The sequence below is a fragment of the Hyla sarda genome, chromosome 3 (assembly GCF_029499605.1).
Source record: "Hyla sarda isolate aHylSar1 chromosome 3, aHylSar1.hap1, whole genome shotgun sequence".
Lineage (NCBI taxonomy): Eukaryota > Metazoa > Chordata > Amphibia > Anura > Hylidae > Hyla > Hyla sarda.
In genome coordinates, this window is record NC_079191.1 from 265082141 (window position 1) to 265138645 (window position 56505).

The 56505-nt window shown below is 40.8% G+C and overlaps 1 protein-coding gene across 3 annotated transcripts; it reads right to left on the reverse strand.

Annotated features, from left to right (window-relative positions):
• Positions 1-2537: 2537 nt before the first annotated feature.
• On the reverse strand, positions 2538-38436 carry VNN1 (vanin 1). Of its 3 annotated transcripts, XM_056563322.1 has the most exons (9): positions 38302-38337; positions 34038-34079; positions 31630-31701; positions 21798-21928; positions 16926-17118; positions 15627-15918; positions 14058-14428; positions 5167-5337; positions 2538-2878 (listed from the first exon to the last, which is right to left on the reverse strand). In XM_056563322.1, exons 3-9 carry the CDS (start codon positions 31630-31632, stop codon positions 2771-2773), a joined length of 1269 nt encoding a protein of 422 aa, XP_056419297.1. In that variant the 5' UTR covers positions 31633-31701; positions 34038-34079; positions 38302-38337; the 3' UTR covers positions 2538-2770. The 3 variants fall into 3 exon arrangements, with proteins under 3 accessions (XP_056419297.1, XP_056419296.1, XP_056419295.1); XM_056563321.1 differs by lacking the exons at positions 31630-31701; positions 34038-34079 and having other exon boundaries at positions 38294-38436; XM_056563320.1 differs by lacking the exons at positions 31630-31701; positions 34038-34079; positions 38302-38337 and adding an exon at positions 31150-31436.
• Between the last annotated feature and the right edge of the window lie 18069 nt (positions 38437-56505).

Here is a 56505-nt window from a genome sequence, read left to right on the forward strand (position 1 = left end):
CCCTTGTACCGCGCTTATCTCAGCAGTCAGAGAGGTTGAGCCGTTGCCAGTGGATACGACCTGGTTGCTACCACCGCTGCAAGACCATCCCGCTTTGCGGCGGGCTCTGGTGAATACTTAGCAACTTATGGTAAAATGGTAAAATTTTATGGTAAAATGAGTGATGCCATTACAACGGACAACTGGTCACGCAAAAAAACAAGCCCTCATTCTAGTCTGTGGATGAAAATATAAAAGAGTTATGATTTTTTGAAGGCGTGGAGGAAAAAACGAAAACGTAAAAATAAAATTGTCTGAGTCCTTAAGGCCCAAATGGGCTGAGGCCTTAAGGGGTTAATTTATTTCTAAGTTACTTTATTTTTCACAGTTCTAGTTTTTTCAAGTTGATATAGAGTTTACAAATTTGTGCAATAAATATTATTGAAAACATTGAAAAAAGTTTGTGCGTGTTTTCTTACTTTCTTAGGTTAGAGGGGATGGGGCAAACACAGGGTCTGCCCCAGGTGGGGGTGGGGGGTGTCAAAAAAAGGGTCTGCCCCAGGTGCCAAATGCTCTAGGCATGCCCCTGCAGGGGTTAACTGGGAGTAACAATCATTCTGTATAAAGTTAGTTAGTGTGAAGTCACATGTCACCCTTCAGCCAATCAGGGCTAAGGGCAGCCTTGTTTCAACCGTAGTTCCCTGGGACAGGGAGGAGACAAAGTTAGTTAGAGTCTGGCCTCAGGAAGAAGGCAAGGAACACCTCAGCTTGCAGCTCCCTTACAACCTCAGTGGGGACTTTCTACCAAGCCTGCTGCCCTTACTCCTTTAGTGAGGATATGTTTCCAACCAATAGAATCAGAGCCAGACACAGTCGTAACCTTATTAGTGAATCCCTCTGCCAAGGTGGAATCATAACTTAAAGGCCATCTGTGGCCGGAAACAACTTATCCCTATCCGCACTGTGCCACGGCTCCGCCGCGGCTCTCCCGTGCAGGAGGCATGCTGGCCGCAATGGGACGTAGGGGCAGAAACGCCTCCTCCATGTAGTTCTATTGGAGAGGCGGAGAGGCAGCGTTTGTTCCTCCCATAGAACTGTATGGGGAGGGGGCGGAGAGGGGGCGTAACTGTCGACCTCTCTAGGTCGATGCTGTGTGCATAAGCGCTCACACTGAGCTCTAATACAGGGGCCCCGTGCAGGAGAGCTGGGCCCCCCGCACTCAAACACTTATCCCCTAACGTGGATAGGGGATACGTGTTTTAACGCTGCAGTTGTGATTTAAGTGGCGCTTTAAGACAAAAGTCCTCTAGCAAGATGGAGGTAGGTAGGTACAGGAGATTCCCTGTGCCGGCCTGTCCATGCAATGGACTAGCCTCTGGGGTCTCTCTTCTGAATGTCCTCATGTCATTGGTGTCTCATCTTTACTCACGAAAACATAAGTGAGTGAGAGAGGCTCTGCAAGCAACCACAGACTGCTCCTGTGAATATCCCGGCAGTACGCACTCTTCCTGGAGAACAGTCAGTGTAGGGAACCAGCCATTAGTCTGTAGTTTAGTAAACTTTTAAAAAGTAATAGGGACAAGCCCGAGGTCAACACATGCCGTACTGATCCTAAGACCGAAAGGAAATCCTAGATACATTGGGGTATTTAAAGCTGTTCTACACTTAAGCTGTTCTACACTATCATTTGGTAACATGACTAAGACTTGTTAACAAGTCGAAACTCGTTGGTGAGTTCCATTTGTCCTTTTTATTCTCTATTTGTCTGTTTCATTTGGATTTTAACATGACTTAATAAACCTTGGATTTTACCTACTGGGAGACGGATTTCACCCTTTGCTGATTGCCTCACCTGGAGACTTGGCTCCAGTGATGATCCAACTGCTTCCAAGAGGAAGGTTGTGCTGGTGTCCGCTAGAAGCTGCTAAATTGGTGAGCTGATCTTTTCCCTTTGTTTTTGCTTGATCCTTAGACCGCAAGCCTCTGAGCCTGATCATGTATCAAAGGAGAGGCTAAGCTGAGCAAAGTCAGTGACCAGTGAAGTCTGTCCTCAGTCAAGTTTAGCAAATGTCAAATCTGTCACAAATTCAGTCAGTACAATGTCTTTCTTCAGTCTAGTTAGTCACTAGTCAAGTCAAGTCTAAAGTTACCAATAAAGTACTACAAATTATATAATTCCTAAAGACTGGGACAGTGACATCTCACCAGCTGAGTTTATTCAAGTGTCCAGCAAAGTGTCAGTAGATGCAGTGTCTGTATCTACTGTACTGGTTTTGTATTCCTGGCCCTCAACTCTGGCAACATTCTGGCTTTTGAGATTATATATTTCGCCAGTTCTTTGCTATGGATAGCCGCTTCCTTTGGAGCAGTGGTAAGTGAAACCACTACATACTATATACTACATCATCATTCTATAGATTGACTGCTACCCTGTGTCTGGCATTACGAACCTGACATCCAGCCAGCCTAGTATCCATCACACTAACTAGTTTCCAATCCTCCGACTACCACACTTGTGATCGAGATTGTAGGTAATTGTAATATATGTTGTCTAAATTATTTAAGAGACATTTCTTTGAATGTGCAATGAATTTTATTACTTATAAATCTTTAACCTATGTTACACAAAATCTTATAACAATGGTAAGAGTTCATTGACATAAAATATATTAAAATTAGATGCAAAAAAAAAAGAAAACTGGAATATAAAATATCACTGAAATCAATAGACTTTATGATATTTGTGAAATGGCACAGAACATTTCTTTCTGCTTTAAATATTGAATCTACATCACTTTGAAGTTGGGTCTTTTTGATACCATCTTCCAAACAGAGTTGCACTTAACAATGGTTGTGAAGAAACTCCAGATTTACTTATAAGACGTCCATCCTTTAACACCTGAAAAACAATCATAGTAACATGACATAATATATTTATTGCTTTACTGTTCCTACATTTTACTCATTTTTTTTTTATATTGGGGATGAGTCCTGAGCTTAAAAGGGGTATTCTGATGTCAGGTAAAAAAAAAACAAAAAAAAAACATAACAATTCTGAAGAAGCATTAAGCCTCGTGTACTTGCCTACCCCAGTTCTGAAACCACCAAAACCACCATTTGTTTTGGGGGTCTTAATCCTGTCCTATTTGGTCATACTTGGCCGGAAGTTTAGCAATCTAAGTTTAAGCAATATAATTCCCAGAATGTATTGGTTTCCCTCACCTCTCCATTCACAGTCATCCCACCCTGCCTTCTCCCCTCCTATTAATGCATCTGCTGCATTCATTCCCTATCTGCCCATCTCCCTGTGGCATTGCTCAGCACAAGCCATAAACACATGTCATTCTTCCTAAATGTCTCAATAAAGATGTATATGACAGGGAGATAGTGATGTAGGCTGAAGAGGCTGGTCATAAGTCATGACATTACTTAGGAGAAGGGGCTAGAGCTCAAAGACAAGATCCATTCAAACTTTCTGAGACCGCAGCGGATGATGCTTTGCCATGGGAGAGAGGGAGGAGCAGAGTGGAGACAATACTGCTTTGAAAATACAAGTTCTGCAAAACTTCTAAAAATCTGCCTCATCTTTAGTGTTGAGCGGCATAGGCCATATACGAATTCGCGATATTTCGCGAATATATGGACGAATATTCGTCATATATCCGCTAAATTCGCATATTCGTGATATTTGCAGCATATTTTCACATATGCTTATTTTCGCTTATGCGAAAATTCGCACGCCAGTCTAACACAGTAGTATTAGAGCCTTCTTTACACCACATAAGCTGGAAGCAGAGAGGGATGATCACTGTGATGTGCACTGTGAAAAAAAATGTAATAAAAAAAAAACGAATATTCGTAATTGCGAATATATAGTGCTATATTCGCGAATATTCGTGAATTCGCGAATATGTGATATTTGCGAATAAAATTCGCATTGCGAATATTCACGAGCAACACTACTCATCTTTAGACTTATACCTCAAAGCCAGTCAAAACAACTGAAAATGAGTGACATCCAGGTAAATATGCAAGGGGTGGTTTCATTTGAACCCCTTTATATTGCTTAAGTGTCCTCAGGATGCCAATACAGTTACTCATTCTGTATGTGTGTGTGTTCTGAAGGAAGAGATGTCATAGTTACCAAGCATCAAGCATGTTAGTGCTAACACTGGATTTTTGGCCCAATTTCCCTGGCAAGTTCAAGTGCAGCCTACAATTATCATTGAATCTGTAGCACTAGTGATGACCACTAGAATTTCTATGTTGATTTAAGGGTTTACTCTGGGTAAAGTCTATTTCTTATTGATCCCAGATGAGGCTATGTGGTCTACATGGATATGTTGGGGGCTCCAGCCTTCTAGGCTTTTGTCTTTGGACCTGTGAGATCTTTATAGAGCATTATTCTGAAATACAGTATATAATATTCATATTTTCTCCAGCTAGTGTATTCACTTTTTAGGATTTGTGATATTTTTAATTACAGATGGCCTCTCTAGTTCTGTCCAGTGGGTTCTGACCCTTAATTTGAGGTTAGACGTGGCTTACATATAGATTTGGTACTTTTTTTATTTTTATGATAAAGGATTTACCTGTACATGTCTATGTTATATTTTTTTTTTGATTTTTTTTTTGTCTTAATAGACTGTATTTATGATCAGTCTTCCTTAGAAAATATTTTTTTTTTTATATTTAGCATTTTTATTTACTGGGATTTGGGGTGGCTTATTGTTTGCATGATTGCTTTGTTTCTTGTTTTGTTTTTTGGTTTGCTTGTCTGTTTGTTTGTTTATTTGTCATGGAGCGAGTTTGAGTTGTAATTCAGAAAGAATAACTGATCTTGAATGGCTAACACTTCCTATTTATATGCTCCAATACATATTTATCTCTATAAATAAAAAATTCAAACAAGAGGATAACAGTAGCACACTGTTAGCGTTAAGCTACATATGAAATATTACATGTTTTACTTTTCAGTACTGCTATAGTGAAAAAAGAGGTTCTTAGCTTACCATTTGGCCAAATAGTGTGTACCACCCCACCAAGATAAGGTGACCTCATTTGGGTCGGACCCTACACTATGAAAAGCTTGCGCCTGTATACTAATTTCATGCAATAGTTGTGTATTACTGACCAACTTTAGCTTTTTATATAAATAAACAATATCAATTCAGAAGTGTTATTTACCTGGAACATATCAGGAGCCAAATGAATATTTGTCAGCAAAACTTCAGGGAATACAAATGAAGTAGAAAAATTCCCACTTATGGAAAATGAGTCAAATCTTGTGAAGGATGTCTCTACAGATTCTCCACATGAGTTCAAATCCATACTCTGACATTTCAGCAAGGTGCATACCTGGGAAATGGAGAAAACAGTGTGAACAACAACAAAAACATTGTGAATAGGTCAACCTTTTCTGATATTAAAGAAGTATCATGAATAAACACTTATTTCCTATCCGCAGGATAGGGGATAAGATTTAGATTGCGGGTGGTCCGAGCGCTGGGCCCTCCCCTGCAATCTCCTGTGAGTAGCCCCAGCTCTTTTCCACAGCGGCGCGTCATGACCCCCCCCCCTCCCCCTGAAGCAGAGGCCACCACGCCCCCTCCATATAGCTCTATGAGAGAGACATTCGGCAATCTTTGCATCTCCCATAAAGCTATATAGAGGGGTTGGGATGCACCTCTGTGGAAGAGAGCCAGGGATCCATACAGGGGGCCTCAGTGCTCAGACTTCCCACAATCTAAAACTTATAATCTTTTTCCATGATACTTCTTCTTTAACAGTAACTAAGAAACCTGCAACTAGGTGTACCAACATAAACTCATAGGGGGAGATTTATCAAAACCTTTGTAGAGAAAAAGTGCTGCAGTTGCCCATATTAACCAATCAGATTGCTTTTTAATTTTTTTAAGATGCCTTTTAATCCCTTAAGGATGCAGATTTTTTAAATTTTTGCATTTTCGTTTTTCCTAAAAATCATAACGCTTTTAATTTTGCACCTACAGTCCTATATGAGGGCGTATTTTTTGCACCACCAAATTGTACTTTATAATGACATCCATAATTTCACCACAAAATTTACGGCGAAAGCAGAAAAAAAAATGTGTGGGGCAAAAATGGAAAAAAAATTAAATTTTGTAACTTTTGGGGGCTTCCGATTCTATGCAGTACACTTTTTGTAAAAATGACACTATACCTTTATTCTGTAGGTCCATACGGTTACAAGGATACCTAATTTATATAGGTTTTATTTTATTTTACTACTTTAAAAAAATTATAACTACATGCACCAAAATTAGTATGTGTAAAATTGTCATCTTCTGACCCCTATAACTTTTTTATTTTTTCGTATATGGGGCTTCTTATATGGGGCTTCATGAGGGCTCATTTTTTTGCCCCGTGATCTGAAGTTTTTGTTTTAATGGGACTTTTTGATCGCTTTTTATACATTTTTTAGGGTATACAAAGTGACCAAAAATATGCAATTTAGGACTTCATTGACCGTGCGGTTTAATTAACATTATATTTTTTATAGTTTGGACATTTACGCACGCGATGATATCACATATCACATATGTTAATTTTTCTTTACCTTTTCTTTAATGGGAAAAGGGGAGTTGATTCAAACTTTTATTACTGAAGGGGTTAAATCACATTTATTAACTTTTTTTAAAACTTTTTTTACACTCCCAAGAGGGGACTATTACATGCAATCCTTTGATTGCATACACTGTTCAATGCTATGCCATAGCATAGCATTAATCAGTGTTATCTGTGCTGTGCTGCTCCAGCCTGGATCTCAGGCATGGAGCAGCAGAGCGACGATCGGACGGTAGGAAGCAAGGTAAGAAGCAATTTCACCGCGGCAGTCCTGAACAGCCCACTGAGCTAACCGGCAACCTGGACCTTCTGGGTATGAGGCGGACTCAGCCCCTGAGCGCGCTTCACATATTGGAAGCCGCCTCAGGATGTTAATATACGTCTTGCATCGTTAAGGGGTTAATCCCTTGCCGCAAATTGCCTTTTCTAAACGGCGCTGCGGCACGGGAGGGTCATGAAGCAAGCTCAGGAGCTGAACTTGTATCATACCCGCAAGGTCCCCGTGGCTAATGCCGGACATCGCAGTTCAGGCAGATGTCCGGCATTAACTCTATAGATATGGCGATCAAAGTTGATCACCACATTTAAAGTGAAAGTGAAAGCTTCCTGGCAGCTCAGTTGGGCTGATCAGACCCATCGGGGTAAAATCGCGATGTCCCGAACAGCTAGGATGCATCAGGAGGGTGCTTTACCTGCCTCCTGTGCGTCCGATCGACGATTTATTGCTCCAAGCCTGAAATCCAGGCTTGAGCAATCAACCACCGATAACACTGATCAATGCATTGTAATGCAATGGCATTGTTCAGTGTACTGAATCAATGTACTGCATGTTATAGTCCCCTATGGGGGCTTCAACATTGCAAAAACAAAAGTGAAAAAAAAGTAAATAAAGATGATTTAACCTCTTCCCTAATAAAAGTTTGAATTCCAAGGTCCAAAACAGCGTATTTTTGGTCACTTTTTGTACCATAAATAAGTGAATAAAAAGCGATCAAAACAAATATGGTACTGATGAAAACTTCAGATCATGCTGCAAAAAATGAGCCCTGTATGTGGAAAAATGTAAAAGTTATAGGGGTCATAAAAGGACAATTTTAAACATATTAATTTTCCTGCATGTAGTTATGATTTTTTCCAGAAGTACGACAAAATCAAACCTATATAAGTAGGGTATCATTTTAACCGTATGGACCTACAGAATAAAGAGAAGGTTTCATTTTTACCGAAAAATGTACTGCGTAGAAACGGAAGCCCCCAAAATTTACTAAATGGCGTTTTTTCTTTCCAACAATTTTTTTTTCCGTTTCTCTGTAGATTTTTGGGTAAAATGACTGATGTCATTACAAATTAGAATTGGTGGTGCAAAAAATAAGCCATCATATGGATTTTTAGGTGCAAAATTGAGATATGATATTTAAAAGGTAAGGAGGAAAAAAAACGAAAGTGCAAAAACAGAAAAACGCTTTGTCCAACTGCACCACTCACTATTTTCTAATGCTTAAAGTGAATGTCTAACATTCAAAACTCTTTATTCTTTAAAGGGGTACTCCTGTGGAAAACTTTTTATTTATTTTTTAAATCAACTGGTGCCAGAAAGTTAAACAGATTAGTAAATTACTTCTATTAAAAAATCTTAATCCTTAGAGTACTTTTTAGGGGCTATATACTACAGAGGAAATGCTTTACTTTTTAGATTTCTCTGATGTCATGACCACAGTGCTCTCTGCTGACCTCTGCTGTCCATTTTAGGAACTGTCCAGAGGTAGAAATCGTTGTTTTAAAGGGGTATTCCAGGCCAAAACTTGTTTTTATATATCAACTGGCTCCGGAAAGTTAAACAGATTTGTAAATTGCTTCTATTAAAAAAATCTTAATCCTTCCAATAGTTATTAGCTTCTGAAGTTGAGTTGTTGTTTTCTGTCTAACTGCTCTCTGATGACTCACGTCCTGTGCAGTTCCTATGGGGATATTCTCCCATCATGCACAGCTCCCGGGACGTGACATCATCATTGAGCAGTTAGACAGAAAACTTCAGAAGCTAATAACTATCGGAAGGATTAAGATTTTTTTATAGAAGTAATTTACAAATTTGTTTAACTTCCCGGAACCAGTGGATAGATATAAAAAAAGGTTTTGCCTGGAATACCCCTTTAATATTTGTGCCTGTAAAGAAAAATCATGATCGGTGGTGCAATTTTTACGAATTTTAAGGTACTGACCATAAGGGACTCCTCTCAACCAACTGGGGTAGTGAGCGCTGGTGTAATCTAAAAAACTATTAACATCAACGGTCTTAAAGTGGGTTCTAGTGTGTATTTGACCTGTATAATTCTTGATTTCCAAATCTAAAAAAATTATATTTGTGGGAGAAAAATTTATAGTGAATTGTAAGCCCCAAGTGTTGGAATTTAAATGATTCACAAAATCATACGCTTGCTTTTCTGTACCTGTCCAAAGGAAAAATAAATCATCAATAAAATGCCGGAAAAATTAAATAAATGGTGAATAGATCAGAGACTGTGTTATGTGGACGGCCTCAAATGCCCCCATAACTAAATTAGCATAACTGGGGGCAAAACGCATCCCCATAGCACAGCCTCTGATCTAAATTAGTAAATTAATCTGTTGCAGTTCCGAAATTAATTGAGAGGAGTCCCTAAGATAAGAAGGTAAATTTAGAACATAAGGTTGTAAGAACAAATCAACGAAGTGAGATAAAGTAGAAGTTAAGGAAGAAATGCCTGAAATAATAGGTCGGCCCGGGGGATAAACTGGATTTTTATGCAATTTGGGTAGATAATAAAAATTAGGCAAAGAAAAATGTTTTACTGTGAGGAAAGATAATTCTTGTTTATTGAAAATATTTTTGTCCGATGCCGTATTGATATTATTAGTGTAAATATCATGAAACTTTTTGGAAGGATCTGAAGAAAGAGTTATGTAATAATTTGTATCGGACAAAATTCTTCGAGACTCAAGGATATAGTCCCCTCGGTCGGGAATGGTTATGCCCCCCCCTTGTCAGCGGGGTGTATAATAATTTGATTGTTGCTTTGTAATGTTCTAATAGCATGATGTTCCATCCTGGTTAAATTATCAATACCATTAAAATTAATATCACGTTTTTCAATATGATTAAATAGTAGCTCCCACCAACCCTCTTTTTTTTTCTGTCCTTGCCTATTGCCCTTCTATCCCTAACCCCCTCCCTGCCTTTATTTTTATATTTATTGACTAATAAATGGCATTTTGTCTGCCTGGTAGTGTGCTCACTACCAGGCAGACTTCCCCAGCAGGCACCACGTCACTGATGCCTGCTGGGGGGGGACTTCCGCCCTTAGTTCTAACAGGGTGCCTCCAGCTGTTTCAGAACTACAACTCCCAGCATGTCCTGACATCTATTGGCTTACAGGGCATGCTGGGAGTTGTAGTGGGAAACAACTGGAGGCACCCATTCATACCAACCTCCCGCCCCCACCCCCCTCCCCTCACCTCCGGTCGCTCAGATGGATAGAAGAAGCCGGGACAGCGAACTCTGCGCTGCGCGGCGAGCTGCGGAGAAATGGGGAATCCAATTCAGTTACCGGAGTTTGCAGAGAGAGTGCAGACTCCAACTGGGCTGAGGTACAGGCTGCGTGCATGGTGCGGCCAGGGCGGCTGCTCCTGGACTTTACTGCGCTGGCTTCCTGCCTGTTTGATTGACAGACAGGAAGCCAGCGCACAGTGAATGAATTTCGACTAATTTGCCCGGCTGAAATGAGTCGAAATTCTGTAGTGACGTCACTGCAGAATGCATTCGGCCACTAGGAGGGCGACCCCTAGTGGCCGAATTTAAAAGTGATTTTAAACTGTTTTAAAATCACTTTTTTTAATTAAACTATATTAGAGATATTTTGTAGTACTTAAGTACTACAACATATCAATTTTTTGTTTTCATGACAGTGCCCATTTAAATTCGGTCATGACGACCGAGTAAAATGTGTCTAAATGGTTCCCACGGTAGAGAAGTGGATAAAATGAAGAAATTGGTTTTACATTCACATGCTTGAATGGTGTAGTCGAACCAGTTGGGTTGTCAAACTGGATAGGGGATGGCACTTCAACACGGTTCAGACTATGTTGTATAGAAAAATTTCTCATGAGTGTCAATTTTCTAATGTACTAGTTTAAATCAAGAAATAATTGAAATTAATTAGGATTAGATACTGGACAAAAAGATAATCCCTTGGAAAGGAGATTAATTTCACTCATAGATAATGTGTATGATGATAAATTAAAAAGTTTTCTTTTTTCTTTTTGAGGGTGGACAGACTTGTGTTTGTGAGACTGTCCTCCTCTACATCGTCTGTGAGCTTTTTTCTTTTTAGGAAAGATTTGTGTTGTGGGTTTTGGATAAGAGGTGGAAAGTAGTGAGTGATGTGCTGCAGGAGGGCGGAGGCAATGAAGGATGGTGACTGGGTGTGTGAACAGGATCCAAAAAAAAGAAATATCTGAAATGGGTGATGGACATAGGGTGATAGAAGAGGTGTATAATGAGGGGGTGTCAGGTGTCTGTGAAAATGAATGGCAAGAGTGTGTATTGAGTATAGATGAATCAGGAACTGAAGGTGAAGAGCAATGAGAAGAAGAAGCAGAAAGAGAGTAAGAAATAGAAATAGGAGGTTAAAGTGGACAAACCATGTTAGAGTGAATAGGTAGAGAAGAAAGATCAATAGAGTTAGTAGGAGTAGTGGTGAAAGAAGGTGGGGGAATATCGTAACTGGACATGGATATAGTATCCATGATGGGAGGGAGAGAAGTATGTGGAGTGATGTCTGAATTATGAGGTGATCCTGTGTGTGCAGGGTGCAAGGATGAATGAATGGAATGAAGAGGTGTATGCTGTGAAAGAGAAGGTGAAACAACATCAGAATTGTTAGGCAAAAATTGAAGTGGAGTGTTTGAGATGGATTTATGAACTGGAACAGTGGAAATGGGTTTGAATGATGAATTTGGTTTAGCTGGCTGGTGTGATCGAGCTGAATTACCTTGAGTAGAATTTTTAATAACTCTAGTATGAACAAAATTATTGTTTTTTATTGTAATTGTAAGTAGAATCACTAGATTTAGATGAAATCGGTAAAGAATCATTCATGATTGATGCCGGTATAGGATCAATCATAGATTGTTCTGTATTGGATACAGTATGTGTATTTTTATTATGTGGACTATTTCTAGGCCATTTATGTATCTGTCCACAGGAATAGTCATGTTTGTCCCTGTGGAACTTGTGAACTTTTTTATTGATAATATCGATTTCTAATTTATGTAAACGATTGAAAATGGAAGAATCGATTTTTTTCAATTTCAGCCGTGGAGCTATAAACCTCTAATGTATGTTTCAATGTGGTGGCTTGCTGCAACGAGACAGAAGCTAATAATCTCCTCTTTGCTACAATGCTAGACATAAAACCTTGTGAGCATAGTTCTAAATATTTATCCCATTCCTGAGTAAACTCAGAGTCCTCTGGGAATGAGGATTCGAATGGAAGGCGTAAGCCTCGTGGAGAAAAATTGTTAGCAAGATACTTTTCGAAAAATAAAACGTCAATGTTATGCTGCATTTCTGTTTTACAAAGTTTTTCATAGTCTCCAAACATCTCCATCATGTTATTAAGAGTTCATCAGTTCAGACAGAGCGGTAGTGTCTGATACCAGTTTCAGCGTCTTATTAATAGACGTGGATCCAATCAAATGTGAGATTAAGTTCTTCCGTGCATGGGTTCTATTAGTGAGATAATCCATGGTATAACGTCAAGTAAAAATACCTGGATAAATTCACTACCTGGATAAATTCCCCACTCATATGTTCCTTGTTATGCCTGTTGAAGCTGCTGTAGCAGTGAAACACGTTGCATGTTGGAAGAATAAACGACTCAAGCACTTTACTTACCTGTTAGTTCCTAAAATGGACAGAGATGTCAGCAGAGAGCACTGTGTTCCGAAAAGAAAAGAATTTCCTCTGTAGTATTCAGCAGCTAATAAGTACTGCAAGGATTACGTTTTTTTAATAGAAGTAATTTACATATCTGTTTAACCTTCTGACACTAGTTGATTTAAAAAAAATTAAAAAAAAAGTTTTACACCGGAGTACATCTTTAACTTGATAAAGGAAGGACTACTGAAAAGTTTATATCTACTAAATACTGATAGTCCAATATAAAAGTTATTACAATATTCGGAAACATTCTATGATTTTGCCCCTAATATTTTAATGTAATGCATACTATTTTTACTGTAAATTAAACTCACAGTATGCAGAAAACTCCTATACTCCATCCCCCGATGGCAGACACAAGTGTATTGTCTAACTCCATGACCATGTAAAGAACTTGGAGTTCTGTGTCAGGAAAACATATTATAATGCTATAAATATAAAGAAAGTAATCAGCACTGAATGTTGAACCTAAAAATGTGTTTTATAAATTATTTCTCCGTATTTTAACCTTTTCCTTTCAGTCCCATCCCAAACTGTGCTAAAAACTCTGCTGGATGCTACCTGGAATGTATGCACATTTTATTTACTATCTATGGCTCTAATGGTAGGGTTTTCTATTAAATTGTCAGCATCAATTTAACCAACATTGCACCAATCAATAGTGAAAACGATTATAAGAAACTGCTTAAAATATCTTATCAGAGAAAAGTGATAAGATATTCTTCTTGTTTAAAGCTCCCCTATCCCTTATTTTCCTGCTAAACTTTCATTCACTCTGAGAAAAAGCAGCTCAATTTCATCCTGTGTTTACAAAATGCATTAGCAGCTAACTAAGAGAACTGATTACATGCTGTCCATATAAATCTATGAAGTGGTTAAGGGTGAGATGGGAGGGGGAGTGAGTTCAGAAAGCAGAAACAGATAGAAACAGACTGCAGAGAAAGTTGAGTTATTCTTTTCAATCTGACCACAGTGCTCTTTACTGCCACCTCTGTCCATGTCAGGAACTGTCCAGAGCAGGAGCAAATCCAAATAGCAAACTTCTTCTGCTCTGGACAGTTCCTGACATGGTCAGAGGTGGCAGCAGAGATCACTGTGGTCAGACTGGAAAGAACTATACAACTTCCTCTGAAGAATACAGCCGCTGATAAGTACTGGAAGGGTCAATGTATTTTAAATAGTAGTAATTTACAAATCTGTTTAACTTTCTGGCACCAGTTGATTTGGAAAAAGACACAAATGAGCAGAATCCCTTTCTGTGTGTGTGTGTTGTGTGGATGTTATCATAGAGTCTAAGGTTCAAGAAGCTCAGAGACAACTGAAAATTAGAGATGGATCCTGCAGAGCAGAAATTTGGTGATTTGCCATATACAAGTTATAAAATAGCCAGAAATATTGCGGCTCATCATGTACATTCACATGACATCTTATCCCGAAAAGTTCCCTGAAATTAAAGGTATGCGTTAAAAAATCCTAAAGAAAAGGGAAAAAATACCTGTAGATAGTATTCTCCTTCAACTGTGTGAAGACCGTCAAAAACACCAAATACATACACCTCATCACTGTGCTTCTCAGCTATTCTATAAGTTAAATGGCAACAAAAGCCATTTTGGCAAACTGAATATTCTCCGTGTAACTCTTTTAGTTCCGTAAAAGTGTATTCATCAGCAAAAAGGAACCCATTAAATACATTGGTACTGGAAGGATAGTTCTCAATTTGAGAGGCATACTGGTTCCATTTGACAGGATAGTATGTTGAAGAATTCCGAGGATGGGAATAAAGTTCTGAGATCAGGAGGTGTCCTGACTCATTCATCATGTTATAGTAATATGGCACAACCTTATCTGGGGAAAAGATTCCACTGCCTATGGATTAAAAAAAGAAAACAATGGATGACAGATCATTGCATTAATTGTAATAATAAGAGGGATTTTCATTATTTTATTGTATTAATGTTAAGAAATTACTTGTACATTTCAGATTATTCTTATAATTCATAACTTTCAGTTCTTTAGTTGTACAGGAGTAAAAAAAAATGTGGTTTATAAAAATAGTGCCAAATCTATCCACAGGTTGTGTGTGGTATTGTGTGTGGAGCTAATCTGTAATGCCAGATACAACCCATTAAAAAAAGCAGCCATATCTTACTCTAAAACTTTATAAGGCATTGTGTCTAGTCTTGTATTATGCCATTCTGAGTGATATGCAATAGACATAACAGGCAAGAAAATCTACGCAGCAATTAACTACCGTATATACTCGAGTGTAAGCCAACCTGAATATAAGCCGAGACCCCTAATTTCACCCCAAAAACCCAGGAAAAGTTATTGACTCAACTATAAGCCTAGGGTGGGAAATACATCATCCCCCCACCTGTCATCATCCAGACCCCCGTCATTAACACCCCCGTCATCATCCCCCTCGTCATCATCCCCCCCTTTATCATCACCGCCTGTCAATCCCTTCATCAGTGGTATTCAACCTGTGGACCTTCAGATGTTGCAAAACTACAACTCCCAGCATGCCCGGACAGCCATCGGCTGTCCAGGCATGCTGGGAGTTGTAGTTTTGAAACATCTGGAGGTCCGCAGGTTGAAGATCACTGCGACCTTCGTCATCATCCAGACCCCCCTTTAGTTTTCTACTCCCTTCCCCTCGGTGGGAAAGAAGGGTGAGCTGGTCTGGGCCATCTATGCTGCAGGGACCGTCCGGTGGGGAGGGTTAGTCGTTCCGGGCTGTCTATCTTCCCAGGGAGGCCCTCTTCTCCGCTCTGGGACGGCCCCGGACTAGTGACGTTGCCTTGACGACTACGCACAAGGACGTTCATGCGCAGGGACCTCACAGACATCTGCTGCGCACAGACGTCCCTGTGCATCGTCGTCAAGCCAACGTCACTAGTCTGGGGCCGGCCCGGAGTGGAGAAGAGGGCCTCCCGGTGAAGATGGACAGCCCGGAACGACTAACCTACCCCACCAGACGGTCCCTGCAGCATAGATGGCCCAGACCAGCTCACCCTTCCTTCCCGCCAAGGGGAGATGAATAGAAAACTGCCTGTAGACTTACCTGTCATTTTCTTGCCTGTATTATGGGTGTTGGAAGAGAGTAAATTTACACCCATCCCCATAGCCCATGCTGAGTGGAATTCTATAGCAGTCAGATGAGGAAGAAGGTTCATCCATGCAGTAGGGAAAAGAATAGTGTCCACATTGTGCTCTACTACCAGTGCAACAGCAGGGTTGTAAAAAAGGATATCAAAGCATATAAAAATTCCAAATTTTCCAAATGGAGTGGTAAAGGTCACAATCTCAGGCTCTTTGGGTGCATTAAACTGGACCTCTCCAAGAAACAGGTTATCCTGTAGGAGAGAAGTGCCATTAGATTGACCATACAATTTTGAAAGGTTTTATAATATGCCATACATTATAGAAATATTATAATATACTGTATCTGTAGTGCAAGAGCCCCATAGCCCCATCTTAGATATTCAAGAGCTTTAGGCCGGACATGATGTTGTGGCAGCAATGTCACAGAATTACTAAAAAACATTATCCTCCAGTGGGCGCTGTAGCTTAGCTTCTATGAGGACCTTGCATTCTGCACAAAATCCACAGTGTCCACAGCTCAGCGAAGATTTTCTGGGTTGGTGCATGTACCTAATGGCTTCAAAGAGTATAGACTCAGGGAACCCACATTCACTACCTTGTTTTTCGCAAAAGGTGCCCCCTCACTCCAGCCATCATATTGCCCCCCTGCAAGTGGCTGTGCCTCTATTTGTTGATTTGTTGTGAAACATTTTTTTTTTTTTTTGCCAAGATCTCTAACTACAGAACTATTTAATCTTTTACTCATCCTTGTGTCCGGCAGACTGGCTTCATTATAAGGAGCACAATACCTGTCCTGAGACCAGACACTGCAAAAGGTGTGGCCTAGGGGACATTATACCATCTAAACCTATTGCACACCCACCTGACACCCTGTAATCCATGGAGTGTGGGAGTAACCTGTATAATCCCTTGTGTTCACCTGACCTCACCTGTGACAAATATGTGGCACCACACTGCACAGCTATCCCATCAGCTCTATTCGCTGTGAAACTCCCTCTGCGCCATTGCATCTGGCATGAAATAACTTATTCTTGGATAAAACCCTAGCCTTTAATATGTTTTATTGATATTAATTTTTGTGGCCTTCAAAGGTGGTCAACTGGTGGGCAGTATTATTTACGGTATACATGTTGATGCCAAACATTGGACAAACCCATAGAAGATAAGATGTGAATTTGATAAATACTAAAAGTTCTGAAAATTCTTAATTGATTACATAATACATTAATCAAAAGTGAAGCAAACTGTAGCGACATACCTTATGATAGCGTGCTACTAATGTTCCATTGGAGTCATATACTACAGCAGTATTATAGTTATATTGGCCGTCATCTGGGCATCCAACATCAGATTTGTTGCACATTTTTTTATCACCAATATTTGCAGCTACATAAATGGAATAATTCCTTGCCATGCAACTCAGTCTTGTCTGAACAGGAGCTGGACCAAACCTGCATGATTCAAAGTCAACAAACAGTCATAAAGTAGACCTTCTGTAATCCATACGTATCATGCATTGATAGTGGTATGACCCTAACATGGGCTGTCATTCTTGACTGCTGAGAGCAGCTACTCCTAAATTTAACGTATTTTCTAGGGTATACAGAGAAAATAAATGGTACCATTGCCTGGGGGCTTCCTCTTACCATGAAATGTAAGACTTAAAAGCCACTGGGCATAAGTACTTTTTATGACCACAAAACAGTAAAATGAAAACTTTTGTATATACTCGTCATATTAGATCTTATAGTAACATTTCTCTTAGGATGTACTGTCACATCTATGTTTACATCTGCATGTGTTGACATTTTGTCAATACTGACCATATGTTACATGAGAGTGGCAGCAAACTGCAACAACCATGGTGATGTGGTGACCTGTATGGACGCAGCTTCATCATGCATTGCAGTAAACAGAAGGCTTTGCAGATATATAAGAATGAAATACAGAATACAAAAGATAACTATAACCTCATAATGCTGGTAAAGATACCTACACTTACTGGCCACTTTACTAGGTACACCTTGCCACTACTTGGTTGGACCCCCTTTTGCCTTTGCCTTTTGGTCCATATGGACATGATGACATCACACAATTGCTGAAGATTTGTCAGCTACACATCCATGATGTGAATCTCCTGTTTCACTATATCCGAAAGCTGCTATATTGGATTAAGATCTGGTGACTGTGAAAGACATTGGATAGAGTCATGTTCAAGAAACCAGTTTGAGGGGGTTTAATCTGTGTAAAGTAACTATCAGAAGGGATGGACATGGTCAGCAACAATACTCAGGTAGGTTGTAGCATTAAAACAATGCTAGATTGGTACTAAGGGGCTCAAAGTGTGCCAAGAAAATGCCCCTCACACCATTACACTCCCGCCACCAGCCTGAACCACTGATGCAAGTCAGGATGGATCTATGCTTTCTTGTTTTTTTACACCATATTCTGAGCCTGTCACATGAATGTTGCAGCTGGAATCGAGACTCATAAGAGCAGATAATGTTCTTCCAGTCTTCCATTGTCTAATTTTGCCGAGCCTGTGCAAATTGTAGACTTAGTTTTCTGGTTTTATCTGACAGGTGTGGCCCCCGATGTGTCTGCTGCTGCTTTAGCCCATCTGCTTCAAGGTTCGATGTGTTGTGCGTTCAGAGATGGTATTTTGCATACCTCAGTTGTAGTGGGTGGCTAGTCGAGTTACTTTTGCCTTTCTGCCTTTCAAACCAGTTTGCCCATTCTCCTCTGACATTAACAATAAATTTTCTATCTAACTATCGCTTTCTACATTCTCTGTAAACCCTAGAGATGGTTGTGTGTGAAAATCTGAATAAATCAGCAGTTTCCAAAATACTACAAGGAGCCCATCTGACACCAACAAACTTGCCACAGTCAAAGTCACTTATATCTCCTTTTTTCTGCATTCTGATGCTCAGTTTGAACGTCATCAAGTTGTCTTGACCATGTCTACATGCCTAAATCCATTGAGTTGCTCCCATGTGATATCCCTGTTAACAAGCTATTCAACAGGGGTACCTAATAAAGTCACCAGTGAGTGTGTACCACAGGACATGTAGCAGTGAGACAACAGCGATAGAACCAGGAAAGGTATGTATATACTGTATATATAAGTGACAAAACTGATGACGTTATATCAGACATATTACTAAATAAACAATCTCTATGATACAATAATACCACTTCATCCAGATGGTCTAATAATAAAAATTAGGGAGCAAAACAAGAGATTGCTAAATAAATGGTCCAACATGGGAAAACATCAAAATAACAACTGATTCTATAAGGCTACCCTACATACCTAAAAGTTGGTCCTCATAGTCAATTGTGCAACTAGTAAACCTGATGGTCAGTAAGTAGTATCAATCATACAGCATAATCATTGTCCCTCTTCATAAAATATTATAATTGTTTCCAATGATGCATGTATAAATAGCCAAATGTCTTATAATTCTTCATTATTTAATAATTCATTGTAATAAACAAGGCCACCTTAGAACATGGCCATATTTACAGCTCGTCCTTCCCTTTGTACTGGGACTAAATAAATCCATTAGGTGATTTCACATCATTGGAATTTTTTTATGCAGTCATTTTTTATCTCTCGTAAATACACAGCAAAAAACGTGTGTTAGGCTGGGTTCACACTACGTTTTCTCCCATACGGGAGCGCATACGGCAGGGGGGAGCTAAAACCTCGCGCTCCCGTATGCCTTCGTATGCGCTCCCGTATGTCATTCATTTCAATGAGCCGGCCGGAGTGAAACGTTCGGTCCGGTCGGCTCATTTTTGCGCCGTATGCGCTTTTACAACCGGACCTCAAACCGTGGTTGACCACAGTTTTAGGTCCAGTTGTAAAAGCGCATACGGCGCAAAAATTAGCCGACCGGACCGAACGTTTCACTCCGGCTGGCTCATTGAAATGAATGACATACGGGAGCACATACGAAGGCATACGGGAGCACGAGGTTTTAGCTCCCCCCTGCCGTATGCGCTCCCGTATGAGAGAAAACGTAGTGTGAACCCAGCCTTACATGCGGATTTGTTGCAGATTGACTGTGGAGCTCGTTCCCTATGCGTACCTGTCATATGGCATACAAAAAAAAAAAAACAGAAGGCTTGTTCAGCCTAGAATACTCATCATAGATGTGCTGTTTATTTTCTTTTTCTGACTTTATTGACCCTGTTTCAGCCAGTTTGTTCTGCTGTAATGCTGCTCACTAACGTTTTATGAAGAAGAGAGAAGGGGCGTTAGACTTATGTAAGTTTTAGGAAAACCACACTTAGCAGCATACACAATGCCCTTAGCTGTCCACAGGGTTGGAAAATGCCTTTGTGTTGGGTAGATATCTGACATTTACCACAGGTATGTGATTCCAAGTGTGTTCTTTGGCCCTGGCTGGTCCCCCAGGCCCCATAGCAGGTGCATAGTTTGCCTCCATAGGAGATATGCCACTACTTTGGAGGACCTAATACAACTCACTACAATGTTACATGAATATTGAGAACACTGGGGTGCTGGCCCAGAGATCGCAGGGGGGCCCCAGAGGTCAGACCCCCCCCCACAATCAGACAACTTATCCACTATCCTAGGGGATAAGATGTCCAGGAGCGGAGTACCCCTTTAAGGGTTGTCACAGGGATTGTTCAGGCTTCCATTTAAATAAACATGACACACATTTTAATAGGTTATACTACAGGGTGGGTCATTTATATGGATACACCTTAATAAAATGGGAATGGTTGGTGATATTAACTTTCTGTTTGTGGCACATTAGTATATGTGAGGAGGGAAACTTTTCAAGATGGTTGGTGACCATGGCGGCCATTTTGAAGTCGGACATTTTGAATCCAATTTTTGTTTTTTCAATAGGAAGAGGGTCATGTGACACATCAATTTCACAAGAAAAACAATGATGTGATTGGTTTTAACATAACTTTATTCTTTCATGAGTTATTTACAAGTTTCTGATGTGTTCAATGTGCTGCCCATTGTGTTGGATTGTCAATGCAACCCTCTTCTCCCACTCTTCACACACTGATAGCAACACCGCAGGAGAAATACTAGCACAGGCTTCCAGTATCCGTAGTTTCAGGTGCTGCACATCCCGTATCTTCACAGCATAGACAATTGCCTTCAGATGACCCCAAAGATAAAAGTCTAAGGTGGTCAGATCAGGAGACCTTGGGGGCCAATCAACTGGGCCACGACAACCAATCCACTTTCCAGGAAACTGTTCATCTAGGAATGCTCGGACCTGACACCCATAATGTGGTGGTGCACCATCTTGCTGGAAAAACTCAGGGAACGTGCCAGCTTCAGTGCATAAAGAGGGAAACATCATCATGTAGCAATTTCGCATATTCAGTGGCCTTGAGGTTTCCATTGATGAAAAATGGCCCCACTATCTTTGTACCCCATATACCACACAATACCATACATTTTTGTGTTCCAACAGTCTTGGAGGGATCTATCTCTATTCACATAAAAGTTTGCCTCATCACTGAACAAAATCTTCTGCGTAAACTGAGGGTCCTGTTCCAATTTTTGTTTTGCCCATTCTGCAGCACCTAAAATTACATATACTGGAAGCCTGTGCTAGCATTTCTCCTGTGGTGTTGCTATCAGTGTGTGAAGAGTGGGAGAAGAGGGTTGCATTGACAATCCAACACAATGGGCAGCACATTGAACACATTTTATAAGTGGTCAGAAACTTGTAAATAACTAATGAAAGAATAAAGTTACGTTAACACCAAGCACATCATTGTTTTTCTTGTGACATTCCCATTAAGTTTTATGTGTCACATGACCCTCTTCCTATTGAAAAAACAAAAAAGTTGGATTCAAAATGACCGACTTCAAAATGGCCGCCATGGTCACCACCCATCTTGAAAAGTTTCCCCCCTCACATATACTAATGTGTCACAAACAAAAAGTTAATATCACCAACCATTCCCATTTTATTAAGGTGTATCCATATAAATGGCCCACCCTGTATATCTGATAACTGTGTTTTAATGTGTTCTCATTGTGCAGGTTAGATTGTTACCATGTTGTTTATGTAATTTACTGATCTAAATAATCTGATCAAAATGATTTACTAAATGTATGTACCTTTTAGGGTCAATACATGGTATCCAGTTGACATTGGGGTCAGGAATATCTTCTAGGAATGGGTAAATTGTTTCTCTTGTAAACCTCCAGCCATATATACCATCTTCTGGTGTAACAATTAAATGGGCACCCTAGGAGAAAAAACAAAACCATTTCAGTGTAAAATGTTAATTTAAAAGTAAGAGTATCCAAAGCAAACTACACAATAATACAAAACAAATACACAAAAAGTAAATGAAACAAAAAAGCACTTGTTGCACTATAAGACATTTGTTTATAGCTCCAGGAGCTTATTCATTGAAACTTCTGATGTAACATATAATAAACGATATTGGTGATTGTGTGGTGACCCAGCACAGCTTTACCAGCTGCTACTTTGAGCTTGAGTCGGGTGGCTGTAGTCTTTAAAGTTTGCTGAACAGTATAAAATATATGTCTAAAGTGTTGAATGTCTATGAGGGGAATTCATCAAGCTATTTAGAAACTTTTTGAGTCTAAACTTGTCACTTCTCAGCTCACTTCCCATGCGACTTTTGTGAGACTTTTGCTTTTGATCATATTTGAAAGTGAATCACCATTCGCAGTGGTTTAGATTAGTTTTATGCAGTAGGCACTGATTCATTATGTGCAACTTTTCTCTGAAAGTTGCAAAAAAGTTGCAGCGACCGTCTTTTAGACAGAAACCCACACTCATTTACTTCAGCCCTGTAAAGCAGTCTAAAATGGGTACCATGGGTGTAGGAGCAGGTAAATTCATCAAGTGGCGTGCGACCTATGATGAATTTGGCGCAGGAAGGAAACATCACATGGTACTTTTCGGCTCTAAAAAATAGTACACATACTAGACAGCAATTGATGAATTCCCTTCTATATATCTACGTTTCTTACATTACATATGTATATTCTTTTATTTCTGTGGGAAAACATGCATACACAGAGGGCAGATGGTTAAAGGGACAAAACTTTGCAAATATTGATTCTGCAGAAAATGTTAAGAAAACAGAATATGGTCACAGGATCAGCTCTTATTTCCTAGCCTAGAAGAAAGGGGGAACTTTCTTTTTAATTTAGTTAGTTCTGGCTTCGCCAGAGAAAAGTGGGCATACTTTTCTCTACAGCTCCTGTCACACACCAGATGAGACTGTTATAGGGAGCCTTAGATGTAGATAAAGACAGGCACAAATAAAACACATAGGCAACAAATCCCTAGCTCTGTTTTCATGCAAGATCCAAGACAATCTGCCTAGCAATTTCCACTGCAGGGATATAGAAAGTTTATAAGGCTAAAGATAGAATGACACATGGGTAGCATTAGGTATTCAAGGGCTCCATTACAAAAAGAATACTGGACGTCACTTGCCTCCATTTATGGTCCAGTAACACACCATTAAGTCGGGGGGTTTCTCCTGAATGCACCTAAGATGACATGGCTCTGCATTGGCTACTTCTTAAGACTTTTGTACCAAATGTCATTTGGACAGATGAGACGAAAGTGGAGACGGTTGACCATAATGTACAATACTGATGTACTGTGTTGGCAAAAAGGAAACATAGTATAACATTACAAACACTTCATACCAGGGTGGTGGAAAGGCGATATTTCGTTTTGCAGTCACAAGACCTAGGCACCCTATAGTCATTGAGTCATGAACTTCAATGTATTTTAGGGTCAAATGTGAGGCCATCTATCAAACAGCTAAAATTTAACCAAAACTGGATAGTTTCACATGACAACCATTCTAAGCAAACTAGTAAATCATGAAAGAAAAGGTGAAAAAGAAAATAATAAAGGTGGTGCAATGGTGCATGGTGCAAATCCAATTAAAATGCTGTGTATTTCTGTCATTCTTAAAGGGGTACTCCGCCCCTGGCATCTTATCCCCTATCCAAAGGATAGGGGATAAGATGTTAGATCACCGCAGTCCCGCTGCTGGGGACCCCGGGGATCGCCGCTGCGGCAGCCCGCCATCATTACTGCGCAGAGCGAGTTCGCTCTGTGCGTAATGACGGGCGATACAGGGGCCGGAGTAGCGTGACGTCATGGCTCCGCCCCTCATGACATCACGGCCCGTCCCCTTAATGCAAGTCTATGGCAGGGGGCGTGATGACCGCCACTCCACCTCCCATATACTTGTAATGATAGCGGGGTGCTGCAGCAGCGATCCCCGCGGTCCCCAGCAGAAGGACCCCGGCGATCTGACATCTTATCCCCTATCCTTAGGATAGGGGGTAAGATGTCTAGGGGTGGAGTACCCCTTTAACAACATGTTGCGCTTGGACATGTCCTCCTGAGACCCGCTGTGATTGCCAGTTATCAGTCAGCCAAGTGCCCTGCAGCACGCTCCGCTTCCCGGACGTCTGGCAGATCCTTCCTTTTAACTGCATAGATGAATACAGAGAAAAGGATAGATTTGATTGAGAGCCAGGGCGTGAGGTGCGCTGCCAGGCAATTTGCCCCGCTGTTATTTGTGATTGCAGGGGGTCTCAGGAGTGATAAATGATAAAAAGACCAAATAAATGATGAAAGAGCCAAAATGTTCATGTGTTTTATTAGTCCGTATTCTTTTTCTCAGCATTGCTCCCTATCGCTCCTAGTCTACAGTATGGCATCCTATCTCAATCCTAATCTCAGCATGGCTTACCTCTTATGCCTGGTCCCTAGCATGACTTCCATCTCATCCATAGTCTACAGTATGACCTCCCAACTTATACCTGGTCCCCAGAGAGGTCCCCATCTCATTTCTGGTCCTCAGCACGGCTTCACATCTCATCCCTGGTTCCCAGCATGATTTCCCACCTTATTTCTGGTCCCCAGCATGGCTTCCCCTTTCATTCCTGGTTCCCATCCTTTTCCATTGTGCTGTATCATCAGCTGACAGTTTGTTCCAAGCATCTACTCTCAGCAAAAAAAATAATTCTTATATTGCTTTTGTTCTTTTCCCCAACTCTCAGATTGTGCCCCTTTGTTCTTGTGTTTAGTTTATTATTTTAAACACTTACCTCCTGAACTTTTTTTTTTAACCCCTTAAGGACCCAGCCATTTTACACCTCAGGACCCGGCCATTTTTTGCAATTCTGACCACTGTCACTTTAAACATTAATAACTCTGGAATGCTTTTAGTTATCATTCTGATTCCGAGATAGTTTTTTCGTGACATATTCTACTTTAACATAGTGGTAAAATTTTGTGGTATCTTGCATCCTTTCTTGGTGAAAAATCCCAAAATTTTATGAAAAATTTGAAAATTTTGCATTTTTCTAACTTTGAAGCTCTCTGCTTGTAAGGAAAATGGATATTCCAAATAATTTTTTTTTTATTCACATATACAATATGTCTATTTTATGTTTGCATCATAAAATTTACGTGTTTTTACTTTTGGAAGTCACCAGAGGGCTTCAAAGTTCAGCAGCAATTTTCCAATTTTTCACAAAATTTCCAAACTCACAATTTTTCATGGACCAGTTCAGGTTTGAAGTGGATTTGAAGGATCTTCATATTAGAAATACCCCACAAATAACCCCATTATAAAAACTGCACCCCCCAAAGTATTCAAAATGACATTCAATCCGCGTTTTAACCCTTTAGGTGTTTCACAGAAATAACAGCAAAGTGAAGGAGAAAATTCACAATCTCCATTTTTTACACTCGCATGTTCTTGTAGACCCAATTTTTGAATTTTTACAAGGGGAAAAAGGAGAAAATGTATACTTATATTTGTAGCCCAATTTCTCTCGAGTAAGCAAATACCTCATATGTCTATGTAAAGTGTTCGGCGGGCGCAGTAGAGGGCTCAGAAGGGAAGGAGCGACAAGGGGATTTTGGAGAGTACGTTTTTTTTAAATGGTTTTTGGGAGGCATGTTGCATTTAGGAAGCCCCTATGGTGCCAGAACAGCAAAAATCCCCCACATGGCATACCATTTTGGAAACTAGACCCCTTGAGGTACGTAACAAGGAATAAAGTGAGCCTTAATACCCCACAGGGGTTTCACGACTTTTGCATATGTAAAAAAATAAAAATAAAATTTCACTAAAATGTGTGTTTCCCCCCAAATTTCACATTTTTGCAAGGGTTAATAGCAGAAAATACCCCCCAAACATTGTAACCCCATCTCTTATGAGTATGAAGGTACCCCATAAGTTGACCTGAGGTGTACTATGGGTGAACTACAATGCTCAGAAGAGAAGGAGTCATATTTGGCTTTTTGAGAGCAAATTTTGCTCGGGGGGCATGTCGCATTTAGGAAGCCCCTATGGTGCCAGGACAGCAAAAAAAAACACATGGCATACCATTTTGGAAACTAGACCCCTTGTGGAACGTAACAAGAAATAAAGTGAGCCTTAATACCCCACAGGGGTTTCACGACTTTTGCATACGTAAAAAAAAAAAATCACTAAAATGTGTGTTTCCCCCCAAATTTCACATTTTTGCAAGGGTTAATAGCAGAAAATACCCCCCAAAATTTGTAATCACATCTCTTCTGAGTATGGAGGTACCCCATAAGTTGACCTGAAGTGCACTACGGGCAAACTATAATGCTCAGAAGAGAAGGAGTCATATTTGGCTTTTTGAGAGCAAATTTTGCTCGGGGGGCATGTCGCATTTAGGAAGCCCCTATGGTGCCAGGACAGCAAAATAACCCCCACATGGCATACCATTTTGGAAACTAGACCCCTTAAGGAACATAACAAGGCATAAAATGAGCATTTACCCCCCACTGGTGTCTGTCATATCTTTGGAACAGTGGGCTGTACAACATTTTTTATTTGCACAGCCCACTCTTCCAAAGATCTGTCAGACACCTGTGGGGTGTAAATTCTCACTGCCCCCCTCATTACATTCCGTGAGGGGTGTAGTTTCCGAAATGGGGTCACATGTGGTTTTTTTTTTTTTTTGCGTTTGTCAAAACCGCTGTAACAATCAGCCACCCCTGTGCAAATCACCTCAAATGTACATGGCGCACTCTCCCTTCTGGGCCTTGTTGTGCGCCCCCAGAACACTTTACGCCTACATATGGGATATCTCCGTAGTGGGGAGAAATTGCGTTACAAATTTTGGGGGGCTTTTTTCCCTTTACCTCTTGTCAAAATGAACAGTATAGGGCAACACCAGCATGTTAGTGTAAAAAGTTTATTTTTTTTACACTAACATGCTGGTGTAGACCCCAACTTCACCTTTTCATAGGGGTGAAAGGAGAAAAAGACCCCCTAGATTTGTTAGTCAATTTCTCCTGAGTACGGCGATACCCCATATGTGGCCCTAAACTGTTGCCTTGAAATACGACAGGGCTCCGAAGTGAGAACGCCATGCGCATTTGAGGCCTGAATTAGGGATTTGCATAGGGGTGGACATTGGGAATCACTGGCGTAAAATACCCCTAACAGGGTGCCTCCAGCTGTTGCAAAACTCCCAGCACGCCTGGACAGTCAACGGCTGTCTGGCAATACTGGGAGTTGTTGTTTTGCAACAGCTGGAGGCTCCATTTTGGAAAGAGTGGCGTACCAGGCGTTTTTCATTTTTATTGGGGAGGGAGGGGGGCTGTGTAGGGGTATGTGTATAAGTAGTGTTTTTTACTTTTTATTTTATTTTGTGGTAGTGTAGTGTAGTGTAGTGTTTTTAGGGTACAGTCACACGGGCGGGGGGTTACAGCGAGTTTGAGCTGCCACGCAAAATTTGCTGCATCGCAAACTTGCAGCCCGATACTCACTGTAAGCCCCCTGCCCATGTGAATGTACCCTGTACATTCACAGGGGGGGGACCTCCAACTGTTGCAAAACTACTACTCCCAGCATGCCTGAGAATGTTTGGGAGTTGTGGTTTTGCAACAGCTGGAGGCACACGGGTTGGGAAACACTGAGTTAGGAAACAATGTTTCCCAACCAGTGTGCCTCCAGCTGTTGCAAAACCACAACTCCCAAACATTCTCAGGCATGCTGGGAGTAGTAGTTCGGCAACATCTTTAGAACCAGATGTTGCCGAACTACAACTCCCAGCATGCTTGGAGTTGTAGTTTTGCAACATCTGGAGGACTACAGTTTGCAGACCACTAATACAGTGGTTCCCAATCTGTGCCCTTCCAGATGTTGCAAAACTACAACTCCCAGTATGCCAAAACTGTCCAGGCATGCTGGGAGTTGTAGTTCTGCAACATCTGAAGGGCCAGATGTTACAGAACTACAACTCCCAGCATGCCTGGACAGTAAGGGCATGCTGAGGATGTGTAGTTTTGCAACATCTGGAAGGGCACAGTGGTCTCCAAACTGTGGACCTCCAGATGTTGCAAAACTGCAACTCCCAGCATGCCCAGACGCCAAGGGCTGTCTGGGCATGCTGGGAGTTGTAGTTTACAGGGTCCTATTACAGCAATGCATGTCGCTTTACAGCGACGTGCATTGCTGTAAAGGGCCCGACCGCGGCTGAAGATCTACTCACCTGTCGCCGCCGCCGCCATCTTCCTCGCCGGGATCCGGGTCTTCAGGGACGAGGTAAGTACCGGGGCCGGTCCCCAGCACTCCCCCGTCCCCCGCCGTGTCCTCCGGTCTTCCTCCCGTCCTCTCTGGACTTTCAGGGGCCGGGCAGGACGGGAGAAAGTAACCGCCCTCCCCCCTGCGATTGGTCGGTTAACTAACCGACAGATCGCAGGGTATGGGAGGAGGTGGCAGGCTTGCCACCTCTCTCCTATACCTTAGCATGGTCCTGGCTGTCTGTGACAGCCGGGATCATGCAAAATTACCGGGCGGTCGGGTCCCAGAGACCCGATCAGCCCGGTATCGCCGCAGATCGCAAGGGCGATTTCCCTTGCGATTTGCGGCGATCGCCGACATGGGGGGCCTACATGGCCCCCCTCGGCGTTTGCCCTGGATGCCTGCTGAAGGATTTCAGCAGGCATCCGGTTCCGATCTCTGCCCGGCGAGCGGCAGAGACCGGAAAACGCCATGACGTATGCATACGTCATGGGTCCTTAAGACCCAGGGTGTGATGACGTATGCATACGTCATGGGTCCTGAAGAGGTTAAAGGTCCCTACAATTTTTTTCCCACAAGGTTCTTCCCACAATTTAAAGTTATCTCCTATCCATTAATGGGAATGTGACCATTGAGACCCCTGCCAGCGGCCAGAATTGAGGAGAAATGTCCTCTACTATTAAAGGAGCAGCCAATGGCCAGTGATCCACTCATTGTCTATAGAGGCTGCTCCACAGACAATAAATTGAGCACTGGATCCACATGCTTTGTCTGCTCCTTTTATTGCAAGGGACATTTCTCCTCCATTACCTCCTGGTGACCTGGTACTTAACACACCAGGACGTACATTTAAGTCTTGTACATGAAGCGAGTGCAGGAGCTGCGATCGCTTCATGCTCCATGCACGGTCGGTAAGGACTCGCCGGCAATGGCGGACATCAGCGATCATGCTAATGCCCTCCATTAACCCTTCAGATGCCATGATCAATACATCTGGAGCATAACAGGGGCTTAGTAAGGCTCATCAGACCACCTGAGGCATGACTGCAGGAGTCATCTGACCTCCTGCTGGAGTCTTCTTCTCTGGTCTGCCTTCTGCATATTACTGAACAGTATAAGCAATCAAAAGATTGCTATAAATAGTCCCCTATGGGGACATAACACATTTTTAAATAATAGTAAAAAAACATGTGTGCTACCCGGGTGGTGTAGTGCAGGTTGTAGTAGGAGCAGGTGGCAATAGCCCAGGGACAGATGATAGTATAATCCCTTGTAGTGTTCGTGACACCAGGATGTGGTTGTATGGTGTAGGGCACCACCAACAACCAACCCAGAAACTGCATATATTAAATGAGAGTCCAAAGCAGGTTTTGATGCAACTGGAACTTTACTGAAGATGGCAGTATAACGTTTCTTATAGATAGACAACTTCCACAGCGGCGACACAGGGAACCTCTCAGGCTTGCTTGGACTTGTAGTTGTAATAATGATGATGCAGGCCACTGTGCTACTGTTATGACTTTGGTAGGGACAGTAGAGACTTGACATGAGACTTACAGATTAGATGTGGCTGCAGACTTGTAGGCTTTGGCCTAGCTGTACTGGACTGAACTTGTGCAGGACTTATGCTTGAACCAAGAGAGTAGGAACTCAAGAGAGACCAGGATCTAACGAGAAAGAGTCAAGAGACCTAGTGCGGAGACTACCGCCCTTTATATATCAGAGGGCTGGACTAAAGCCCATTGGTAGCTGGTTGCCTGTGGTTACCTGTGCCTCTGGAACTCTGGGTATCAGGTGATCACATATCACATGACAATATCATGACCTTAGGAAGGTCCTATACAGTTTAAACATCCTAATAACCTTTGCACATAGCTTATATTCAATGTACAATATCTATAATAAACATACATAATTAATGTACAATAGGAATCATAATAATGACCTAGGGGGATCCTGCAGGAGAGCCCTGGGGACTTGAGGGACTCCACCTGAGGGGACTTTAGGAACTATACAAAATGAATAAACATATTTGTTATCGGTGCGTGCGTAAATGTCTGAACTATTAAAATATCATGATTCGGTATGGTGAATGTCGCAAATGTAAAAACTTGCTGCTTTTTGATCCCATCACATCCCAAAAAAAATTTAATAAAAAGTAGCTTTTCCAGTTGATATATATATATATCAACTGGTTCCAGAAAGTTAAACAGATTTGTAAATTACTTCTATTAAAAAATCTTAATCCTTTCAATACTTATGAGCTTCTGAAGTTAAGGTTGTTCTTTTCTGTCTAAGTAATCTCTGATGACACGTGTCTCGGGAACCGCCCAGTTTAGAAGCAAATTCCCATAGCAAACCTCTTCTAAACTGGGCTGTTCCCAAGACACGTGTCATCAGAGATTACTTAGACAGAAAAGAACAACCTAAACTTCAGAAGCTCATAAGTACTGAAAGGATTAAGATTTTTTAATAGAAGTCATTTACAAATCTGTTTAACTTTCTGGAGCCAGTTGATATATAAAACAAAAGTTTATTCCTGGATAACCCCTTTAAACCTTGCCAACAAATGTGAGTACATTATTTTATTTGGCCACTGTTTTCAAGAACTGCCTAAATCTACTTGGGCATGGAGTTCACCAGAACGCCACAGTTTGCCACTGGAGTCCATTTCTACTTCCCCGAAAGGAGGGGATAATGCCCTGCTTCAGTATGTCACAGTACAAAACTATAGTAAAATAAATTGTTGCGCTCCTGGGGAACATCAGGATAATTACACCACTCCGTCATGTGACATAACGTGAAGAACTACTACTACAAGCTAACCTGCCTTGTAATTGTCCCCATGCACTACATTTGCTTCATACATTGAATTTACAGAACAGTACCTGCTGTGCCGCTGTCTTCACCGCTTCTTCAAGGATGTCCATATTTGTATTCATTAAATCCAGGGCTTCCTGCTTTGAGACAGGTGTTGTGGTCTCATCTGGGAGTATTACTGCATGTTCATAGACTGCACCAATGAATTTTTGCAAAGCTTGGCAGCTTGAAGCCAAGAGTAAGGTGGCTAGCAGAAAGCTGGCAGTGGCCATGGTGAAAGAACTGGTACTTCTAAAGACATGCAGAAAGTCTTCATATACTTCACCTGCTGATCTTAGAACTATTATCTATGGTAATTTCTGGAGCAGAAGTCATCAAGGACACAGACTGTATTGTGCAACAATGAACGACTGACAAACTCGGTGAAAGGTTATGAAATCTGCACTTCAGTGTTGAAGAATGCTATCCATAATAACACAAGTGTAAGCCTGGGCTAGTATTCTGGTCGGTATTTTAGTGAAAATTGGGTAAAAAAAAAAAATTCTTACCATATGTAGCAACACAAACCTCTACACATTAATTCAGACGTGTTGCTGTTAGCAGCAATATTATGATCAGCACTGTAAAGACAGTAATGGAGGACATGAAGGCTATGCGCCCAAATAATACACTGCTGGAATAATAGTTGTTTGTTACTTGAAAACAGGAGAAAGCAGGAGCATCATTTTTAACTGAGCCCAAAACCAGAAACTAAATTCTGAGCAGAAATTATGCTTCAAAATTAAATCAGACAACATGTCACATCCCAAAATTATTCATTCATGCTCCCCTGCTGGTTAAGGGGCAACTTTATCAGACTTCTGCATGCCGGGCCCTTTTAAAATATTTTTAACCCCTTAAGGACCAAGCCCATTTTCACCTTAAAGGGGTACTCCGGTGAAAACCTTTTTTCTTTTAAATCAACTGGTGCCAGAAAGTTAAACATATTTGTAAATTACTTCTATTAAAAAATCTTAATCCTTCCAGTACTTATTAGCTGCTGAATGCTACAGAGGAAATTCCTTTCTTTTTGGAACACTGATGACATCACGAGCACAGTGCTCTCTGCTGACATTTCTGTCCATTTTAGCAACCGTGCATAGCAGATGTATGCTAAGGGCAGCATGGTGGATCATTGGTTAGCACTGCTGCCTTGCAGCGCTGGGGGCTTGGGTTCAAATCCCACTAAAGACAACAATAAATAAAGAGTTATTATTATTATTATTATAATGACGTCAGCAAAGAGCACTGTGCTCGTGATGTCATCAGAGAGAATTCCAAAAAGAAATGAATTTCCTCTATAGTATTAAGCAGCTAATAAGTACAGGAAGGATTAAGATTTTTTAATAGAAGTAATTTACAAATCAGTTTAACTTTCTGGGATCAGTTGATTTAAAAGAAAAAAGGTTTTCACCGGAGTACCCCTTTAAGGGCCAGAGCGTTTTGTGCACATCTGACCACTGTCACTTTAAGCATTAATAACTCTGAAATACTTTTACTTTTCATTTTGATTCTGAGATTGTTTTTCGTGACATATTCTACTTTATGTTAGTGGTAAATTTTTGTCGATACTTGTATCATTTCTTGGTGAAAAATTCCAAAATTTGATGAAAAAAATTGAAAATTTTGCATTTTTTTTTACTTTGAAGCTCTCTGCTTGTAAGGAAAATAAACATGCCAAATAAATTATATATTGATTCACATATACAATATGTCTACTTTATGTTTGCATCATAAAGTTGACATGTTTTTACTTTTGGAAGACATCAGAGGGCTTCAAAGTTCAGCAGCAATTTTCCAATTTTTCACAAAATCAGAATTTTTCAGGGACCAGTTCCGTTTTGAAGTGGATTTGAAGAGCCTTCATATTAGAAATACCCCACACATGACCCCATTATAAAAACTGCACCCCTCAAAGTATTCAAAATGACATTCAGTAAGTGTGTTAACCCTTTAGGTGTTTTGTTCTGTGGGCGCACTACAATGGACCCCCCCCCCACACATGTTACCCCATTTTGGAAACTACACCCCTCACAGAATTTAATAAGGGGTACAGTGAGCATTTACACCCCACTGAGATCTTTGGAACAGTGGGCTGTGCAAATGAAAAATTAAATTTTTCATTTTCACGGACCATTGTTCCAAAAATCTGTCTGACACCTGTGGGGCATAAATGCTCACTGTACCCCTTATTACATTACATGAGGGGTGTAGTTTCCAAAATGGGGTAACATGTGGCGGGGGGGGGTCCATTGTTCTGGCACTATGGGGTCTTTTTAAACACACGTGGACTTTAATTCCGGCCAATTTTTCTCTTAAAAAGCCCAATGGCGCTCCTTCTGTTCTGAGCATTGTAGTTCGCCCACCGAGCACTTTACATCCACATATGGTGTATGTTCTTACTCAGAGGAAATGGCGTTACAAATTTTGGGGGACTTTTTTCCTATTTTCCCTTGTGAAAAGAAAAAAGTTATAGTAACACCAGCATTTTAGTGAAATTTATTTTTTTTTTTCCCATGAAACGTTAATGAAAATTCTTCAAACACCTGTGGGGTGATAAGGCTCACTATCAGGGCCAGATTAAGAGCATCATGGGCCTGGTGCTGAAGATTGTGATGGGCCTTTTTATCAAAGTATATAAAATGAAAACTCAACACAAAGCAATTTTGTCACATGATTTAGACATAGGGGGAGATTTATCAAAACCTGTGTAGAGGAAGAGTGGTGCAGTTGCCCATTGTGACCAATCAGTCGCTTCTTTCATTTTTCAGAGGCATTTAAAAAATGAAAGAAGCGATCTGATTGGTTGCTTTGGGCAACTGCACCACTCTTCCTCTTCACAGGTTTTGATAAATCTCCCCCATAACTCTTATTTTTCCATCCACAGACTCATACAAGGGCTTGTTTGGTGCGTTACCAATTATACTTTGCAATTACTTTACTTCAGTTGCCAGGAAATCTACAGTGAAACAAAAAAAATATTAGTGGGACAAAATTGAAGAAAAAAAAATGCAATTTTGCAATTTTTGGGGGCTTTCTACACAGTGCACTTTTCCCAAACAGTGACACATTGGGAGAGATGTATCAAAAACCTGTATCAAAAGAGAGGTGCAGTTGCCTATAGCAACCAATCAGGTCGCTTCTTTCATTTTTCAGAGGCCTTTTAAAAAAAATTAAAGAAGCGATTTGATTGGCTGCTATGGGCAACTGTACCACACAGGTTTTGATAAATCTCCCCCATCAGCTTAATTCCGTAGGTCCATACAATTACAACAATACCAAAATTGGGCCATTGACCAAGCGTATTACTCAACATTATATTTTAGTATTTTGAACATTTACGCACAGCGATACTACATATTTATTTTTTTTTACATTTTTTATTTGAAACATGAGAAGGGGGATGATTCAAACTTTTATTAGGGAATGAGTTAATTCAATTGTATTACTTTTTTATTTATTTTTTAACACTTTTTTGTGGGAAGGAGTTATTTGTCTATAACTTCTAGGCAAATTTGTCTATTACGGTATATCTGAGCTATTATAAGCAAACATGCCATTCAGGAGCATGAAAAAGCTAGGTGAGAAATTGTCACCTAGCTTTTCTGTGCTCCTGAATGCCATTGCTGCTTATAGCCTATAAGGATAACTTACTATAAATTATAGGCAACTCTTAACAGCTTAACTAATATAAGCAGAAATGGAACTAAGGAGTACAGAAAAGCTGGGTAACAATTTCTCACCTAGCTTTTTCATGCTCCTGAATGGCATATCTGCTTATAATAGCTCAGCTATTATAGGCATATTTGCCTATAACATATAGTCAAAGCTGTCTATAACAGCTGAGCTATTATCAGCAGATATGCCATTCAGGAGTATGAAAAAGCTAAGTGAGAAATTGTCATCTAACTTTTCTGGGCTCCTGAATGGCATATTTGCTTATCATAGTTCAGCTATTATAGACAGCTTTGACTATATGTTATAGGCAAATCTGTCTATAATGGCTGAGCTATTATAAGCAGATATGCCATTCACGAACCCAGAAAAGCTAGGTGACAATGTTTCACCTAGCTTTTTCGTACTCCTGAGTGACATATCTTCTTCAGCTCAGCTACTATAAGCAGACATGCCATTCAGGAGCATGGAAAAGCTAAGTGAGACATTGTCACCTAGCTTTTCTGTGCACCTGAATGGCAAGTCAGTTCATGCCTGGTGGATTAGTGATACCTTTGGGGGAAACTCCTGGGGCAGCGGCAGAGAGTAATGTGTGCCGGCGGCAGGACCTCAGGCAGGTGGCAGCTACAGCACCTTTTTAAACTTGGCGGGTGCTGGGCGAACCGGGGGGGGGGGGGAGTGGGGGTAGTCTCATACGCTACCCTGATGTCATGTGGGGCACACAGGTCAGCAGGTTACGCAGCCACATCACCACCAGGGCCGTAGGTAAGCCTGTGGGCTGGCCTGGGACATCGCAGGGCCAGCCCTCTTTTACTGTTAACCAGAGGCGGCTCTAGAATTTGTGAGGCCTTAGGCGTTACTGGAACATGTGGCCCCTGCATCATTTTCTGCAGACTTCACTCATCCGATCGGCTGTGAGATAGTTGCGCTGTTGTTGCAGCACCAATCTCAAGTGGCGGCAGGGTAGAAATTAGATCAGGGGGGTAACTAGTGTCTTGTGGGTCCCATGGCAAATTTTTTTCTAGTACATTGAGACCACACTCACCACTAATAATAGTATGCAAGGAGGGCAAAATTGAAAAAACCAACCATTTTGCAACTTTTGGGGTGCGTCCGTTTCTATGCAGTGCACTTTTCGGTAAAACGACTCTTAATCTTTATTCTGTAGGTCCATACAATTGAAATGATACCAAATTTATATAGATTATTTCTATTTAACTACTTTAACCCCTTAAGGACTCAGGGTTTTTCCGTTTTTGCACTTTCGTTTTTTCCTCCTTACCTTTTAAAAATCATAACCCTTTCAATTTTCCACCTAAAAATCCATATTATGGGTTATTTTTTGCGTCGCCAATTCTACTTTGCAGTAACATTAGTCATTTTACCCAAAAATGCACGGCGAAACAGAAAAAAAATCATTGTGCGACAAAATCGAAAAAAAAACGCCATTTTGTAACTTTTGGGGGCTTCCGTTTCTACGCAGTGCATATTTCGGTAAAAATTACACCTTATTATTCTGTAGGTCCATACAGTTAAAATGATACCCTACTTATATAGGTTTGATTTTGTCGCACTTCTGGAAAAAATCATAACTACATGCAGGAAAATTTATACGTTTAAAAATGTCATCTTCTGACCCCTATAACTTTTTTATTTTTCCACGTACGGGGCGATATGATGACTCATTTTTTGCGCCGTGATCTGAAGTTTTTAGCGGTATGATTTTTGTTTTGATCGGACTTTTTGATCACTTTTTATTCATTTTTTAATGGTATAAAAAGTGACCAAAATACCCTTTTTTGGACTTTGGAATTTTTTTGCGCGTACGCCATTGACCGTACGGCTTAATTAATGATATATTTTTATAGTTCGGACATTTACGCACGCGGCAATACCACATAGGTTTATTTTAAATTTTTTTTGCACTGTTATTTTTTTTTATGGGAAAAGGGGGGTGATTCAAACTTTTATTAGGGAAGGGGTTAAATGACCTTTATTAACACTTTTTTTTTAAATTTTTTTTGCAGTGTTATAGGTCCCATAGGGACCTATAACACTGCACACACTGATCTTCTACACAGATCACAGGCGTGTATTAACACTCCTGTGATCAGTGTTATCGGCGCTTGACTGCTCCTGCCTGGATCTCAGGCACGGAGCAGTCATTCGCCGATCGGACACAGGGGAGGCAGGTAAGGGCCCTCCCGGTGTCCGGTCAGCTGTTCGGGACGCCGCGATTTCACCGCGGCGGTCCCGAACAGCCCGACTGAGCAGCCGGGTCACTTTCAGTTTCACTTTAGAAGCGGCGGTCAGCTTTGACCGCCGCTTCTAAAGGGTTAATACCGCACATCGCTGCGATCGGCGATGTGTGGTATTAGCCACGGGTCCCGGCCGTTGATTAGCGCCGGGACCGACGCGATATGATGCGGGATCGCGGCGCGATCCCGCTTCATATGGCGGGAGCCGGCGCAGGACCTAAATATATGTCCTGCGTCGTTAAGGGGTTAAAGCATACCGTACTCATTTTTGAAAAACAAGGATTTTTTTTAAAGTGTCTCTTCTCCCCCCCTACAACCCTTTTATTTTTCCGCATACAGAGCTATATAACGGCTCATTTTTTGCGCTGTGATCTGAAGTTTTTATCAGGACCATTTTTATTTTGATGGCACCTGTTTGATTGTGTGTTATTTTTTTTCTAGTACCGTATATGAAGTGACAAAAAATGTGCACTTCTGGATATTTTTTCACACTTTCGCCTTTCACTATGTAACTTAATTAACATTATATTTTATTAGTTCAGACATTTGCGCATGTGGCGATACCACATATGTTTATAGGTTTGTTTGTTTTTTACAATTTTTCATGGGAAAATGGGGTGATTCTAACTTTTATTAGGGAAGGGGTTAAATCACATTTATTATTATAATTTATTTATTTATTTATTTTTTACACTTTTTAAGTCCCCATGTATAGGCCAGCGAGAACAGTGACATCATACTGTGGGGCTATATAAATCGACTGTGCTGTACCCACTGCCCTGGCTACTATATATATTCATATATTTATATGCATATATATATATACCAGCCAGGGAAGTGTGTACAGCACAGTTGATGTATATAGCCCCGCAGTATGATGTCACTGTATATCAGTGTCTCCCAACCAGGGTGCCTCCAGTTGTTGCAAAACTACAACTCCCAGACAGCAAAGGGCTGTCTGGGCATGTTGGTAGTTGTAGTTCTGCAACAGCTGGATGCACCCTGGTTGGGAAACTCTGTGGTATATCAATGATTGTGCTGTGTTCCCTGGCTGGCCCATACTGCATATACTAATACGTATATGTCTGTGTATTATATACATATAGATAGACTGATTAGTATAGGGCAGAGGGCACAGCAGAGTCACTGGTATACAGTTAGTGACTGACCTTGCTTGCTTAATAATGAATGCAGCCAGAGCCAGGCCCGGCCACTGGGACTCAACTACAGAGCTCGTCACCTTCTGACCTTCTTTCCGCATTGATGGCCGCCTCTGCAGGTCGGACACTGCCAGACTGGACTGAGCTCCTCACATGGAGAGAAGATACAGACCGCAGAGACTGTACAGCTGTGAGGCAGTGTCTCTCTCTGCTGTCTCTTCAGCTCTGTGGTGAGCAGCCGGGGGAGGGGTCGGGAGGGCAGGGACTATTAACTAATAAGCTGCAGTGTCTTTGGCACATGACCAGCCCCATCAGCCCCCTCTCTTAAAGGGGCTGCAGGAACTGGTCAGATGCAGCACTGGGGCCGACAGGAAATGTTTTTTATTTTTAAACTTCACTCCCTGCGGTCGGGCCAGAGATCAGGGAGTTGCGGCGGTGGCCGATATGCTGTTAACATTGTTGTCGCGGGCGCCGGTCGGTCTGTGCGGGCCGTTTGTGCGGGCCGCCGGGCCTATTTTAACACAGGGGCCTGAAGCTGCCGCTCCATCCGCCCCTACGTTAATCCCGCCCTGCTCACTATACCCCTTGTTACATTCCATGAGGGGTGTAGTTTCCAAAATGGGGTCACACATGGGTATTTATTTTTTTGCAAATAAAAAAAAAATAATAATAGGTAGCTACAACCAAGACAGTGATTATATGGGATATTTGCCAGACGAGTACTAGCATGAAGGTTGCGTAGCCAGTACAACCTGGATAAATATAGGAAAATTGTCTATATACAATGTATATACTGTGTACGTGTTTCCTCAAAATTGGGCTTATGTATTGTATTAAATACTAGAATTACGTTTGTGTGATATGGATAAATACGGTATGTATGGACCATATAAATATGTGATGTTGTCTATATGGATTTTAATGTGTGTATAAAAGTGTGTGTGTGTGTGTGTGTGTGTGTGCGCGCGCGTGTAAATGTAATGTTCCTACATATACATATATATAATGTGTGTGTAAATGTGATATTAAAAAGATTGTAGGAGATTCAGTGTGATTACAAAACTTTTATTAAATACAGTTATAATCACCTACCTCCGCAGGGCCCTTGCAGGGGGCAGGAATTAATACAGATATGAAAATATAGGTTAAAATTTGAAAAAAAAGTAATAAAAGTAAACAAGCTTATGGTTAAATATCCAGGATATAAAATAAATAAGCAGCAGTTGGTAGTACGTCGTTAGTGGTATATTGGAGTTATACTCCTACGTTCATTGGTCGTGGAGTAATAGTTAGTATTTTATCACCGTTGGTGATATAATGGAGTTAATACTCCTATGTTCATTGGTAGTACAGTGGGTTAGCAATATGCAATGGTGCACAGCACCACTTACCTGACCTCCCGGCGGTGTCCCTATGTACACTGACAGGCTGGCTCGGCTAGCGTCTGGCACAGTTGTATGTGCCCGTCTGAAGGGAAAGCCGCACTTCTCCGCATGGTCCTGTGGTGCCGGACTGGCGCGGCTGGCGTCCGGACGATGTAAATGTCCGGGCTTCAACAGGTGACTGTGGGAGTGATGATGTAAGGGAGGTCGGCAGTGGATGCTAGCGTCCTGTGTAGAAGCGCACATAACAGTGCTGATGTCCTGTGTTGCTGCGCATGTGAAAGTGGGCCGCTCACTCGGGGCCTCCAGCAGTTGCATGTTGGTTTGTAAAGATCCTGGTTTCTATGGTGGTGAGTATAGTATAATAGATTGCTGGTATATGTAGAGGCTAGACGCGTTTCGAGACGTTCATCTGTCTCTTTTTCAATAGCTGTGATGATCTGTTGGAAATGTGCTGCTTTTATAACCCCAGCTTTTCTGAAACTGGTGGATTTGAATCTCATTAGTAATTAGGGATCTGGATGATCCTGAACAAGCATTGAATCTCATTAGTAATTAGGGATCTGGATGATCCTGAAAAAGCACTGAATCTCATTAGTAATTAGGGATCTGGATGATCCTGAACAAGCACTGAATCTCATTAGTAATTAGGGATCTGGATGATCCTGAACAAGCATTGAATCTCATTAGTAATTAGGGATCTGGATGATCCTGAACAAGCATTGAATCTCATTAGTAATTAGGGATCTGGATGATCCTGAACAAGCACTGAATCTCATTAGTAATTAGGGATCTAGATAATCCTGAACAAGCACTGAATCTCATTAGTAATTAGGGATCTGGATGACCTGAACAAGCACTGAATCTCATTAGTAATTAGGGATCTGGATGACCTGAACAAGCACTGAATCTCATTAGTAATTAGGGATCTGGATGACCTGAACAAGCACTGAATCTCATTAGTAATTAGGGATCTGGATGATCCTGAACTTTAGCAGAGGAACCAAAGTGTGGGTATTGGATCATATATACATATATTTACTATAAACTATAGTGAGTGAAATGAATCATATATAGAGCAAGATGAAAGAAAGAAATGTATGATATATGGAAAAATGTAAAAGTAAAATGAAAACTAAAATATATGGTGGGTATTGTATTTAAAAATAAAATAAAAAAATAATATGTGGTTTATAAAAATGTAATATATATTTGTATACGATACATATATATATATATATGATAATATTATGATGAGGTGATATGGATATAAAGTGTGTAAATGTCTGATGTATACTTCCATATGTAAAATAGACAAAAATATTTTAAAAAATTATGTATCTTCACTGAATATGTTATGACATATTTATTTGGTATGTTGTGTTTTCTTGTTTACTGTATGGAGTGTAATATATTAGCTAAAAATAATGTGTACCATATATGTTCCTGTATATAAGTTTTATTGCAGGTGTATATTTTATTAAAGGTATGTTTATATACTATAACTATACAACCGCCCTATCAATTTGAACATGTGGATATATACATATATTGATTTAACTATGATGATGGAGATGGGAATATGTTTTTGAACAAAATTTGTTATTCCGTATATCGCTATATATGGTAAATACCGAATAGCACGTGATTTTATCACATGCGTATTAGTTAGGAGTATATGGATTTTTAATTTATTTTTATTTTTATATATTATGGTACCTATCTTGTTTAGTACATTATTTTCATTAAATGATATGTTATTAAATTGAATTTTTAAATGAAACCAAAGATTTCTAGTTCAGCATTAAGGCCTTTAGGGGCCAGTGTGTCCATCTTGTATATGTATTTTGACTCAATTCTTGACATCTTGGCTATGAAATTTCCCCCCTCCAATCTGGTTGTACTGACTGTAATGCGGAAAATTGTGTACCGCTTATATGGCTATTGTGGAATTGTTTGTAGTGGGCAAATAATGTATGTTTTTCGTAACCTCTTTTTATGTTGTAAAAATGTTCTGCTATTCTTTTTTTGAGGGTGCGTGAAGGGCGGCCTATGTATTGTTTATTGCAGGGGCATGTAATGATGTAAATAATATTATTGCTATTGCATGTAAGTAGTTCTTTGATGGAATGTATTGTAGGATTTGTAGTAGATGTAATTTTATCTGTTTTTTTGGGAATACCGTAACTTTGCAGTTGTTGCATTGGCCACATCTGTAGAAACCGGTTGTGTAAGAGACAGTGGATTGTATTGTTGTGAATTAAGTGATCTTGGTTTGTTTTGTGGTCAGTGCGATCTTTAACCCCTTCATGACCCAGCCCATTTTCACCTTCATGACCTGGGCATTTTTTGAAAATCTGACCACTGTCACTTTAAACATTAATAACTTTGGAATGCTTTTACTTATCATTCTGATTCCGAGATTGTTTTTTCGTGACATATTCTACTTTATTTTATCGGTAAAATTTCACTGATATTTGTATCCTTTCTTGGTAAAAAATCTAAAAATTTCATGAAAATTTTGAAAATTTAGCATTTTTCTAACTTTGAAAGTCTCTGCTTGAAAGGAAAATGGATATTCCAAATAAATTACATATTGATTCACATATACAATATGTCTACTTTGTGTTTGCATTAAAAAATTGACAAGTTTTTACTTTTGGAAGACATCAGAGGGCTTCAAAGTTCCGCAGCAATTTTCCAATTTTTCTCAAGATTTTCAAAATCTTAATTTTTCAGGGCCCAGTTCAGGTTGGAAGTAGATTTTAAGGATCTTCATATTAGAAATACCCCATAAATGACCCCATTATAAAAACTGCACCCCCCAAAGTATTCAAAATGACATTCAGTAAGTGTTTTAACCCTTTAGGTGTTTCACAGGAATAGCAGCACAGTGAAGGAGAAAATTCTAAATCTTCATTTTTTACACTCGCATTTTCTTGTAGACCCAATTTTTTTATTTTTACAAGGGGTAAAAGGAGAGAAATCACCCTAAAATTTGTAACCCAATTTCTCTCGAGTAAGGAAATACCTCATATGTGTATGTAAAATGTTCGGTGGGCGCAGTAGAGGGCTCAGAAGGGAAGGAGCGACAATGGGATTTTGGAGAGTGAGTTTTTCTGAAAGGGTTTTTGGGGGGCATGTCCCATTTAGGAAGCCCCTATGGTGCCAGAACAGTGGACCCCCCCACATGTGACCCCATTTTGGAAACTATACCCCTCATGGAATGTAATAAGGGGTGCAGTGAGCATTTACACCCCACTGGCGTTTGACAGATATTTGAAACGGTGGACTGTGCAAATCAAAAATTTTATTTTTCATTTTCACAGACCACTGTTCCAAAAATCTGTCATACACCAGTGGGGTGTAAATGCTCACTGCACCCCTTATTACATTCCGTGAGGGGTGTAGTTTCCAAAATGGGGTCACATATGGATATTTATTGTTTTGCGTTTGTCAGAACTGCTGTAACAATCAGCCACCCCTGTGCAAATCGCCTCAAATGTACATGGTGCACTCTCCCTTCTGGGCCTTGTTGTGCGCCCCCAGAGCACTTTGCGCCCACATATGGGGTATCTCCGTACTCAGGAGAAATTGCGTTACAAATTTAGAGGGTCTTTTTTCCCTTTTACCTCTTGTGAAAATGAAAAGTATAGGGCAACACCAGCATGTCAGTGTAAAAAATTTCTTTTTTTACACTAACATGCTGGTGTAGACCCCAACTTCACCTTTTCATAAGGGGTTAAAGAAGAAAAAGCCCCCCAAAATTTGTAAGGCAATTTCTCCCGAGTACGGCGATACCCCATATGTGTCCCAAAACTGTTGCCCTGAAATACGACAGGGCTCCAAAGTGAGAGAGCGCCATGCGCATTTGAGGCCTGAATTAGGGATTTGCATAGGGGTGGACATAGGGGTATTCTACGCCAGTGATTCTCAAACAGGGTGCCTCCAGCTGTTACAAAACTCCCAGCATGCCTGGACAGTCAATGGCTGTCCGGCAATACTGGGAGTTATTATTTTGCAACAGCTGGAGGCTCCGTTTTGGAAACAGTAGCGTACCAGACGTTTTTCATTTTTTGGGGGGAGGGGGGCTGTGTAGGGGTATGTGTATATGTAGTGTTTTTTACTTTTTATTTTAGGTTAGTGTCAGTGTAGTGTAGTGTTTTTAGGGTACAGTCACATGGGCAGAGGTTCACAGCAAGTTTGCCGCTGGAAGTTTGAGCTGCAGCGCAAAATTTGCGCCATCTCAAACTTGCAGCACTCACTGTAAACCTCCGCCCATGTGAGTGTACCCTGTACATTCACATTGGGGGGAGGGGGCAAACATCCAGCTGTTGCAAACTCCGAGCATGCCCTTTGGCTGTCCGTGCATGCTGGGAGTTGTAGTTTTGCAACAGCTGGAGGAACACTGGTTTGGAAACACTAAGTTAAGTAATAAACTTTCAAGTGTTTTGCAACCAAACTTAGTGTTTCCAAACCAGTGTGCCTCCAGCTGTTGCAAAACTACAACTCCCAGCATGCATGGTCTGTCAGTCCATGCTGGGAGTTATAGTTTTGCAACAATTGCAACAGCTGGAGGCACTGAGGTAGGAAACGGACAATGTTTCCCAACTAGTGTGCCTCCAGATGTTGCAAAACTACAACTCCCAGCATGCCCAGACTGCCAAGGCATGCTGGAAGTTGTAGTTCGGCAATATCTGAAGGATCAGATGTTGCTGAACTACAACTTCCAGCATGCCTGGGCAGTCTGGGCATGCTGGGAGTTGTAGTTTTGCAACATCTGGAGGTCCACAGTTTGGAGACCACTGTATAATGGTCTCCAATCTGTGCTCTTCCAGATGTTAGAGAACTACAACTCCCAGCATGCCTGGACAGACTGAGCATGCTGAGATTTGTAGTTTTGCAACATCTGGAAGAGCACAGATTGGAGACCATTATACAGTGGTCTCCAAACTGTGGACCTCCAGATGTTGCAAAACTACAACTCCCAGCATGCCCAGAAAGCCAAAGGCTGTCTGGGCATGCTGGGAGTTGCAGTTTTGAAACTCTCAGAGGCAGCAGTGAGATCGCTTTACGGCGATCTCACTGCTGCCAATGAAGATGCTGCACTGCTGCCGGAAACTCACCTCCGGGACGCAGCGCAGCCAGGACCGCATGGAGGACGCCGGGACCGCATGGAGGACGCCGGGACCGCTCGGGACACCGCTCCGACGGGTAAGTGACGCCGGGGGACGGGTCAGGGACACTTAGCAGAGCGGTGTGTGTCCCGATCCCCGTGATCGGGACTCACACACCGCGCTGCTAAGTATTTTCATAGCGAAACGCTGCTATCAGCTAGTCAGATTTGACCAGCTGATAGCAGCGATCGCTGGGGGGGGTGGGGGACGAAACCCCCCGTGGTCGCATGGTAAGATGGCTGGCTATCAGTGATAGCCACCATCTTTCCGGGCGCTGCGGGATGCCGCGAGTAGCGGCAGTAATGTCCATGACGTACCTGTATGTCATGGGTCGGGAACACCTTGCCACCCATGACGTACAGGTATGTCATAGGTCGGGAAGGGGTTAAACCTAGATTCGGTGCCTTGGTGAATATGATAGGGGCGTGTTTTGGTAGGGATGAGCCGATGGTTTTATCTAGCTGTAGTAAATGTCAATGTTTGTTAATGATTCTTTTGACCTGATAGTGTGAAGTGTTGAATGGAATTATAAATTTTGCTTGGTGGGTAGTTTTGTCTTGTTTCTTGTTAGTATCACTGAAAAATTGTGTTCTATCTTGTATTCTAGCTTTATGTAACGAATCCTGAAGTAAGGTAGTAGGGTATTGTTTTTGTATGAATTGTTGTGTTAATGTTTGTGCTTCATTTTCAAATTGTTGAATTTCTGTGCAGTTGTGTGTGATGCGCCGATATTGTCCGTAGGGTATATTGATAAGCCATTGTGGTAAGTGGCAACCGTCAAACCGTATGTAGCTATTTTTAGATGTCGGTTTATATGTATTACAGATGGCTTTGTTTTCCTGGATAGTGATTTGTAAATCTAAAAACTCTATTGTGTGTGTACTGATGTTGGGTGTGAATTTCAGATTGTATGTGTTGTTATTTAAATGTTCTATAAATGTTGTTCATTGATCCGGGGTGCCTTTCCATATAATTAGAATGTCATCTATATAACGCTTCCAGAGGACCAGGTCTGCACCGAGCTCCGGAGTGAGCGTAAAATTTTCCCATTGGACCATAAACAGATTGGTGAAATATTGGCGAAACTCGGTGCAAACCTGGTCCATTGAAAAAGAAATAGTTATGTGATAAGATATACCATACACTGTCTAATATGAATTTAATTTGATCTTGAGGAATAGTGCTGTCTTGTAAAAAATAATAATTTTTTTTTAATTATTTTTTACAAGACAGCACTATTCCTCAATATCAAATTAAATTCATATTAGACAGTGTACAGTATATCTTATCACATAATTATTTCTTTTTCAATGGCGATTTTTATTTACAGTTGATTGGTACAGCAATGGGGACCAGGTTTGCACCGAGTTTCGCCAATCTGTTTATGGCCCAATAGGAAAATTTTACGCTCACTCCGGAGCTCGGTGCAGACCTGGTCCTCTGGAAGCGTTATATAGATGACATTCTAATTATATGGAAAGACACCCCGGATCAATTAACAACATTTATAGAACATTTAAACAACAACACATACAATCTGAAATTCACACCCAACATCAGTACACACACAATAGAGTTTTTAGATTTACAAATCACTATCCAGGAAAACAAAGCCATCTGTAATACATATCATAAACCGACATCTAAAAATAGCTACATATGGTTTGACGGTTGCCACTTACCACAGTGGCTTATCAATATACCCTACGGACAATATCGGCGCATCAGACGCAACTGTACAGAAATTCAACAATTTGAAAATGAAGCACAAACATTAACACAACAATTCATACAAAAACAATACTCTACTACTTTATTTCAGAATTCATTACATAAAGCTAGAATACAAGATAGAACACAATTTTTCAGTGATACTAACAAGAAACAAGACAACACTATCCACCAAGCAAAATGTATAATTCCGTTCAACACTTCACACAATCAGATCAAAAGAATCATTAACAAACATTGACATTTACTACAGCTAGATAAAACCATCTGCTCATCCCTACCAAAACACGCCCCTATCATATTCACCAAGGCACCGAATCTAGGTTTAAAGATCGCCCCGACCACAAAACCAACCAAGATCACTTCATTCACAACAACACAATCCACTATATCTTACACAACTGGTTTCTACAGATGCGGCCAATGCAACAACTGCAAAGTTACTAAAAGCAACTGCAAAGCTACTAAAAATCATACAATACATTCCATCAAAGAACTACTTACATGCAATAGCAATAATATTATTTACATCATTACATGCCCCTGCAATAAACAATACATAGGCCGCACTTCACGCACCCTCAAAAAAAGGATAGCAGAACATTTTTACAACATAAAAAGAGGTTACGAAAAACATACATTATCTGCCCACTACAAACAATTCCACAATAGCCATATAAGAGGTATACAATTTTCCGCATTACAGTCAGTACAACCAGATTGGAGGGGGGGGGGGAAATTTCTTAGCCAAGATGTCAAGAATTGAGTCAAAATACATATACAAGATGGACACACTGGCCCCTAAAGGCCTTAATGCTGAACTAGAAATCTTTGGTTTCATTTAAAAATTCAATTTAATAACATATCATTTAATGAAAATAATGTACTAAACAAGATAGGTACCATAATAAATAAAAATAAATTAAAAATCCATATACTCCTAACTGATACGCATGTGATAAAATAACAAATTTTGTTCAAAAACATATTCCCATCTCCATCATCATAGTTAAATCAATATATGTATATATCCACATGTTCAAATTGATAGGGCGGTTGTATAGTTATAGTATATAAACATACCTTTAATAAAATATACACCTGCAATAAAACTTATATACAGGAACATATATGGTACACTTTATTTTTAGCTAATATATTACACTCCATACAGTAAACAAGAAAACACAACATACCAAATAAATATGTCATAACATATTCAGTGAAGATACATAATTTTTTTAAAAATATTTTTGTCTATTTTACATATGGAAGTATACATCATACATTTACACACTTTATATCCATATCACCTCATCATAATATTAATATTATCATATATATGTATCATATACAAATATATATCACATTTTTATAAACCACATATCATTTTTCAGTTTTCATTTTACTTTTACATTTTTCCATATATCATATATGTTTCTTTCTTTCATCTTGCTCTATATATGATTCCTTTCACTCACTATAGTTTATAGTAAATATATGTATATATGATCAATACCCACACTTTGGTTCCTCTGCTAAAGTTCAGGATCATCCAGATCCCTAATTACTAATGAGATTCAGTGCTTGTTCAGGATCATCCAGATCCCTAATTACTAATGAGATTCAATGCTTGTTCAGGATCATCCAGATCCCTAATTACTAATGAGATTCAGTGCTTGTTCAGGATCATCTAGATCCCTTATTACTAATGAGATTCAATGCTTGTTCAGGATCATCCAGATCCCTAATTACTAATGAGATTCAGTGCTTGTTCAGGATCATCTAGATCCCTAATTACTAATGAGATTCAGTGCTTGTTCAGGATCATCCAGATCCCTAATTACTAATGAGATTCAATGCTTGTTCAGGATCATCCAGATCCCTAATTACTAATGAGATTCAATGCTTGTTCAGGATCATCCAGATCCCTAATTACTAATGAGATTCAGTGCTTGTTCAGGATCATCCAGATCTCTAATTACTAATGAGATTCAGTGCTTGTTCAGGATCATCCAGATCTCTAATTACTAATGAGATTCAGTGCTTGTTCAGGATCATCCAGATCTCTAATTACTAATGAGATTCAGTGCTTGTCCCATTTACAGCTAAGAAAATCCAACAGTTACAGAAAAGCTGTGGTTATAAAAGCAGCACATTTCCAACAGATCATCACAGCTATTGAAAAAGAGACAGATGAACGTCTCGAAACGCGTCTAGCCTCTACATATACCAGCAATCTATTATACTATACTCACCACCATAGAAACCAGGATTTTTACAAACCAAAATGCAACTGCTGGAGGCCCCGAATGAGCGGCCCACTGTTACATGCGCAGCAACACAGGACATCAGCACTGTTATGTGCGCTTCTACACAGGACGCCAGCATCCACTGCCGACCTCCTTTACATCATCACTCCCACAGTCACCTGTTGAAGCCCGGACATTTACATCGGCCGGACGCCAGCCGCGCCAGTCCGGCACCACAGGACCATGCGGAGAAGTGCGGCTTTCCCTTCAGATGGGCACATACAACTGTGCCAGACGCTAGCCGAGCCAGCCCGTCAGTGTACATAGGGACACCGCCGGGAGGTCAGGTAAGTGGTGCTGTGCACCATTGCATATTGCTAACCCACTGTACTACCAATGAACATAGGAGTATTAACTCCATTATATCACCAACGGTGGTAAAATACTAACTATTACTGTACCACCAATGAACATAGGAGTATAACTCCAATATACCACCAACGACGTACTACCAACTGCTGCTTATTTATTTTATATCCTGGTCATTTAACCATAAGCTGGTTTACTTTTATAACTTTTTTTCATATTTTAACCTATATTTTCATATCTGTATTAATTCCTGCCCCCTGCAAGGGCCCTGCGGGGGTAGGTGATTATAACTGTATTTAATAAATGTTTTATGATCACACTGAATCTTCTACAATCTTTTTAATATCACATTTACATATGTGTATATATATATATATATATATACATACACACATTACATTTACACATATACACACACACACACACACACACTTTTATACACACATTAAAATCCATATAGACAACATCACATATTTATATGGTCCATACATATTTATCCATATCACACAAACCCAATTCTAGTATTTAATACAATACATAAGCCCAGATTTGAGGAAACACGTACACAGTATATACATTGTATATACACAATTTTCCTATATTTATTTTTTTGTGTTAATGTCAGAACCGCTGTAAAATCAACCACCCCTGTGCAAATCACCAATTTAGGCCTCAAATGTACATGGCGCTCTCACTCCTGAGCCTTGTTGTGCACCTGCAGAGCATTTTACGCCCACATATGGGGTATTTCCATACGCAGGAGAAATTGCATTTCAAATTTTGGGGGTCTTTTTTTCCTTTTACCTCTCGTGAAAATAAAAAGTATGGGGCAACACCAGCATGTTAGTGTAAAAATGTATATTTTTTTACACTAACAGACTGGTGTAGCCCCCAACTTTTCCTTTTCATAAGAGGTAAAGGAAGAAATTGCACTACAAATTTTGGGGGGCTTTTTCTCCTGAGTATGGAAATACCCCATATGAGGCCCTAAACTGTTTCCTTGAAATACGACAGGGCTCTGAAGTGAGAGAGCGCCATGCGCATTTGAAGACTAAATTAGGTATTGCATAGGGGTGGACCTAGGGGTATTCTACGCCAGTGATTCCCAAACAGAGTGCCTCCAGCTGTTTCTAAACTCCCAGCATGCCAGCAGTGGCTGTCCGGAAATGCTGGGAGTTGTTGTTTTGCAACAGCTGGAGGCTCCGTTTTGGCAACACTGCCGTACGATATGTTTTTCATTTTTATTGGGGGGGGGGGAGGGGACAGTGTAAGGGCGTGTATATGTAGTGTTTTACCCTTTATTATGTTGTAGTGTAGTGTAGTGTTTTTAGGGTACATTGACAAGGGTGGGTTTACAGTGAGTTTCCCGCTAGGAGTTTGTGCTGCGGCGAAAAATTTGCTGCAGCTCAAACTTGAAGCAGGGAACTCACTGTAAACCCACCCGTGTAAATGTACCCTGTACATTCACATGGGGGGGGGGCAAACCTCCAGCTGTTTCAAAACTACAACTCCCAGCATGTACTGACAGACCATGCATGCTGGGAGTTGTACTTTTGCAACAGCTGGAGGCACACTAGTTGGAAAACCTTCAGTTAAGTTCTGTTACCTAACTCAGTATTTTCCAATCAGTGTGCCTCCAGCTGTTGCAAAACTACAGCTCCCAGCATGTACTGATCACCGAAGGGCATGCTGGGAGATGTAGTTATGCAACAGCTGGAGGTACGCAACTACAACTCCCAGCATGCAGAGACAGCTGTTTGCTCTTTGGGCATGCAGGAATTAGCAGATTTGCTACTTCTGGAGGGCTACAGTTTAGAGACCATTGCACAGTGATATCCAAACTGTGGCCATCCAGATGTTGCAAAACTGCAAATCCCAGCATGCCCACACAGCAAAGAACTGTCTGGGCATGCTGGGAGTTGTAGTTTTGCAACATTTGGAGAGCTAAAGTTTAGAGACCACTGTATAGTGGTCTCCAAACTGTAGCCCTACAGATGTTGTTAGACAACTCATCGACTTCCGTAGGATTCAGGGAGCCGCATCACTGTCCTCTGCTGACGCCGCCGATGGGTGAGTGGACCTTCGGTGCCGGTCACCGTCGGTTCCCCCGCTCTGCCGGACAACTGTGGATGGGCAGAACGGGGGAACTGAATGTTAACCCCCCGCCCTGATCTGCTATTTGTCGTCGCTTTTGAACAGCACCCCGGCCACCTCACTCCTATCCCTTCAGGGGGATCGGAGTTGTCTTGGACAACCCCGATCCCCCTTATTTTCTGGGTCACCAGGTCACTGGAGACACCAAATCGCCGGTGTGAATTCAGGACCGCCCTGGGCATTTGAACGGGGTGCCTACTGATAGATATCAGCAGTCACCCAGGTCCTTAACCCCTTGGGGACCGAGCCCATTTTGACCCTAAGGACCAGAGCATTTTTTGCAATTCTGACCTTTAAACATTAAGCATTAATAACTCTGGGATGCTTGTACTTATGAATTTGAATTAGAGATTATATTTTGTGACATTCTACTTTATGTTAGTGGTAAATTTTCGTTGATACTTGCATCATTTCTTGGTGAAAAATTCAAAAATTTCATGAAAAATTAGAACATTTTGCATTTTTATAACTTTGAAGCTCTTTGCTTGTAAGGAAAATAGACATACCAAATAAATTATAGATTGATTCACATATACAATATGTCTATTTTATGTTTGCATCATAAAGTTGACATGTTTTTACTTTTTGAAGACATCAGAGGGCTTCAAAGTTCAGCAGCAATTTTCCAATTTTTCAAGTAAATTTCAAAATCTGAATTTTTCACGGACCAGTTTTGAAGTGAATTTGAGGGTCTTTATGTTAGAAATACCCCATTATGAAAACTGCACCCCCTCAACGTATTAAAAATAACATTCAGAAAGTTTGTTAACCCTTTAGGTGTTTCACAGGAATAGCAGTAAAGTGGAGGCAAAAATTCTAAATCTTCATTTTTTTACACTAACATGTTCTTGTAGACCCAAATTTTTTTATTTTTACAAGGGGTAATAGGAGAAAAAGCCCCCCAAAATATGTAACCCAATTTCTCTCAAGTAAGGAAATACCTCATATGTGGATGTAAAGTGCTTTGTGGGTGCACTAGACGGCTCAGAAGAGAAGTAGCGACAATGTGATTTTGGAGAGCAAATTTTGCTGAAATGGTTTTTGGGGGGACATGTGGCATTTAGGAAGCCCCTACGGTGCCACAACAGCGAAAAACACTCCACATGGCATACTATTTGGGAAACTACACCCCTCAAGAAACGTAACAAGTGGTACAGTGAGTCTTAACACCCCACAGGTGTTTGACGAATTTTCAATAAAGTTGGACATGAAAATGAAAAATTACATTTTTTTCACTAAAATGCTGAGGTTACACCAAATTTTTCATTTTCACAAGGGGTAATAGATGAAAATGTCCCCCAAAATTTTAAACACCATTTCTCTCGAGTAAGGAAATACCTCATATCTGGATGTAAAGTGATCTGCGGGTGCACTAGAGGGCTCAGAATGGAAGGAGCGACATTGGACTTTTGGAAAGCTAATTTTGGTGAAATGGTTTTTGGGGGGCATGTAACATTTAGGAAGCCCCCATGGTGCCAGAACAGCAAAACACCCCACATGGCACAATATTTAGGAAACTACACCCCTCAAGGAGTGTACCAAGGGGTGCAGTGAGCATTTACACGCCTCTGGCGTTTGACAGATCTTTATAACAGTGGGCTGTGCAAATGAAAAATTACATTCTTCATTTTCACGGACCACTGTTTCAAAAATCTGTCAGACACCTGTGGGGTGATAAGGCACACTATACCCCTTATTACGTTCCGTGAGGGGTGTCACATGTGGGTATTTATTTTGCATTTATGTCAGAACCGCCACCCCTGTGCATATCACCAGTTTAGGCCTCAAATGTAAATAGCGCTCTATCACTCTTGAGCCTTGTTATGCGCCCGCAGAGCATTTTTCGTCCACATATGGGGTATTTCCATACTTGGGAGAAATGGTGTTACAAATTTTGTGGGTCTTTTTCTCCTTTTACCTTTTATGAAAATGAAAAGATTGGGGCAACACCAGCATGTTAGAGTAAAAAAAAATGTTTTACCTTTTCATAAGTGGTAAAAGGAGAGAAAGACCCCCAAAATTTGTAGCGCAATTTACTAGTACGAAGTACAAATTTACAAGAGTATGAAGATACCCCATGTGTGGCCCTAAACGGTTGCCTTGAAATATGACAGGGCTCTGAAGTGAGAGAGTGCCATGCACATTTGAGGCCTAAATTAGGGATTTTTATAGGGGTGTACTCGGATGCAAGCGTTACACTTGCCTCTTCCACCAAAAATACTATACGTCAGTTTTCCCCAAACAGAGTGCCTCCAGCTGTTGCAAAACTCCCAACATGCCTGGACAGTCAATGGCTGTCCGGCAGTACTGGGAGTTGTTATTTTGCAACAGCTGGAGGCTCCGTTTTGGAAAAACTAACATACAAGATGTTTTTTATTTTTATTAGGGGGGGGGAGGGCGACAGTGTAAGGGTGTAGTGCATATGTAGTGTTTTACTTTTTATTTAGGGTTAGTGTGGTGTAGTGTTTTTAGGATACATTCACATGGGCGGAGACTTACAGTGAGTTTCCCGCATCTCAAACTTGAAGCGGGAAACTTGCTGTAAACTGTGGCCCTCCAGATGTTGCAAAACTACAACTCCTGCTGGAAGTTGTAGTTTTGAAACTCCTAGATACAGCAGTGAAGATCACTTTACGGCGATCTTCACAGCTGTATCTGGGAAACCGCCACCGCCGCCTTCACTTGCCTGCCGCCTCCTGTCAGCCGCCGGTCCCTGGTCCTCGGTTGGCCGGAACCCAGGTAACCGGCGCCGGCGGTCCCCGCAACGGCCCCCGCACATCGCCGCCATCTTCCCCCGCTCTGCCTACCCCTGGAAGTTCCCCCCCACCCCTGCCCTGCAATTCGGCGATTGGCCAATGGCAGGGGATCGAAGGAGGTGGCACCCCTGCCACCTCGCTCCTATCCTTTAGGATGATCAGGGCTGTCTCTGACAGCTCCGATCATCCCTATTTTCCGGGCTATTGGGTCATCAGAGACCCGCAAATCGCTGATCTGAATTGATCCAGCGGGGATCGAAATTCCCACGGGCGTACAGCTACGCCCTTGGTCCTTAAGTACCAGGACACAAGGGCGTATCCATACACCCGTGGTCCCCAACAGGTTAAGTACCAGGGCGTACCTGTATGTCCGTGGTCCCCAAGTGGTTAAAATATATACACTTTTTTAAATAAATATATATATATATATATATATATATATATATATATATATATATATATATATATACAGAAATGCCTTTCCAATGTCTTTTAAGAGGTGGCACCCTTGGAAGTTGCCCATTTAACCTACCCCACATTCCAGCCACCATAGTAGGGTATAGGTGTAACAAATATCTGGTGACTTGAAGTAGCTTTATCTTGTAAATAAAACCTTACTTCCAAAACCAGCTTCAAACCATACATATGGAAGTATTGAATGCAGTATACTGTCAATTGTATTAAGTATATGTATGAGAACATTCTTATATAATCATCACAATATACAGTGTAGTGGTTATTCATTAGAAGGTGAGAGGTTACATACTGCTGTGTTTTATGGCAGTGGTATGCTCTAATTTATTGCTATTTTATCTTTCCATGTGAAAAATTGTTTAGCTATTAAAAGATAACAGTAAATGATTGCGACCTGGATGACATTGTCATTTTTTATTAATCAGTTCACTAGTAATGGGACAGATTTTTCAAAACTGTCTAAAAGAGGGTAGTTTAAAGAATAGGAATGAGCAAATGATGCGTGTAGACCTATGTGTAATTTTGAAATGCAATAGGAATAACACTAAGATCACAAAACATACTTTTATTGGTGTACAATTAAAATATAGGCACACATAAATGTAAACAAAAAGAATTACAATACAGTATTTAAATTACAACCCAGCTTATCCTAGTGTTGGATATATTGCTGGAGTTAAGGCTATACTGGCCCTGCTAGTCACATAGGACCCCCTACCTGCAGGGAGGCCTTCCTAGAGAATGCCAACCTGCAACAGGAACCTCCTGTCTCTCCCTGGTTCTGGAGGGAATGGAGGCGCCGGGTGCAGTGTGTATAGCGCGTCACCAGCAATAACTCAGCTGGTTTGTAGAAACCTCAGCCTAATTATTCGGTGAGTATACAATTTGTAGGCACATCAAAGATTTGGGTACAATGATTGCATGCAAATATTGTACAGTTTAAGCCACATAATTCCAGCATGTTACGTTGCGGCACATTTTCAAGTGGCCCAACTCTTCAGGGAAAAGTGTGTAGAGGGTAGGAGTATACTTTCTCCAGTAACCTCTCTCACTGAATAGTAGTATAATCGTGATACGACATGTAGAGGTATAGATAAGTATTCTGGTGTGCTTAGATAGAAAGGCCCAGATAAGGTTATGTAGGTAATGGTCCAAGGCTTGTGTTCCCTCTTGCATTTTGATAGATACCGTCCTTTAGTTGATGTGATGAGTGTATAAGTGCAGAGCGGTAGATACACGGATACAAGTACTTTTTAGAGTTATTATTCTTTGGTTGTGGGCTTATAAAATAAGCCTTATATGGGGGGGGGGCACAGAATATACACCCACAGGATGATGGTCCTACATAACACTTGGGGCAGTATCATATGGCATCCTTAGGAGGGTTTATGGGGCCATATGGATGCCAGGTACCTGCATTTAGCTGGATTGGTGGTCAGCGTATGCAGGAGTACAGGATGGCGCGGCATTAACTCCAGCAATATATCCAACACTAGGATAAGCTGGGTTGTAATTTAAATACTGTATTGTAATCCTTTTTGTTTAAATTTATGTGTGCCTATATTTTAATTGTACATCAATAAAAGTATGTTTTATGATCTTAGTGTTATTCCTATTGCATAAAAGAGGGTAGTGTAGCTTTTTTATTTATTTATTTTATGCCACCCTTAGGCATGTATAAAAAAAATTATGCTTAGAAAACCCCTTAAATAGGGAGGACCTACATACAAATTTAATGGGTGTACATTTGTGTCTTCCTAATGGGGGAGGGGACCTATCTACACACTTTGTGGGTCATCAAGGGGGGACATTACCACCATTTTCGGTTTTATTGATAAAAAAATTTCTGGAGGTTGGTAAAAGGTGGTGAATTTGCAAGTTGTCATGGTGGAAAAAGGAGTGCGATCAGAAAAGACATTACCTGTGAGTCATTGATGTAACAGCATTGTAATCTCGTATATGGTAAACAGGTCTTGTCTTGAGCTGGTATATACAAC

Bases quoted from the DNA above. Each gene is read 5' to 3' on its own strand.
- VNN1 (XM_056563320.1), bottom strand. From the start codon at position 31,353: ATGGCCACTGCCAGCTTTCTGCTAGCCACCTTACTCTTGGCTTCAAGC. The intron at 5,338-14,057 runs GTATTTTTTCCC...TCCATTTCCCAG, and splicing joins AAGGAGAATACTATCTACAG to GTATGCACCTTGCTGAAATG. The intron at 2,879-5,166 runs GTAAATAACACT...ATTGTTTTTCAG, and splicing joins TGGCTCCTGATATGTTCCAG to GTGTTAAAGGATGGACGTCT.